The 72089-nt window shown below is 49.2% G+C and overlaps 1 protein-coding gene across 1 annotated transcript; it reads left to right on the top strand.

Annotated features, from left to right (window-relative positions):
* Positions 1-30587: 30587 nt before the first annotated feature.
* Positions 30588-36788, top strand: LOC147117584 (maestro heat-like repeat-containing protein family member 1). Its single transcript, XM_085989381.1, has 3 exons — positions 30588-32030; positions 32434-32885; positions 36503-36788. The coding sequence occupies exons 1-3, from the start codon at positions 30588-30590 to the stop codon at positions 36786-36788; spliced, it is 2181 nt and encodes a 726-aa protein (XP_085845507.1).
* The last annotated feature ends 35301 nt before the right edge of the window (positions 36789-72089 follow it).

Below are 72089 nucleotides of genomic sequence, written 5' to 3'. Positions count from 1 at the left end.
GCGAACTTGCGAAGACTGACCAGCAGATAGTTGAAGTCCTCTACCGCGTATGGGGTATGGCAGACACCAACCAACACATCCAGCAAACCCCGAAACCATGAACCAGCTCAACTGTCAAGGATTCGTTTTGGTGAGCATTATCCCTGGTCCTCTAGAGTCCAACTTAGCTAGGAAGTGGGATTGGGAGGGGTGAGGTATTTTTCTATTGTATTTTCCCTCGTATGTATCGAAGTTTTCCCCATTTTTATTAGAGTAGAAGATTGCTGTGTTATATTTTCTTTCTTGAATAAAGTTTCTTGCACCAAAACCAGTTGTCTGCTGTACTTTTGTCACAATCCCCAAATAAGCCCAAGGTCTAGAATCAAGGGAGTGCGAGCGATTTGAACCGCTCAGAAGTCAGAGGGGAAGCTGACCCACACACCACCGCCTAGAAAGCCGTTGCGTTGCCTCAGCCTGTGTTGCAGTAGATCCTGCCACCTCAACCATTACACACAGCTGGGGCTCTGGTTCACCACGGTCTCCCTACAATTCAACCATCCTCTGCAACGAGGCAAGGATGGGTTCAAGGTGTTATGTTCATAAATAAATAGACGTTTTCATTATTAACAGCTAGCTTGAGCTAGTCATTTATTCAGCCATGTGGACTAGTGTACAGGCATCCATCTTGACTACTGCCTTGTGGGTACCCCCTTACTAAACATACAGCTCCACCTAGTGTACCATTCTAGAATGACATGTTACTGATCATTACATCCCCCTTCCTTAGGGGTTAAACAAAATCAATATCAATCAATATCAATCAATCATAATGACATAAATATCTTCACAACAGTCAACACATTTTCAAAGCTTTATTTTATGAACTCTAAGCTTTTCATTCTTTTATTATAGTTTTCTTTGTACTCAAAGATTAAGTCTATCAGGCTTTTTTACTTCACGTGTGGATCTTCTCAGCACAGGTAACTCTGATGTGTTTTCATGAGAGCCTATATGTGTGTTTGTGTTAGATTGTTCTGGCGGTGAGTGACAAGATTCAGTTGCGGCATTGTCATCGATTTGCTCTTGGATAGTTTCTTGTGTTTTCAGGAGGGAATGGTGGTTCCTCCTGAGAATCTGTCCTTCCTCAGTTTTAACAGTGTATGACCTTGGTCCTACTTCCTCAAGAACTGTAGCTTTCCTGTTCCATGCATCTGGATCCTCAATCCTGACAACATCATCCCTTGTCAATGGTTTCAGAGTTTTGGATGGCTTGTCATAGTGTGATTTCTGTTTCAGCTTTAACAGTTGAAGTCTCTGTCTCAGTTCCTTACTCTGCTTTTCTTTTGCACAGCAGGGTAGCATTGTGCGCAACTTGTGACCCATTAGGAGCTCAGCAGGTGAAGAACCACTGTCTAAAGGGGAGGCTCCGTAGCTCAGCAGGGTGAGATAAGGATCAGACTTGCTTTCTGTTGCTTTCTTCAGTAGCTGTTTGAGAACTTGAACACCTTTCTCTGCCTTACCATTCAACTGAGCATACAGAGGACTGGATGTGATGTGTTGAAAGTCATAATGTGCTGCAAACTGTTGCCGCTCCTTACAGTTGAAGCACGGACCATTGTCGCTAACGGCAATCCTGGGAATTCCATGTCTGGCGAAGATGGATTTAACATGCATTATGACACTGCTTGCTGATGTGCTTGAGAGCAGCACCATCTCAGGATAGTTAGAATAGTAGTCAATCACTATTAGATAGTCTTTACCATTCAAATGAAAGAGGTCCATACCAACCTTTTGCCATGGTGCTGTTGGTAAGTCAGCTACTATCATTGGTTCCTTTGCTTGTTTGTTTTGGTGTTTCTGACATGTCTCACATATGCCTATCAAGTTCTCAATGTCCTTATTTATGCCAGGCCAATAAACAGTGTCTCTTGCTCTCCTTTTGCATTTTTCAATTCCGAGGTGTCCCTCATGAATCCTTTTGAGCATGTCTTGACGTAGAGCCTGTGGAATGACTATTCTGTTCTGTTTCAGTAATAGTCCACTTGCGACACTTAACTCTGACCTGATGTGATTGTACTTTGGACAGGAACCTTTTGGCCAACCATGATGAATGTTCTCTATTACTGTTTGTAACACTGTATCTTTTACTGTTTCTTCTGCTATTTGCTTTGATTTTGTGTCTGACACGGGCAGCGCAGCAGTGACCATACTCACATGAACATCCACGTCTTCCTCAGTAGAGCTCACATGACTCATTGTGGGTGCTCGGGATAGTGCATCTGCTAACACCATGGCCTAGAAATTCGGTTGGTTGCACCAGCGATTAGCGCCTAATGAGCCCGAGATTTGGGGCGTTACCCAATGTTCGGGTGGGCGCAATGAGGATAGCGACACCTCCCATATTGAGTATCCATTTAGCGCCTGTGCTAACTGTTAGCGCGCGCCCGCGTGCTCAGGCAGATTATGACGTCATTTCAGTGTGCAATGCCCTTTTGGCGCCCCTGACCGGATATTCGATGGCGCCCGGAACCTTTCCGCCTGGCGCTATTAGTGACAGTTCGATGGAACGTTCCCAGGCCCTTCTCGGAGTCGGGGGGCGCTATTTAAAGGGGACAGCTCTAGTATAAAAGCTGCAGCCACTTGGCCTGTTCATTCTGATCATTGCTGGAGAGAGTTGGTGAGCTACTGTTGCACAGGATTTCTCGGATTAAGCCTTCGAATACTTGGGACCTTCAGCCCTGTCCGGAGCAGTTGGAGCGCTAGACATTGCAGCGTGTTGCCCGTCTGGCATAGCAATGGGAGCTGCTTTGGAGGGGAACGTCCTCATGGCCGGACACTTTGAAGGGGCACAGAGACGGTGGGAGAGAGGGCCGGGATTGGCCAGAAGGAGGAGGGGCAATGGAGGTCAGCCACTCCGAAGATACGCTGCGAGGGTTTTCAGGCAGCAGGTGTCATACCTTACCATGTCGGAGGAGCAGTGTCTGCGAAGGCTCCGATTTGGTAAGGAGGTTGTGACTGAGCTCTGCCACCTGCTTGCTGAGGATCTGCAGCCGCGTCTACGGTGCAGGTCCTCTCTGTCGGTGGCCATCAAAGTCACTGTTGCCCTCAACTTTTACGCCACCGGATCCTTTCAGTCAGCCACTGGGGACATAGCGAATATATCTCAATTTGCAGTGCACTGTTGCATCCGGCAAGTGACAACTGCTCTCTATAGAAGAAGGCGTCAATTAATCACCTTCCCTCTGACCCTGGAGAAGCAGGCGGAGCGCGCGCAGGGCTTCACTGCTATTGCGGACTTCCCCACGGTGCAGGGGGCCATTGATTGCACACACGTGGCTTTGCGGGTGCCACTACTGAATCCTGAGGAGTTCCGCAACCGCAAGGGGTTCCACTCCCTCAATGTCCAGCTGGTCTGTGACCACCGCCAGATGATCATGGCAGTCAACGCGCAATTCCCTGGGAGCAGCCACAATGCGTTCATCCTGCGGCAGACCTCAGTTTCTGACCTTTTTGAGGGGCTGGCTCACCCACGAGGCTGGCTTCTTGGCGACAAGGGCTATCCTCTCTGCCCATGGCTCATGACCCCACTCCGTTTGCCCGCTACCCCGGCAGAAGAGCTTTACAATAGCAGCCATCAGGCGACCAGGAACATTGTGGAGCACACTATTGGTGTGCTCAAACAGCGTTTCCGCTGTCTAGACCATTCGGGGGGAGCCCTGCAGTACTCGCCGGAGCAAGTGGGTCGCATCGTCGGCGTCTGCTGCATGCTCCACAACTTGGCCATTCGACGAACCCAGCCAATGCCAGCTGCCCCTCAAGGTCCAGCAGAGCAGGCGGACGAGGAGGAGGAGGAGGAAGAGCAGGCGGACGAGGAGGAGGAGGAGGAGGAGGAGCATGCGGACGAGGAGGAGGAGGAGGAGGAAGATGGGAGGGCTCCTGAAACTGGAAGGGCCGTCCATCAGAGGCTCATAAGGACTCGGTTCGAGGACCCTCTGACGGAATGATGGGTCTCATTCGTCCTGCGCACTTCTGATCGTACAAAGCCTATGAAGGCCACCATGAGTGTAAATAGTTACGACTACCATTGTAAATAAAAAAAAATCTTTATTTTCAAAAAAGTGCTTCCTTGCAGCATAACAACGTCATGACAACAGAAACCATAACTAACAAAATAACAGTTAACTCTCTGGCAAAGCCGCAAAACTAAACAAACCATCACCAGCAATCAGAACAGGTGAGGGCGTCCTTGAATTTGGGGAAAGAAACGCCTCAGCACCTCCCTCTACTGCTGGCCCCTTGATGGAGACCGACTTCTCTTTCGCGGTCGGCCCCTTCCCTCCCTGCTGCTCCTCCGTAGTTGAACCCCAGTGACGGCGTCAAGGATGGGGGGTGCCTGGTGACTGTCTGCAAGCACAGAAGCCCCTGAGGGATGGCCTGGACGACCTCTGGGCTTGGAGGGTGCGGAGGCTGGCTGCTTGATCTGGCCATGGCTGGAAGCAGTCTGCACTGCAGGTGGTGGCAGCTGCACTGCAGACGTTCCGGCGGTGGCATGAGCAATGGTCACCTGCCGAGAGAGGACACCTGCACCATGGTCGGACGACACACTGGCTCTCAGAGGGGACCGGCTTGGCTCTACCGCCACAAGCGACTGCTCCACTGATTCCTGGCCTCGTATGGTACTGGAAGGGCCCGGGGTGATCCTAGCTGATGCAGATAGGGTGGCAGCAGTGAGAGTTCGCGTTGCCTCAATCTGGGTCTGGACAAGGCCAGCAAGTGACTGCGTGGCAGCAGTGAGGACCTGTGTGGCAGGTGCCAGTGCTTCGGAGAAGCCCTGGACTGTTCTCTCCATTGCTTCGGACAAGGCCGGAGCAGTCCGTTCCACTCCCTCGGACAAGCCCTGGACAGACCTTTCCAGGGATTGTCCGAAGCTCTGAACAGTCCTTTCCATAGCGGCCTCGAAGCCCTGGACAGTCCTCTTCATTGCTGCCCCGAAGCCCTGGACAGTCCTCTCCATTGCTGCGCCAAAGTCCAGCACACTCTTTGCCAGTGTTTCTATTGACTGAGGAATCCTCCCCACTGCAGCCATAAGCTCAGTGTGCCTGAGCCGGGCCTGGGTGCTCATTTCAGCCAGGCTATGCACTTCCTCTGCACTCTGTGCAGCAGTCATCGCTCCCTGCCTTGCCCTCCGGGGAGCCGGTGCCCGAACTTGCCTACCCCCCTCGCGTTGATGCAGGCCGCTTGTTCCGGCAACTGGCTCCTCATCAGATCACCCCCCCCTCCCCTCCAGGGAGCTACTATCCCCAGTCTGCAGATGTGTTGGCTCCCCTGAGGCTGGAACGGATGGTCCGGCTTCCTCCTGATCCTTGCCTCCGGAGGCACTGGCACTGGCAGCTTCAGGGCCCGGATCCCGAGCTGGTGATGCAGCATCTGAAAGCAGGGAGGTTGAAGAGTGGCTTTAGCAAAAGGACAGGTTGGCAGCAAGGCATGCCAGATTGCGGCAAGGCTATGACATGGGTCCACAGTGAGAAAGCATGCTTCGGGGGGACCAAGTGGAAGGAGACAGCTGAAAAAGGTGAGGTCCTTACCATCGCTGTCGACAATGGGGTCGGCAGCTGCAGTGGTAACAGGACCACTCAGACGTCCTCCAAGAATCTGGTGCACACTCTCCTCGAGAACCGTGAGAGTGACCACTTGTGGAGGTCCTCCACCGGTTCGAAGCTGGTCCTTGCGAATCGTCGCCAGCTTGGACTGCAGGGGAAGTTCTGTTACATGACGCCCTGAGTGATCATCTCATGCCCCCCATGGTGCAAGAGCCCTTACATGATGCCCTGAGTGATCATCTCATGCCCCCCATGGTGCAAGAGCCCTTACATGACACCCTGAGTGATCATCTCATGCCCCCCCATGGTGCAAGAGCCCTTACATGATGCCCTGAGTGATCACCTCATGCCCCCCATGGTGCAAGAGCCCTTACATGACGCCCTGAGTGATCATCTCATGCCCCCCATGGTGCAAGAGACCTTACATTATGCCTTGAGTCAAATGTGCATGTGTGTGCCCAGAAAGGGCCATGGGTGCTTGCTGACACATGGCCATTGCGGCATTGCGCACCCTGTAGCCATGAAGTCAGGTGCAGATGGAGGGAATCAGAAGTTTGCAAAAACACCACTCACCCTCACGACCCGAGTGAGGTCGTTGAATTTCTTCCTGCACTGAACAGGGCTCCTGGTCACCATGCTGCTGGAGTTGACGCTCTGACAAACATCCCTCCAAGCTCGGCGGTAGTCCTTTTGATTCGGCCTCCTGCCATTGTCAGGATAGAGAACATCTCGACGGCGCTCCACTGCGGCCACCAAGTGCTCCAGAGCCTCAGTGCTGAAGCGCTCTGCTCTCTGTCTCACCTTTTCCATCTTGGCCAAGTTTTTTGCGCCAGAGAAGGGCGTGCGCCGATTCTGAGGCCTACAGGGTGATGAGTGTGGAAGCTGAGGCTGACTGACCCACCCCTTTAAGAGCCGGCCGGCGCCTGGAAGTCTCGTGGTTATCGGTAATTGAGACCACCTGCGCTGCGCCCGTCCGCGCCGATATTGGGTTGTGCCGGAAGTTTTGCGCCTTAGGAGGCCCGTGCAACGTCTGAATTCGCGCCTCAATCACCTTTGGGGGTGATGCAACCCAATATCACGCCAGGCGGCGATAAGTTTCGCCTGGCTATAAACTTTGCGCAGCGCCAGTTCTAACGCCTCAAGCGGGGCTATACCCAATTTCTAGGCCTATGTATTTGCCTGGTGTGTAGATCAGTTCAAAGTCATATCTTTGCAGCTTCATCATGAGTCGTTGAATTCTTGGAAACATCTCATTCAGATTTTTTTTAATGATGGCAACCAGTGGGCAGTGGTCTGTCTCAGCTGTGAAGGTAGGAAGCCCATATATGTAGCCATGGAACTTTTCTAGTCCAACTACCAAGCCTAGACATTCCTTTTCAATCTGGGCATATCGACACTCAGAATCAGTCATAGACCTGGAGGCATAGGCAACAGGCTTCCAATCTTCACCCTCTGCTTGCAGCAAGACCACGCCTAGGCCAACTTTTGATGCATCCGTTGACACTTTGATTCTCTTTGTTGGGTCAAAGAAGGTGAGTACAGGTGTGGTTGTCAGCACTGTTTTGAGGTTCATCCACTCCTGTTCATGTCTTTCTGTCCACGCGAACTCATTTGTTTTATGTAGCAGGTCTCGCAGACAGGCTGTCTTGGCTGACAAGTTAGGAATGAACTTTCCAATTAAGTTTATCATCCCCATGATGCGTAGCACTCCTTTTTTGTCAGTGGGTCGGGGCATGTTGAGTATGGCGTTTACTTTTTCCATATCTGGCTCTATTCCTTTACGAGATAGATTATCTCCTAGGAAAGTGACTTCATGGATGCCAAACTGACACTTGGCTTTGTTGAGCTTCAGTCCATTCCGGCGTATGCTCTGTAGCACTTTAGTCAGTCTCTCATTGTGTTCTTTCAGTGTGGAGCCCCAGATGATGATGTCATCAACATCGACCCGAACTTCTTCCAAACCTTCAATTATGTGTTCCATCGCTCTATGAAAGATTTCAGATGCAGATATTATCCCGAAAGGCATTCTGAGGAAACAATACCTGCCAAATGGTGTGTTGAAGGTACAGTATTTGGTGCTCTCTTCATCCAGTTTTAGTTGCCAAAATCCTTGTGAGGCATTGAGCTTTGTGAAGTATCTGGCACCTGACATTTCACTGGTGATTTCTTCTCGCTTGGGAATCTGGTAGTGTTCACGTTTTATGTTTGCATTTATGTCCTTTGGATCCATGCATACTCTTAGATCATTGTTCTTTTTCTTCACACATACCATGGAGTTAACCCAGTCTGTTGGCTCTTCGACTTTCCTGATGACTCCTAGTGTGGTCATTCTGTCCAGTTCTTTCTTGAGCTGGTCACGCAGGGGTGCTGGAACTCTCCGTGGAGCATGTACCACTGGCTGAGCATCCTGCTTTAGCTGGATCTTGTAAGTGAATGGTAGAACTCCAAATCCTTTGAACACATCCTGGAAATTACTCACTACAGAATCCACCGAGTCATCTGGTCTGCTTATGGCACAGTTTATACGGTAGACTCTCTTGACCAGTTTTAAGTCCTCACAAGCTTTGTCACCTAATAGTGAATCAAGTTCTTCAGCCACAACAGAAAACATGAGATCACAGAATCACAGAATCACAGAAACCCCACAGTGCAGATAGAGGCCATTTCGGCCCATCGAGCCTGCACCGACACATGTCCCACCCGATCCCTGTAACCCCTACACCAACACATATCCCACCCTATCCCCGTAACCCCACGTATTTAATCCCCCTAACACTAAGGGTCAATTTATCATAGCCAATCAACCTAACCCGCACATCTTTGGACTGTGGGAGGAAACCGGAGCACCCGGCGGAAACCCACGCAAACACGGGGAGAATGTGCAAACTCCACACAGACACTTTGTCTTTGACTGTCACTTTAAGTCTGCATACACCTAAGCTATCTATTTTCTGTCCATTATAGTTCTTCAGTAGTACTGACTTTTTCTGTATTTTGGGCTTTTCTTTCATATTTTTAATGTCACTCATACTGATTAAGTTTGCTTTTGCCCCAGTGTCTAGTTTCAATGTAACTAATGCTCCATTTACCTGCAGTGGCATCATCCATTTGTCCTCTTTTACTGCATTAACTTTATGTTCAGCATTGTCCATTCCTGAGGGCTGCACATTTTCTGTATCCTTTTCGATATTGTCACATGACACCATTCCTACAAAAAATGTCTCACTTAAATCAGTGTCCTCAATCACATTGACTTGTTGCCCTTTCTTTGTTTTTACTTTTGAAAAGCATTGTTTGGCAAAGTGATTCTTTCCATTAGATTTTGTGCACATTTTTCCAAATGCTGGGCATTGTTTTGACTGGTGCTGGTAACCACAGCGTTTACTGTAGTGTCCGCGTATCAATGACACACGGACTGCAGGAGAACGGTAATAACAGGTGTTTACTGAACAGAGGGTATGCTTGAACTGAAAGTACAGAAGCCTGCTACGGCTTTATATACAGGTGTGGTCACTGCCGGTACTACAGTATAAAAGCAATTCTCTCTTAAAGGTACATACACAACAATTCCTCCCCTTTTAGATAAACAGTACGTAACATTCACTTAACAATTAAATAATAACTAATTACAATTACTATTTTCTCTGTACTATATACATCAACTGAAATAATCATTTATAAATTTAGTCTTTGAGGAGGCTTCCTGATCCTGTCTGGATAGCGCCTTTCTCGAGTATCCAGTTCTTGCGGCGGAGTCGATTCTGGCTCATTGTCATTGGTTGGTTCGTCAGCTTCTAATACCACTGATTCTGAGGTAGACGCAATCTGTACTTCGGGTTCATCACCAGGTGCGCATGCTCGTGGTATGGTTTTGACTTGTTCCTGTGACTCTAGAATCTGGTCAGCATGGCGTCTCACGATGCTCTCTCCAATGTCCACTGTGTACATTAGTGGTCCCTGCTGTGTGCATATCATTCCTGGCTGCCATTTTTCTGTTCGGTAGTCGCGGGCCAAGACTGGTTGCCCTATCTTGAAGCTTCTGGTTGGCTTCTCATTGATGTGCTGGAATTGCTTATCCTCAACATCTCGTCTTATGTTTGGTTTGAGCAAATCCAGGTGACATCTTAACCTTCGGTTAAAGAACATTATGGCTGGAGCTTGGTTGGTGACTGCATGTGTCGCATTCCGGTAAGCAAACAAGAAATTATCCACCTTGTGTTGTAGTGGTATGTTGTCGTTATACATCGCATTTATTGCTTTTTTAAAGGTCTGAACAAACCTCTCAGCCAATCCATTTGTGGCTGGATGATATGGGGCAGATGTGTAGGCCTAGAAATTCATTAAGGTGCTGCCAGCTTTGCGCCCAGTTAACGCCTAAAGGGTGATTTTGCACCAAAAATGAGTTTGCGCAGATATTCAGCGCAGCGGTATTGGCGGCAGTAGCCGTTAGCGCTGCGCCAGCACTGATGACGTCATCGGTGTGCGCAGTGCCCCGGTTCCACCCCGAAACCGCGCCGATCCCCATATTTAGTTGCGGCCGCCTCCTCCGAAGCGGCCGCAAACAGCGACCAGAAAACGGGGCCGTCCTGCTGCCTTAGTGGGGCACTTTAAAGCGGAAGGTGCGGCCGGCTGCTTTTGCGGCGGCCACCTGCCCGCACCTCCTTCCCCGGCCTCCTCCACCCCACCCCCCCGCGGCATTGCCGGCTGCTTTCCGCGAGCCCGGCACTTCTCCGTGGTGCCGGGCTCATTTGCCGGCACTATCCAGCGGCGATCTCCCCGTTGCAGGCAGCTCCCCCTTAAGAGAAGGAGGAGGCCTGCAGTACCGCAGCCTGCCGCTGCGCAGCGCCTGGCGCAGTGGCGCCAAGAGCGCTGATATTCAGTGTCAGCGCACCAAGTGGAGGCGGGCACACCCTGGTATAGCGCCCGCTTCCGAATTGGGGCGCTAACAATGAATATCTGATGATCGCTATAGGCTTCCCGCCCAGCGCTAACATTTGGGCGCTAGCCAGCTGGCGGGGCCATAGTGAATTTCTAGGCCGTAATGTTTTACCCCATTATTCCTCAAAAACCTCCGGAAATCCTCGGACACAAACTGTGGTCCATTGTCGGAGCAAATCTGTTCTGGCAAGCCATTCCTGGTGAAGATGGTCCGTAGGACTGCAATAGTTTTCTCCATGGTGGTGGAGGACATTTTGATGACCTCTGGCCATTTCGAATGTGCATCCACGGCGATTAAAAACATTGAGTCCATAAATGGACCAGCAAAATCAATGTGTACCCGTTGCCATGGAGATGAGGGCCACTCCCATGGGTGTAGCAGGGCCTGTGGTGGAGCGTTTTGGACTTTCTGGCATCCTGTGCATCTCTTGGTCATATCCTCAATTTCTTTATCGATTCCCGGCCACCACACAAATGCCCTGGCTAGGCTCTTCATTTTTACCCCTCCCAGATGACCCTCATGAAGCTCATTGAGCACTCTATCTCTCAACTTGGGTGGAATTACCACTCGGGATCCACACATCAAGGTCCCCCGGCACACTGACAGCTGTTCTCTCCTTGGCGAGAATGCTGGCAACAGTGAGTCGCCATGTGCTGGCCATCCCTTCACCGTCAAATCATAGACCCGAGAGAGTGTCGGGTCATTTCGGGTTTCCTTCTCTGTACTTGAGTTTGTAACAGGTAGACATTCGACTATGGTCGAATGGAATATCTCAACAGGGTCCACTGCAGGTGCTTCCTCCACCGTAGGCAACGGCAGGCGCGACAGCCCATCAGCGTTTCCATGCTGTTTCGTACCCTTGTACTCTATGTCGTATTGATGTGCCCCTAGAAAAAGGGACCATCTTTGCAGCCGTTGTGCCGTCATCACCGGAACGCCCTTCTTTGGGTTAAAAATGGAGACAAGAGGCTGGTGATCAGTCAGTAGGGTGAATTTCTGCCCATGCAGATAGTGATTGAACTTCTTCACCCCCCACACCAGGCTGAGGGCCTCCCTGTCAATCTGGGCGTAGTTATGCTCGACTGAGGTTAATGAGTGCGACGCAAAGGCTATTGGCCTCTCTGAACCATCAAGGAATTTGTGTGACAGCACTGCTCCAATGCCGTAGGGAGACGCATCACATGCCAACCGAATTGGTAGTGTTGGATTGTAGTGGGCCAATACTTCTTTTGAAGTGATTAGGCATTTACATTTCTGAAAGGCACGCTTACACTCATCACTCCATTTCCATGCTACTCCAGTTTGCAGCAGGGCATTCAGTGGGTGCAGAATTGTAGATAAATTTGGCAAGAACTTATGGTAGTGGTTCACCAACCCGAGGAACGACCTCAGTTGCGACACATTTTCTGGTGCTGGAGCCTTGACTACTGCCTCACTCTTGTCTGGGGACTTATGTAACCCCTCTTCATCAATCATGTGGCCACAATACGAGATTTGTTTCCTGAAAAACTCGCATTTGGGGCGGTTGGCTCGTAGCCCATATTCTTGTAATCTAGTGAGCACCTGCTCCAGGTTGGCAAGGTGTTCACTGTCATTTTCACCCGTAACCAGGATGTCGTCCAAATAACACTGGGTCCCCGGGATCCCTTGCAGGACTTGTTCCATCGCCCTCTGCCAAATAGCCGGAGCTGATGCTACCCCGAATACCAGTCGGTTGTACTAGTAAAGACCTTTGTGAGTGTTTATCGTGAGGTATTTTCTAGATGCTTCTTCTACCTCCATTTGTAGATACGCTTGGGCCAGATCAATCTTCATAAAGCGTTTCCCTCCAGATAGTGAGGCGAAAATATCTTCTATCCGCGGAAGTGGATATTGTACTTTGTGCAGGACTGGGTTCACAGTTACCTTAAAGTCCCCACAGATGCGAACCTTCTTCGGCTCCCCAGGCGTGCTGCTCAATGATTTCTTCATTACAGGAACGATGGGTGTGGCCCACTCGCTCCAGTCCACCTTGGAAAGCACACCCGAATGCTCCAGACTCTCCAGCTCTGCTTCGACGGCCGGGCGGATCGCGTATGGTACCTGTAGTGGTGCTTCTTAGTTTCCAAACAGTCAGGCCACTGAGCTGTGGGGCCTTTAACAACGAGTAGACGCGTGTCGAAATAAAACGTTCCCAAACGTAGCTTTGTCTTTTAAGCTGTTTACTATAACACTTAACAAACGGAATTATAAAGCAAACACGTATAAACGAACACGGTCAAAAACTGTACTGCTCCAAACCTCACAGCTTCTGCCTCTTTCACCACGTGCAGTTTAAACTGTGAAATGGCTGCACCCAATGTGTGGCTTAGGGACTGTTCCATTGTGGCAAGAATGAAGGGGGTGTCGGACTATACTACTGGAGCAAGAAAATAGGGGGTTTCTTAATACAATAAGTCGTTCAGGTAAATTAACTGTATTATGCCATTTAGCCACTATTTTAAAGTATTTTCTTAAGCTTTTATGGCTCTTACATTCCGGCCCCTAATTGACTAGGCACATGAAGCATATCAATTACTCAAACATTAAGAGTCATAAACTAATGAGTTCAACATATTTACAATACAAGTGTCCACTTTTTTCTTTCGTTCAGGAGCTTTTCACGCTGCTTCTTGTCGCAGGCAGAGCTTTGTGATCGGTCTCTCCAGGGTACTGGTCTTGGTTTGCAAACAGACGCGACGAACGACGCCTCTGGAGTCTGGCATGGTCTTAATTATTTTTCCCATCAACCAAGAATTTCTAGGGGCTGAATCATCCACAATTAAGACAATGTCTCCGACGATGAAGTTCCTCTTTATTTTGGACCATTTTTGACGCTCCTGTAGCAGAGGTAAGTATTCTCTTGTCCATCTGGTCCAGAAGAGGTCTGACATATACTGAACTTGCCTCCACTTCCGACGGGCATACAGATCTTCCTTTTTGAAGGCTCCCGGGGGCATGGCTGGCTGTGTTTTCAACAACGGCAGGTGGTTCGGAGTCAGGGCTTCGAGGTCATTGGGATCATCTGATGTCTTAGTTATCGGTCGGTCATTAATGATGGCTTCGACCTCGCACAGAACGGTTTGGAGTCCCTCGTCGTCCAGCGCTTGCTGCTTCAGTACAGAACTGAGTAGTTTTCTTACGGTGCGTATCTGTCTTTCCCAGACACCTCCGTGGTGGGATGCAGCCGGAGGATTGAAGATCCACTTAATTCCTGTTTGCATCATGGCTTCCTGTATTTTAAGCTGATTCCAACCTTCAATAGCTTCCCGTAGTTCTCTCTCCGCTCCGACGAAATTAGTGCCATTATCAGAACGCATAATGGACACCTGTCCTCTTCTACAGACAAAGCGCCGCAATGCGTTAATACAGGAATCAGTGTCAAGCGTGTGTGCCACCTCAATATGAATTGCTCTGATGGTCAAACAAGTGAAAAGCACACCATATCTCTTGACAAGGCTCCGTCCTCGCTTTACCTCGAAAGGCCCGAAATAGTCCACCCCTACGTTTGTAAATGGGGGCTTGTCTGGTAACAAACGGTCTTCAGGCAGGTCTGCCATTTTCTGCTCCCCAGCTCTAGCGTGTAACCGTCTGCAAACAATACATTCAGAGAGTATTTTTCTTATTACGGAATTAGCTCCTGGAATCCAGTATCTTTGTCTTAGCTTCGCAAGCACGTGATTCCTCCCACTGTGTCCAATACTCTGGTGTATATGCTGAAGAATGAGAGTAGCAACCCGGAGGTCCTTAGAAAGGATAGCAGGATGCTTGGCCTCCTCTGGCATAGCAGATTTGTTTAGTCTCCCTCCCACCCTCAGTACTCCATCTTGCAGTGTAGGGTCCAGCTTGTAGATATGACCACCTTTCTTGATTGGAGTATTTTGCTGCAGAGCTTCGGTTTCTTCTGGGTATCTTTGTCTTTGACTGAAGCAAACTATCTCCTTCTCAGCCTTGGCCAAATCCTCCACGGTCAATGAATTCTTGCTCAATGTGGTCTTGTGCTGATGCATATACTGCTGTAGAAGCATTCTCTGCTTATCAGGGTTGCTTTCAGACTGACTGATAGTGGCTCGGTACTCTTTTCTCTTACCGCTCAGGTGTAGCAGCAGCTCTTTCAACCTTAGAAACCATGCAACTGCTTTCCTCAACTGGTGCCATCCTGAGAAATGGTTAACAAGCTTGTTCACTGTGTCAAAGTTCTCTTTCGTAGTTATGAAATTTACTGTGACTGATCTCTTGACTTCGACGTCGTCTTCAGTAATCTGACTTGGCATATCTGGTCTTTCTGGCCATGATCTCTCTGTTTCCAGCAGATAACTTGGGCCTTGTATCCAAGTTTCACTCCTCATGAAGTTTTCAGCCTTCAATCCCCGTGAGGCTTGATCTGCTGGGTTTAATGAGGTGTTTACATACCTCCATTGAGATGGTTGTGTAGCTTCTCTAATGGATGAGATTCTGTTTGCTACGAAGGTCTTGAAGCGTATCTTCTCATTCTCTATATACTTCAGCACCGTCGTGCTATCCATCCAGAAGACAGATTCTTCTAATGGGAGCTGTAACTCTTTACGCATCACCTGGTCAACTTTAACTGCAACAACCGCTGCCGTCAATTCCAGTCTCGGGATGGTGACCTGCTTCAGCGGAGCCACCCTGGATTTTCCCATGAGGAAGGCACAATGTTTCTGGCCCTGTTGATTTGTCGGCAAGAGGTAGGTAGCCATGCCATAGCCGTCCTCACTGGCGTCCGAGAAATGATGTAGTTGAGCCGTCTTTGTAACTCCAAAACTCGCGGGCTTGATGCATCTACTGACGTTGAAGCTAGAAAGTTGTTGCAAATCTGTCAGCCGTCTGTGCCATCTCTGAGCTTGACCTTCTGGGATATCTTCATCCCATCCTCTCTTGTCTCTACACAGCTCTCGTAGCATCGGCTTCACCGGCAGAATGAGTGGTGCCAGGAATCCGAGAGGGTCGTAGATGGAACTGACCACGGAGAGAATCCCTCGTCTTGTGGATGGTCTTTCGTTCACCATTATCCTGAAGTTGAACGTGTCTGACTCGATGCACCATTGTACACCAAGAGCTCTCTCGATAGGAAGGACATCGTGGCTCAGGTCCAGATCTTTGACTTCAGTGGCTCTTTCCTTTTCTGGGATAGAAGCTAGAACTGCTCTGCTGTTGCTTATCCACTTAGTCAGATGGAATCCTCCATTCGAACACAGAGTTCTAAGGTCTCTTGACAGTGCGATGGCATCATCTTCTGTTGACACGGACTTCAGACAGTCATCGACATAAAAGTTTCTGAAGATTGTCTCCACAGCCTCGGATGGTGCTTTGCCCTTGCCATCTTCTGCAGTTTTTCTGAGAGCGTAGCTTGCACAGCTGGGAGATGATGTGGCTCCAAACAGGTGTACGGCCATTCTACATTCCACCATCGCTTCACTAACGTCGCCATCTGGCCACCAAAGGAAGCGCAGAAGATCAGCATCTTCGTCAGGGATTCTGACTTGGTAGAACATTGATTCTATGTCTGCCATCATGGCAACGAGCTCTTGTCTAAACCTAGTCAAGACGCCAATGAGGGTATTAGTAAGATCAGGACCTTGAAGCAGCTGGTCATTCAATGAAGTTCCTCTGAATGAGGCGGCGCAGTCAAACACTACGCGGATCTTTTTCTTCTTTGGGTGATACACCCCGTGATGAGGAATGTACCAGACCCTTCCATCGTCTCTGTTCAACTGTTCTTCGGGCACTTTTACAGCATAGCCTTTCGCTATGATGATTCTCATGAAGTCTTTGTAGTCTTCGTGAAAGTCGGGGTTCTTGTTCAGCTTTCTCTTTAGACTGATGGCGCGTTGCTCTGCTATGCAGCGATTGTTCGGCATCTTCGCGGTCTGTCTTCTCAGTGGCAAACCAATGTGATAGTGGCCATCAATGAACTGTGTAGACCTTGTCATCAAACCCATGAACTGATGGTCTTCTTGTGACATCTCTGTCTTTTCCTCACAGCTGCGTTCTGAGAAGTCTGCGTTGAACTGCTGTATCAACAGCTCTTCAATGCTTGCGATAGAGATGCGATTAACTGTGACGTTTTGTCGTTCCTCCTTGTTCGACTTGTGGCCATCATCTCTCCTTACCGGTCCATTGATTACCCATCCAAGGGCTGTCCTGACGGCGTAGGGTCCGTCATCCTTGCTGTTTATCACCTGCCATGGCTCCATAGTTTTGTAGGCATTGGTTCCAATTAATAGGCCAATTTCTGCTTCAATGTATGGGAGACGCACCTTTTCTAGGTAGGGCCATCTATCCACATCCTTCTGCAGGGCTAGGTTCCCTATTCTAACAGGAATCTCCCTCTGTGTGAAAACATTAGGCAGGTCTATGAAGTCCTTCTCTTCAAGTCCACACACTTCTAGGTCTGACAGGATATAGCTTTGCATTGACTTCTCATGACCCATGGTGCGTAATAGGATTTCTGTTCTTCTGCCTCTAACGTTCAGCTGTCGCATGAGTGATTCTGTGCAGAACATTGCTGAACTACCTGGATCCATGAAGGCGTAAGTCTCCACAACCTTCTCACTCCTCTTAGACTTGATCCTTACTGGTACGATGGCAAGAATACAGTCACTGTCACCGGCCCCAGTGAGTCCACAAGTCTCTGGTTCTAGCGACACCAGAGCACTTGAAACAACCTTCTCGTCGGTATTGTTTTCTTCACTCTTCTTAGAGACTTGTTCTTCTTTATGGATATGCAGCAGACTGGGATGTTTCCGAGTGCACTCTCTGCATGTTGTTCTTTGCTTACAGTTTCTACTCAGGTGCCCCTGAGAGAGACATCCAAAACATAGGCCGTTGTACTTCAGGAATTCGATTCTGTCCTTATGTGGCTGTGCTTTGATGTCGCTGCAGAAATCCAATGTATGATTCTTCTGGCAGAATAAGCATGGCTTCTGAAAGGCATTAGCAGGCGTCACTGTGCTGCTCTTTTTGGGAGATGAGTTCTGGGGCCTTTCTTCCTCGGCCTGAGTGACGATAGTTGCAAAGCTGCTTCCCCTGGAACCACCTTTCCTGAGAGTCTTTGATTCAGCAGGCTTGGCTTTCACTCTTCCATCGGTGGTCGGGCTGACATCCTGGATGTTTCCAAACAATGGGTCCCTAGCAATTTTAGCCTGTTTGTCTATGAAATTCACTAAGTCTGCAAACCTGGCTCTACTTTTCCGTCTCTCCATTATCTCAAAGGCTGTTCTTCTCCATTGTTCTCTCATCCTGTAAGGAAGCTTAGAGATGACGATTCTCATAGTCGTAGGATTGTCCATCTCTTCCATGAATTCAACATCCTCCATGGTGTTGCGACATCCTATGAGGAAGAGAACATATGCGTTCAATGCCTCTCCGTCTTCCGATCTGATCTGTGGCCACTTGGTAGCCTTTTCGATATATGCAGTGGCTATCTTCAGCTTGTTACCATAGTGCTCCTGCAGCAACTTCCTGGCTTCTATGTATCCCCGGTCCGGTCTCATGTGTTCACAGCTTCTGACCAGGTCTTGTGGTTTACCACTGGTGTACTGTCCCAGGTAGTACAACTTATCACTGCTGCTCTCTGTCTTGGAGTCAATGGCTTGTTCAAAGGATCTGATGAAGGGCTTATACTTGAGTGGGTCGCCTTGGAACACTGGTATGTCTCTTTGAGGGAGTCGAAACAGATTCTGTTGTTTTACAAGCATCTCTGTAATTTCGTTCTGACGTTGCATCACTCGGTATAGGCTTCTCCCTGTGTCTTCAGGCCTCTGGTGGTCATCAGCAGGGTCTAGTCTAGACCGTCTGACGTCTGGGGTAGCATCACGTGCTCCTGTTAGTGGAGAGGCCACTCTTCCACGCTGTAATGCCGGGGAATTGCTTTCGGGCTCTGTTGTAACTCTTGAAGGTGCCCTGGATCCAACTCTATGTGGCAACGTTGACTGGCAGTGGCTCCCACCGTCCCGTGAGCCTTCATAATCTTCGTACGCACTCAACCTGGCATCTGAGACCTCGATAGCTGTTTTCATCTCCAGCCGTTCTTTCTTTGCCTGCACCTGGGCCCGCTGGGCCTGCACTTGGGCCTGTTGGGCCTGCACTTGGGCCTGCAGTTGGGCCTGTTGGGCCTGCAGTTGAGCCTGCAGTTGGGCCTCTTGGACCTGCAGTTGGGCCTCTTCCCGTTCAAGAGCTTGCTTCTCATCTAAAGATGCTGCGCGCGCCATCAACGCCGCCCGTTCAGCCTCCGCTCTCATGCGTCGCGCCGAGCTTGTGGTAGAAGCGACTGACCTGCGTCCAGGAACAGAGCTACCTTCTTTTCGATTTTTGCTCGGTCTGGCGGAAGTCTCTGAAATGCTATCGTCTGGTCCGACTTCATCGTCAACCTTATCTTTCTCTGCTGTATCAGCATCTTGACGAATTTTTAACATCCACTGCTCCGTGGCCTTGATATAGTCCTTAATGCTGGTTGATTTAAGATCGAACCAGTCGTGCTGATCAGTGTTTCCCTCTTCTTCAGACAGAAGTGCTAATACATCTTCATTGAGTATATTAAATTCTTCATGCAGCTTGGAGAAATCGTAATACATCATGTCTTCAGCTTTCTTAATATTAGCATTATCTTCCATGAGACGATCAATTATCTTCATTTTTCCAGTTATCTGAACTAATTTAGCCTTCCTTGCACCTATGCTTCTATGTAACTTCTCTTCCCTTGCCTTTGGGGTGAGCTTTATTTCCCTCTTTTGGCCAGCAATCCTTCTGGCTGGGGGAAGCTCCTGGCTCCGTAAGGCCTCGGCCATTTTACCCGCAGCTCTTATTTAGCTTCTCAACAGAATGAACAAAGCAAGTAACAGTCACTGTACCTTCGCTTTCTTAAATTGTCGTCTGGCTCCGTGACCATTCATGTATACGTTCGCCGACGATTCCGTCCCTTCCTTCTTAGGGAGCTAGTTTTTGACTAATGTAGTGGCGCTTCTTAGTTTCCAAACAGGCAGGCCACTGAGCTGTGGGGCCTTTAACAACGAGTAGACGCGTGTCGAAATAAAACGTTCCCAAACGTAGCTTTGTCTTTTAAGCTGTTTACTATAACACTTAACAAACGGAATTACAAAGCAAACACGTATAAACGAACACGGTCAAAAACTGTACTGCTCCAAACCTCACAGCTTCTGCCTCTTTCACCACGTGCAGTTTAAACTGTGAAATGGCTGCACCCAATGTGTGGCTTAGGGACTGTTCCATTGTGGCAAGAATGAAGGGGGTGTCGGACTATACTACTGGAGCAAGAAAATAGGGGGTTTCTTAATACAATAAGTCGTTCAGGTAAATTAACTGTATTATGCCATTTAGCCACTATTTTAAAGTATTTTCTTAAGCTTTTATGGCTCTTACAGTACCGGTCTGGCCTTAAAAAATCCTGGGTTTGCGTTATCTTCAATTTTTATCGTTGCCGTTACTCCTTTTAGAGTCCCAAGTCCTTGCTGGAACACCTCTTTTGCGTCACTTAGAATTTTTTGACAGTCGTCCAGGTGTGACGTCGTCATCCTTTTTGTCAGCCACAGTTAGCGCCTGAATGGAATGCCAATCCAATTGTATTTTTCGGATCCATTCACGTCCCAATAATGGTGGTCCTCCATCTTGTAGTATATAGAGATACAGTTTCTGTGTTTCCTTGCCGTTGTATTTAACGGGCACCCTTATTTTTCCTCTGGGGCAGACTTTTTGCCCCGTATATGTCTTCAATACAATGGACGTGTCCTTCAAGGGTATGTGTGAGAATAGCCGTTCATATTCTCATCGATTCAGTTCTGTTAGGGCTGATCCTGTGTCCAATTCCATCTTTACTTGGGACCCTGCTATCATGAGGGTGACCCAAATGGTTCGGTGATCCTCCTTTGCGATCACGTTGTGTAACTTTAGACAACTTAGTCTCCTGCTCCCAGAGTCATTATCACTCTCCTGATCTTCTGAACTACTGTCTGTCATTTTTTTTACTTTCTTGTACTTTTCCTTAGTAATTCTTTTAGTGTTGGTTTTCTTTCCCGGCCTACAGACTCATGCATGTGTCCCACTTTTCCACATTGCCTGCATACTTTGTCCTTAAACCAGCATTCCTTCTGGTCATGGGTTGTTCTGCTGCAGCGATAGCACTTTTCTGCTCCATATGCCATTTCGTTGGTGCTATATTCTTGCGGTTTCTGTTGTATTTCCGCAGCTCCCCGTGCTGCTGCTTCATAGGATACTGCCACACTGAAAGCCTTTTCTAGCTTAAGGTCCTTTTCCGAAAGTAGTCGTTTCTGGGTTCCTTCACTCTGGAGCCCACAGACAAACTTATCCTTTAAGGTATCTGCCAGTCCTGCTCCGAATTGGCAGTGCTTCGATAACTTGCGTAGTTCCGTAAGATAGTCAGCATTACTCTCATCTTTGTGCTGGTTTCTTTTATGGAACTTGAATCTTTCTGCTATCAGCAGCGGTGTAGGGTTTAGATGTTCCTGTAAGATATTGACAATCTCTTTAAAGCTTTTCTCCATTGGTTTAGCTGGGGTAATTAAATTCCGCAATAGGCCGTACGTTCTCGCGCCCATCAAATTTAATAATACCGACGCCTTCGTTTCATCGGCCACCCCATTTGCCTTGCAGTACACTTCAATTCTTTCCACATACGTGGTCCAGTCTTCTATTTCATTGTCGAAAGCAGTATTACTGCCACTCTTCGGCATCTTGGGTGGTTTAAAATGGCGCCTCCTGCGCTTTTCCTTCTTCCCCAATGGATTAAAATGGCGCCTCCCGCGCTTTTCCTTCTTCCCCTTGCTGCCAATGCTGCTCCTAGCGTTCTAAATAGTAATGGCGGCGCCCCGCGGCTTCAGCGCGTCTCTCTTTTGTTAGTTAAATTCCTTAGTTTTATTCGTCTTCGACGCTGTCCACTGCGCGTCTCTTTTCCTTCCCCTCTTTTATTTTCCCTAATGCTGCCCGGCTCTTGAGCACCGACCGCACCCTGTGCGCTCCACCCTCTCTCTCTCTCTTTTCCTTCCCGACGACGCTGCACGGCCCCCTTGCGGAGCCGCTCGATCGAGCTCAAGCCTGCCGCAGTCCGGAAGGGTCAGCGCACTACCTGGTACCAGCACGATTTGCTGGAACACCTTGACTGGGGAGCCAAGCCCAGCTCTCCACAGCTTCCCCTGCGATTCACTGAACTCCGATGGATCACTGGGCGGTTGCCTATGGTCGACGCCCGTTGCTCTGGCTTCGACCTCCAAGAAGCTTCTTTTCAGGGATGGATCCCCGTGAGGTGATGCAGTACTGCAGGTGAGCTCGAACCTGCTTGCCGCCACTGTAGTGATCACGTATCAATAACACATGGACTGCAGGAGAACGGTAATAACAGGTGTTTACTGAACAGAGGGTATGCTGGAACTGAAAGTACAGAAGCCTGCTACGGCTTTATATACAGGTGTGGTCACTGCCGGTACTACAGTATAAAAGCAGTTCTCTCTTAAAGGTACATACACAACATTTACAATTAAAAATTCCATCCTCCGATTGCATTGAATTTCTGTTCTGCCCATGTTTCTTCCCCTCGTAGGACACAGCACCGACAGCAGCACAGTCATTCATTACAGTCGCATCATTATTAATTTCACTGAAAGTCTTTGCGTGCTGCCGAGCTAGCTCACTGGCATGGCATATTTTCACAGCATCCTCCAATGTTAGTTCGGTTTCTCTCAACAAACGTTTCCTGACCTTTTTATCATGAATACCAAACACAATCTGGTCACGAATCATGGATGATTTCAGTTCAGAGAAATTACATGTCTGTGCTTTCAGTTTCAGATCGGTCACAAAGCTATCAAAAGTCTCATTTTGCTGCTGCGTCTGCGAACGGAACACGTACCTCTCATAGGTCTCGTTCTTTTTTGGAGAACAATGTGTATCAAACATCTTTAGCACATCGTCCATTTTTCCTCTGTCCTCCTCTTGATCAAAGACAAATGTATTAAATATGTTTATCGCCTGCAGGCCTGCAACCGTGAGCAGCAACGCTATTTTCCTTGCGTCTGGCTTCGTACCGAACCCGATGGCGGCAATGTAGAGTTTGAATTGTTGTTTGAAAGTCCGCCCATTGCAGTCGACATTCCCCGTGAGTTTCAAACCCTCCGGTGGCTTCAAATTCTCCATGTCACGTTTTGCAATGGTGTGGAGATGCCGGAGTTGGACTGGGGCGGACAAATGTAAGAAGTCACACAACACCAGGTTATAGTCCAACAACTATAACCTGGTGTTGTGTGACTTCTTACGTTTTGCAATATTCAGCAGATATTACCACTCCTGGTACCATGTTATGTTCATAATAAATAGACGTTTTCATTATGAACAGCTAGCTTGAGCTGGTCATTTATTCAGCCATGTGGACTAGTGTACAGGCATCCATCTTGACTACTGCCTTGTGGGTACCCCCTTACTAAACATACAGCTCCACCTAGTGTACCATTCTAGAATGACATGTTACTGATCATTACACAAGGGTTTGTGCACAGATGACAGCTGTGCTGGTGGCGGACTCCTCCACGCTCCTAGCCAGTGCAATCATGCTCTCAGGCACCCTTGCCATTGCACCCATAAGCTCTGTATGCATGCTTATAGCCTGAGTATTCATGGCCACTATATTGAGGTCCTCATCCAAGTCCTGTGCAACAGAACTTGTGTCTGTACTCAGCCTCCGTGGAGATGGCCCCCAAGCTTCCCTTTCTCCATGGTGTTGCTGCAGCCCACTGGGTCCCGGAGCTTCATCCACATCAGATACAAACCCCCTGCTCCCCTCCAGTGAATGCGTGGCCCCAGAGTTGCAAGTGTCTCCCTTGGGAGACGCAGGCGGTGAGGCTCCGGCTTCCTCTTCCTCCTCCTGTAGCGCGTCGCTGCCTCTGGCAGGCTGAGGGACAGGCTGGCCAGCTGGTGGTTCAGTATGTGAAAGCAGGAAAGTACAACAGTGGCTTTAGCATGAGGGCAGGGGGGCAGGAAGGGAGCAAGGACTGGAGACAGTTGGTTAGAGTCAAAGTGTAAAAGGCTGGCGTTGTGAGGGGGAAGTGGTATGAGAGAGGAGAGAAAGCTGATGAACATACTATTGCTGTCCCCAAGGGGGTCGACCTCTCCACCAGCCATGGTGCCTACTACCTAGCTCGCAATGAGTCTGTGGACTCTCTTCTCCAATTCTGTGAGTGGGTGTAGGTCCACCTGTCCTCCTCCCGTCTGCTGGGTCTCTCAGAGGTTATGTGAAAGCTTGGCCTGCAAGAAAAAGAACAGCATGTGAGTGAGTGTGCAGCCATATGTTAAGCAGATGTGCCTACCATAGTTGAATTTCCGTTAATGTGTGCAAGATGTGGGATGTGCATGTGAGTTTATGAGATGGCCATAGTTGTTGGATAAGTGTTGGGCATTTGGGTTTTACACCGTCTGTGCACAGAGTGAAGTTGAGATGGTGGGATGTAGAGGTATAGCAAAGCAGGTACTCACCCTGACCACCTGAGTGAGGTCATTGAACTTTTTATGACACTGTGTATGTGTCCTTTGCACCAGGCTGCGCGATGACGCATGCTGGGCCACCTCCCTCCAGACCCTTGTAAACACACGGGGCAATGCCCTCCTGCCAGTCTCTGGAAAGAACACTGCCCGTCGCTGTTCAAAAGCGCCAACCAGAGCCAGCGATGCCTGGTCGCTAAAACGCCGAGCTCTCTCCCTGGGCCTCTGAGTATCCATCACAATTGTTTGATCAATATCAATGAATAGGTGCTTGCAGGCCAAAGTCAAACGCTGCAATGAGCAAGGTGTGGCTGTGCAGCAAGATAGACCCTCCCCTTTAAGAACTGGACAGTGCCAGTCTGTCTGAATTCCAGGGTAATTGACATCGCCTGAGCTTCAGTAGTGTTCTGAGGTAGCGCCTCGCTCCCCGGCTTTAGCACCCTAAGAGAAGTGTGTAGCAGTTGATTTATCACTCCAATCACCTCCAGGAGCGATAGAGACGAATTTTGTGGTCGGTGGCGATAATTAGCGCCGGACGCTAAACTTTGTGCCCGGCGACATTAGCGCCCCAAAATGGGAGACACCCAACTTTTCCACACTGACTTATACCTGCTATTAGCCCCGAGCCTGCTCACCTCCTGCAATCCACACACACGGACTCCTAACCGGCCATTGGCCCAGAACCTGCTCACATCCGCGAATCCACACACATTGACTCCTACCCGGCCATTGGCCCAGAGCCTGCTCACTTCCTCCAATCCACACACACTGACTCCTACCCAGCCATTGGCCGAAAGCCTGCTCACCTCCTCCAATCCACACACACTGAATACTACCTGCCATTGGCCCAGTGATTGCACACTTCCTCCAATCCACACACACTGACTCCTAACCAGCCATTGCCTTGGAGCCTGCTCACCTCCTCCAATCCACACACACTGTCTCCTACCCTGCCATTGGCCCAAAGCTTGCTCACCTCCTCCAATCCACACACACTGATGGCACTGCATAAGAGCTGGCAGCCAATCTCCCCCCCCGCCCCATCCCGCCCCCAGTGACACTGTGTCCCTCACTCGCTGTTGGCTCACGCTCTGGCCGTTGGGCCCCGCCCCGTGAATTTGACTGCACGGGACCTTACAAATAGCCGCATACCCGCGCCCCTTAGAGAGAACATTGCTCAATACCTCTCACCGTTGACCGATCGCTTCTGTCATCTCTACTTCACCTGCCATCTATTCCATCAGCGTGGGTGCCCTTTATCCTCAGATTCCCACCACAATCAGCCCCAATACCAGCAGCACCAGGCACACCAATAGCGCCAACAACAACACCACTAAACTTCGCAATCACCTGATGCTGCCCAGGACAGAGGGCATCAGTACCCAACCACATTGCTGCCCCGGAGACCAGGGATGGCCTCACCATGGCCAGATTTACTTCACTTGATGCTGTACACCCTGGCTGCCACATGATGCGCCAGGTTGGCACCACTCCACACCAACACCATAATACATTCCTACCATGCCCAAGCCATTCATTTCACACTCATCACCATTGCAGTGGGTACCGTTATGTCTCACCATTCACTGGAACTCACTAAGCCACTTCCAAAGGTGCACACAAATCTGTCCAAGAAGGCAAAGTGTTGAAAATAAAGGTTTCAATGTTTGACACCACATTAAATTAATAGAAACATTACATGAACATTGCATAAATCACCCAAGTATCTACCCTTTTGTGTTGTTAGTTGGAATGATTGCAGTAGGATAAGGGTGAGTGTGAGGGGTGATGAGTGAGATGGGGATGTGATAATGTAGATAGAGAGGGATGGTTGGAGGTGCAAGGTAAGTTGGTGCGAATAAAGATGTGCAGGAGTAGGGTAGGGAAGGTAATGTAATGGGGATGTGATGAGAGGCACAGCAGGATGAGGTTGAGTGTGGCTTTGTACTAACGTTTTGTGATCTACTGAGGTCATTGAAATGTTTGCGGTACTGCACCCAGGTCCTCCTGACCATATCCCTGCTTGTGCCCTCCTCTGCAATGTGCAACCAGGTTGTGTTTATCTCCCGGGGAGGTCTCTTCCACCCATGGGAAGGGAACAGGACATCCCTGCATGCTCTGGAGGTAGTCATGGGAGAGTACCTCTGAGCAGTGCTTGTCAGTGTTTGCAGCACCTCAATGCTGTAAAACACCAACAGCTCAAATGTCAAAATAAATCTGGACATGGTTCCTTTAAGGAAACCGATGTAGGGGGTGGTGGGTGTGGCACGTGCGCCCAGTCAGTTATGCCCCTGACTGTTGGTGAGTGGTTCGAATCGCTCCCACGCCCCTGGGTTCTAGACACCGGACTTAGGTACAGGCGGCGATACAGAAAACTCAAGTAGACAAGTGGTTTGGATGTAAGAAAACCAAGATTTTATTAAAACAGAAAATAAAACAGTCTTATGAGAAGTCACTAACATAAAATACAGGCAAATACAAAATAACTATACTTATACAGGGAATGGGGAACACACGGCACATCGAGGGAAAAACAAACTACATTAACAATCCCCTTATCCTTATCCCACCCCCTATACCTAACTAGATTAAGCTATGAGGGGCCAGAATTCATGCTCACCAATCCAAAGCAAAGCCAACTGTTCAATGGATGCACGTTTTTGAGGTTTGGTCTTCTGTCCTCTTAGGTACCCCGTTGCCACGTGGTCTCAGCTGCTGCGACATACCTTCTTCTCCTCTGCTATCGTCGTCATCTCGTCGCGATGGGTTCTCCTCTTCTTCTCCCTCAGGCGGTCGTCGGCAGTAACGTTGTGCCTATAGGGCAGTTGGCAGTTTTAACTGCCTAGATTTTCCTACCCAAGCGTTAAAACGCCAGTATATTCATTGCGGCGTGGACACCTGCGTTTTCGCAGTGCTCAGCAGAATGTTCGTCTCACCAAGCACCAGCTTATAACTAGACGCTTGGCCTTATCAATACATTTTTCGCTGCCCTGCTCTGCTCTTGTCGAGTTGTTACCGTCTTCTTCGTCTCCTTTCGTCTCGTCTCGTTCAGTTACTATACAAGTCCTGGGCTGCCTACTCACTTTCGTCTCGTCCTGGATGACTATGGACTTGGGTCTTGTTCCCCTCCCCTGCAATTGGTATGGTGTCTTTAGTTATTGAAACTCTGCTACGGGGAGCAAGGAGAGAACCCGCCACGAGGCCAGGGCACAAGTACGGGCGGCGGCAGCCCAAGAGGCCGGAGCCACGAGAGCAGAGCAAGGGCAAGAGCAAGAGAGCAAGAGTCAAGAGAGCGATTGCTACTGAGTGCCCACAGTTATACTCCTTTCAAATGGCCCTTATCTGCGCGCCATATCAGGTTAGTTCATTGTTTCAATTTTGGTGGGCTGTTTTAAATGATTATAGCAATCTAAGTTAACTGGATTTAGATGGCCGCTTACTGCATCTAATGGCCTGATGTCTGGGCTCTATTGTCATTAATGCATTCTAATCGGCCTGTCCAGCCTTGACGGCTCCCATAAGCTGTTTCCGATTACTTATGCGGACAATCTAATGGCCTCATGTATAGGCCTAACTGGTTTTGATCTGTCTACGATCTGGCGTAATGCATATTCAATGTTTGCTGTCTGGTTTTCAAAACACCAAGTCCCTTTTCACAGAAACTGCATTTTAAGTTTCGATTTCCCCAAAGCTGCTTGTGCTGCCACAGAGTCCAAGCTTTTAAAATCTTGCAGGCTTTTGGTCACGAGGTGCGGACGCCATCTTTTGGGTACCCTTTTTAAAATGTCCATGCAGGGTCCCTTTTATTAATAACCTTGGGGGAATGTGGGAATTTTGCGAATCTTACACCGACTGATGACGCTTCATCAAATAAGGTCACCAGACCCACTTCCTTTAATTGGCCGGGAAATGCGCTGGGCGGGTTAGTAAGCCCAATCAGGGGAAATTAATTTCAGAGGCTGGGATGGAGACAGCAGCGGGGTCAGGACCCACCACTGACGTCGCCCGCCATGGCCCACCGAGGTTAATAAAAGCATGGCCAATGTCTTCGAACCCCAGCAGAAAGTCCGTTCCCTAGCCATTGACTCCATCTCTTGACATAGCATCTGCCTGAGGCAGAACCAGACTCTTCGTAACCTTGGTGTCATATTTGAAAGAGAACTGAGCTTTTGACCACATATCCGCGGCATAACTAAGACAGCCTATTTCCACCTCCGTAACATTGCCCGTCTCCGCCCTTGCCTCAGCTCATCCACTGCTGAAACCCTCATCCATGCCTTTGTTACCTCTAGACTTGACTATTCTAATGCACTCTTGGCTAGCCTCCCACATTCCACCCTACGTAAACTTGAGGACATCCAAAGCTCGGCTGCCTGTGTCCTAACTCGCACCAAGTCCCGTTCACCCATCACCCCGATGCTCGCTGACATACATTGGCTCCCAGTTAAGCAACGCCATGATATTAAAATTCTCATTCTTGTTTTCAAATCCCTCCATGGCCTCACCCCTCTCTATCTCTGTAATCTCCTCCAGCCCCATAAACCCCCGAGAGATCCTTGTCAGTGATTGAGATCATGCAAGCAGTGAGGTCAGGAGAGACGGCTAAGTAGAAGGGTGGACGTGATAGGTAAGGGTGTTTAAGGGACAACAGGAGGGCAGTAAAGTCGTAGGAGAAAGGACAAGGGTATTTGAGATGGAGAGTGAAATGACGGAGGATGAGGATTCACTGAGTGCAGAGGCTGAAGGAGGAAAGCAGGAAGGATATGTGGGGGAAGAATCTGGGGTGGTGGGCAATAGACAAGGAATTTAAAGGAGAGAAGAGTGGAACAAATGTCACAACGGGCTGCTCTGATGTCACAATGGACCGCTCTGATGTCACAGCAACTTTTTGATGACATCATTAAGCAACTTCAATACCTGACACATAAAGATCCCACTTTGGGGCAATTCTGCTAGAAATGTCTGTCCTACACTCCCATTTCCACATATTTTGTCACAAGTACTTTGAGTGTCTGTGGTGCTGTGGGTTCTTTATTAGGAACAAACAGCTGCTCAATCCAATATGGCTGCCAAGGGTTGGGAACATTGCCTTGTCCATATGGGCTGTATCTCAGGTCTGGGCCTTAAGCCCCAGTACCCACCTTAAACTGCCACAAAGTGCTGGCAGGACTTATATGGGCACATGACCCAGGGCCACATCACAACTGAGGGCTTATGTAACCTGGCCTCACAATGAAAACCATGACAATACAGAAACCCAGGGCTGGACAAAATACAGCAAAATGCTTCAAACTGTGTATTTCTGCATGAGATGGATGTTGTGACAGAGATAAAGGGCAGAGTTTTCATTGGACCGTGGAGGCGGGATTGGAGGCATGTGGGGGGTTAAAAACTCAAAATCGGGGGGCACGAACCCATCCCGCCCCCAACCCACCTCCATGCAAGTTTCAAAGGAGGTGGATACCCGACCTGTGCTGGGACCCGCCTCCCCGAGGCGGGAATGGGATGAGTGCCAATTAAATGCCTGTTAACAGGTAGTTAACAGGCAGTTTTTAGCCCAATCCCTATTTTTATTGCTGAAGTGTGGGATTCCCGACGGGTCCAAACCAGGCCAAGTTAGCGAGGCGGACCGTCGGGTTGAAGGGCTTGGAGGATTCGAGATGTCTGGTGTTCAGGTGAGTGATGGGTGCATGAGTGCAAAGGTAAGTGTGTTTGGTGTGTGTAAACTGTTTAAAGAAGTTTTACTTACCTTTACAGCCTTCCTTCCTTCAGGTCTCGGGAGTCCCTCATCTCACCGGCACAGAAAGCAGAATGGCCGCGAGCTGTCAAAAGTTGCAGCATTCAGCTTTCTGTTCTGGAGAGATCTCTAAATCAGCCTGAGAGGAGGGAATTAACTTGGAGTACAGATTGTAAGTGTTTGACAGCTTCAAAGAGCTGTCAAACACTAATGTTTCATCTGTCAAAAGCTCTTGACAGATGAAATGTCAATCTGTGACGTCACCTGTTGCCGGGTGGCCCTTAATTGGCCTGTTGAGCCTGCTGGGCGGGCTCAACAAGGTCAATCAAGTGAAAATCACATGGGTTGGCCACAACTCAATGGAGCCGGGAATACAACCCCGAAAGTTGTAGTCCTGCCTCCATCACGCCTCCAGTATCAAGATCCAGCCTCCAGTGTCTCGGGCTAAAATCACAAATGAACAACCTTCTTAACAAGCTCCACCAGCAGATTTGTGTTTCTCTGGAGTCTACTGATGAACTTGCTCTGAAGAACCAGACTGAGATCATTCGTTGTTTCAGAGTTCTGGCCCCAGCTTATGCAGACAAAATGTTGGAATTTCTCCTATCTCAATTAGAGAACGCTGACCAACAAATGAGAGTAGGAACACTCACTGTACTAAAGCACCTCATCACCTCGGTCTCATGGCACTTGGAGAGGAAGAAGGCTCTAGATTGTGGCTGCAATAAAACCAGTACTTCTAGACAAGAGCAGCAATCAGGAGAAGCTCATTGCCCAGGTAATATGTGTCATGGCCCAGCAAGGTTACCTTGAACCCGAGGGAGGAAAGGCAATGGTGCAATTCCTCATCCAACAGTGTGCTGCACCTGTTGGTTCAGGGAGCCTGGTGCCACCCAATCATCAGCCAGACCCAGTAACAGATGAAGAATTAGTCACACTATATGAAAGAGTGATGTGTTTGATCACAACCGCAGTGAAGATGGGGGATGTCCTTTGGCCATCCTTACTGGAGTTTGTTAATATGACCCAGTACACAAAGGCTTTAACAACAATCTGCAGTTGTTCAACACATATTGGGAAAAAGAAACTGCCAGCCGGTAGTGAAAACTTTTCCCTTACTTACAATGAAGATGCCAATTTCCCTAAAGACCAGGCACTGCTGACCCGGCTCCTCATTGTATCTTGTTGCCCATATCAGGGAGGAGGCCGAGGAGCTGCAGCACTGAGTCTACTGAAAGTCCTGAGTCTCAATGTCCAATCAGAATCAGTGAGGTGGTGGGAAGATGAACTGGCACCATTAGTAGACCATTTACTGGAAAATTCAGAGGAGTCTCTGTCCCAATCGGAATGGGAGAATAAATTATTGGTGGTCTTGTGCCTAACTTTAAATATGATTGATGATGAGGAATGGACATGTCAGCTCGCTGATGAAATATCAAAACAACTCAACACCAACCATCATTCCCCACAAGAGAAGGGCTTTCTATCTCTTGCACCAGTGCTCCGCCAGACCCGCACTAAGAACATAAGGGAGGAGCTTCACCAAATGCTACTGAGTGTGCACCACAGTGAGAGTGCGGAGAGAGAAGGAGCAGCTCTCGCCATTGGTTTCTGTGCCATGGCATATTTGGATGATACGCTCAGTAGCCTCGAGGAGTTTGCTAACGCCAACAGAATTAGGGTCAAGTCTGATGAGGAATCGGATAAAGACAAGAGCACACTGGTTGTGTGCTATGGGAACATGGCAGTCTGCGCACCTGACGAACTGCTGTTCACAATCGAGAGCCACATTCTGCCAGTTGTTAGTCATTTAATTACAAGTGGGCAGGGGATAAAGGCTGAATCCAGGGATCTCACACTAAAGCTCAGCCTAATACAGACCGTGACTCAGATAGCCAGATCCCTATATATAATTCACTGGAGACTTCCCACCAACTTTATTTCAAACAGGCTGCTGCTGACATACATGCAGGATCTTATCGAGGCTGAGCCACCAGAGCTGCTGCAAAGCCCTGTTCGACAGTTAGCCATGGACGCCTGCACACATCTCGTGAAACTACACAGTGAATCAATCCAAGGTGACACCTGCCAATTGATTCAAAGCTGCCTGATCAGTACTTTCGGCTTATTACCTCCAGAACTGAACAATGACGAGGACGCAAATGATAATACAAAGGAGACGGTCACGCTTTATACCCAAACCACAGATTCTCTGCAAAATCTTCTGAAGCAAGTATTACTTTAGGACCTGACCCCTCAAGGTCTTGAGGCTATTTTCAAACATGTAGAAGCCTGGATCAGTTCAACAAAAGGCTATGAATGAGAGAGAGCCATGGAAATGGCTTTGGAGCTTCTGAAACTTTACTGGAGGAAGCTCAAAGTTAGTAATGTAGTTCCTGGAAATAACACGGGGGGGACTCTGATTGGGCGACTGCTGTCGCCCTGTGCAAACCCATCGCTTCCCGTTCGACAGATGGCCCTGGATTCTTTGTACATAATCCTGGCCATTCATTTGTCGTGTGAAGGCACCAATCTAGTTCAGCAAACAGAGCAGTTAGAGGGACTGAAAAAAGTCAGAGAACAGTTGGTTAACCCAGACAATTCAGTCCTCTTTAACTCATGCTCTCAAATCACAGAGATCATTTCCAAATTTTTGCCCCATGACCAGCTGGGCAACTTACTCTTCATGTTCATCAAAGGACTGTCCGACCAACATTAAACTACGAGGCAGCGAACTTGGGGACCAGGTCTCGGAGATAATTGAGGCGCTGAGACTTGAATTGCAATCAATTCCTTATGAGCAGGTGAAACTTTCAGTTCTGCGTAGTGTCGCCATTCTGGCCTCACACAACACAACAACAGTTGTGTCCTGTCTCCTCACCTACCCCATCCCTTTGGACAAGTACATCAGTGACATGTGGCGATCACTGGCTGAGGACACGGAATGTGCCATGAGAACAATGGGAGAGCTGCTGGACACACTGAAAAAGCAGCTGCCATTTGGGATGAACAGAACCTGTCCCGTCAGTGAGAACGCGCCAGAGTATTCAGCCCTTGAATCCCTGGCTGCCGTCTGTGGGCTGCGACTGTAAGATTTGCAAAATTTCAGCATTACCCCGAAGGCTGTTATTAATAAACGGGACCCTGTATGGACATTTTAAATTAAAAAGGGTACCCAAGATGGCGTCCGTGCCTCGTGGCAGAAAGCCTGTGGGATTCTAAAATGGATTCTGCAACGCAGACAGCTTGGGAGAAATCGAAACTAAGGCTGCAGGCTTTTCTGTGAAGAGAAGCATTTGTGTTTTGGAACCAGACAGGACTCTCAATTATGCATTAGACCGAATTGGAGACAAAATCTAAATTCAGTTAGGCCTATAGTTAAGGCCATCAACAGTTTGCATATATTATCGGAAACAGATTAACACAGCCATCGAGGCTGGAGAGGCCCATCAAGGAATGTTCAGGACAATATAAGTCAATTATCGGGCCGGTAGATGTGATTACCAGCCATCTAAAAACCAGTTAGTATGAATTGCTACCATTATTTTTAACTAGCCCGCCAAAATTAAAACAAAGAACTAACCTGATTTGGCGCGCAGATAAGGGTTTTCGACGAAGGTATAAGTGAAGGTCCCCGGGTAGCAATCGCTCGTCTCTGTGTGTGCTGGTACTCTTCTCCCTCTGCCCGCCCTCGTGGCTGCCGCTCTTTCCCCATCCCGCGCTTACCCCCTGGCCTTTGCCCGTGCCTGTTGCCATTCCATCGGCCCCGGCGTTGCATCGAGCGGACACGGACAAATTCAGGCGAGGCGAGGCGGGACGCGACGAGGGGAGGAGGGAAGACCAACCGAGGAAGACCAACTGAGGGTAGGCTTCGAATCATTGGGCCTTCAGCCTCAGCCAAACTGCGACCATCTTCATGCAAACTCAAGCTGTCGGCTGTCGATGAAGAACCATCCCTGCAAGGTAAAGTACCCAAGCAGAGACTTTAACTTTGGGGTACTCGAACCTGGACAATGCCCGTGCAGTGCCTGGAGCCCACGTGACGACGGCAGGCTCCAGAGAGCACCAAGAGCGAACCCCGAACCCAACTGCTGTTTTGAGTCTAACAAACCCTTTTGATTGGTGAGCATGAAGTTCTGACCCCTCATAGCTTAATCTAGTTAGGTATAGGGGGTGGGATAAGGATAAGGGGATTGTTAAGATAGTTGTTTTCCCTCGATGTGCCGTGTGTTCCCCATTTCCTGTATAAGTATATAAGTATTATTATGATTCTCTTATAATTTTTGCCTGTAGAAGTGTACACTAGTCATTTTTTCCATAGGATTGTATCAAGTTTTCCTCTTCAATAAAATCTTGGTTTTGCTTTACATCCAACCACCTGTCTACTCGAGTCTTCTCTGTACCGCCGCCTTGTACCTAATTCCGGTGTCTAGAACCCAGGGGCGTGGGAGCGATTCAAACCGCTCACAAAACAGTCAGAGGCATAACTGACTGGGCGCACGCACGCGCCAGGCGACACCACCACCACCGCCCTACACGACAGATGATCACTAAGCCCGAGTCGGTAAAGGCGGTGACTGCATTACTCCCACAGTTATTCAGCACCCTGCTCATTCATTGCAACTCTTCCATTCATGTTTCTCTGCTCAATAGTTTTGCACCTGGTGATAAATTCAACCAGAGACATTTCTCAGCTGCGTTGAAACAACTAAATGTAGAGATCTGTGTGTGCACTGTGTGAGGACACTAAAGGACCTGCTAGCTTGGACATACAATAGAGAAGTAGCTACTTACATGGTGAACAGTGGAGGATGGTACCAGATGAAGAACCTCCGCATATTTGACGAGGAGGTTGCTTGCTGGCAGCAGCCTGCCTGGCATTGTGGAAAAGCTGGCAGCTCAGATCCATACCTTCCAAGAGTGTGAGGCAGTCACCGTGGCTTCCTTCTTTGGAGAGCTATTAAAATCTCCACTGGTTTCACAGCTACAGCTCACAGACACTCTGGTGAGCACATTGCTGAGGTGTTTGCGTGATGCATGTCCAGTTGCCTAGTTGCTGCGTGTCAGGGGCCGAGGCAAAATTACAATTGGAGCCCATTACTGGTCTCATCACGTGACGGGCACAAGGCTGAGTCTGCTGGGGACCAAGGAGAACCACGATAAAGTGCTAACATTTGAGGTGCCTGTCGTGCCTCTCCAAGAGCACAACTAAATTGAGAGGGAGCACCATCCAACCATTTTTAAAGAAAATCCTCACGAGCATTCAACCACTCTTTGACGTTGAGTGTGATCTAGTGTGGGCAGAAGTGATCAGCATGTTGGGGAACTTGGCCAAATATGGAACCGAAGGTTCCAGATCTTTCTTCTACCGACTGATCCATTCCAACCTTGGGCGTTTGTTGCTGCACTTGGACAGAAAGAGTGAGGCGGTCACCAGGTCTCCAGTTCAACACTGCAACTGGTTGTCCTCCTCATTGGATTGGCTGAGACTTCGTCATTAATCAAGAACTATCTAGGGGAGCCTATGGGGAACTACATGGATCTCCTAAGGGACCTTTCATGGCAGTTGGTTGAAGATTTCCCTAACAGGATCACTTCCTATGCCATGGATTGCCAGTCCTTCCTCCACAAGGAGGAGCAGCTCCAAGCACATGTAGCGGCCTTTTCAACTTTACTTCTCCAGCAGTCAGAACGTGTCTGATCTGCCCGGAGGCTCACCCCGGAGGAACAGCTGCCTAAGAAACTGCTGCTGTTGCCGTCAGACTGAAGCCTAAACACACAGTCCCCGATCGTCCTCCACCTCCTCGTCTTTGCATCAAACTGATCAATTTTCCAACATGACTTATAATTATGTAAATTTATGAATTGTAAATAAATAGATATCCTGTTGTTGCAACTCTCGGTTGATCTTCAAGCAGTGTAGCTTCCCCCCACACACACACTCACACACACACTCTCACACACACTCACCCTCACTCACAGACACACTCACCCTCACTCTCACACACACACATACACACACACTCACATACCCACCCTCACACACACACTCACGCACCCTCACACACACACTCACACACACACCCTCACACACACCCTCACACACCCTCACACACACCCTCACACACCCTCACACACACCCTCACACACACACACCCGCACACATCCACACACTCACCTTCATCCTTACCCTCACTCTCACACTCACACACACACTCACCCTCACTCGCACACCCTCACACACACACACACAGACACACACACCCTCACACACACAAGTGCTGAAATCGCTCTTAGCAAAATCACAAATAAAATCTTATGTGATTGTGACAAAGGTAAACTATCCCTCCTCGTCCTTCTCTATGTCTCCGCAGCCTTTGACACGATTGACCACTGCATCCTCCTCCAATGCCTCGCCGCCGTCGTCCAGCTGGGTCGGACTGCACTCATCTGGTTCCATTCGTATCTATCTAATCATAGCCAGAGAATCACCTGCAATGGCTTCTCTTCCCACTCCCAGCTCATTACCTCTGGTGTCCCCCAGGGATATATCCTGGGCACCACATCTGTCAATCTGAGGCGGGAGTTCAGTGGCCATTGAATCAGCTGTTGAGTTGACATCTTCAAGTACACAGTAAAAGCTCCCACCTTACAGACACATCTTGACACAGCCACAAACTCTTCCTCACTGCATTTCCACAACAGATGCCAATCGAATCAAAGCTGGTTCATCAATATTTTCGGCTTGGTACCTCCAGAACTGAGGACCATGGAGAACCAAGAGGAAGTGCTAACATTTGAGGTGCTGCTGTGCCTCTCCAAGAACATAACTAAACTGAGAGGGAGTGCCATCCAACCCTTTGTAAAGAAAATCCTCACCAGCATTCAACCACTCTTTGACATTGAGTGTGATCTAGTGTGGGCTGAAGCGATCAGCATGTTGGGGAAATTGACCAAATGTGGAATCGAAGGTTCCAGATCCTTCTACTGACTGATCCATTCCAACCTTGTGCGATTGTTGCTGCACCTGGACAGAGAGAGTGAGGAGGTCACCAGGTCACCAGTTCAACACTGCAACTGGTTGTCCCCCTCACTGGATCGGCCAAGGCTTCCTCATTAATCAAGAACTATCTAGGGGCGCCTATGGGGAAATACATGGATCTCCTAAGGGACTTTCATGACAGTTGGTTGACGATTTCTGCAACAGGATCACTTCCTACGCCATGGATTGCCAGTCCTTCATCCACAACCCCCAGGAACAGCTCCAAGCACATGCAGCGGCCTTTTCAACTTTACTTCTCCAGCAGTCAAAACGTGTCTGATCCGCCCGGAGGCTCACCTGGTGGAACAGCTGCCTAAGGAACTGCTGCTGTCACTGTAAGACTGAAGCCTAAACACACAGGCCCTGATCATTCTCCACCTCCTCGTCTTTGCATCAAACTGATCAATTTTCCAACATAACTTGTAAATATGTAAATACATGAATAAATAGATATCCTGTTGTTGCAACTCTCGGTCGATCATCAAATGGTGCAGGTTCCCCACACACACACACACTCACACTCATCCTCACACACACTCTCACACACACACACACACACTCATCCTCACACAAACACACACACACGCTCACACACACACAAACACCCTCACACACACACATACACACACTCTCACACAAACACACCCTCACTCTCACACACTCTCACACACACACACAAACCCTCACCCTCACCCTCACCCTCACACTCACACACACACACACGCACCCTCACACACACAGACACACTCACACACCCTCACACACACACACCACCCCACACACACATACCCTTACCCTCACCCTCACTCTCATACTCACACACACACCCTCATCCTCACTATCACATACTCACACCCTCACTCTCACACACCCACCCTCACACACACACATACACATACTCACACACAAGTACTGAAATCGCTCTTAGCAAATTCACAAATAAAATCCTATGTGACTGTGACAAAGGTAAACTATCCCTCCTCGTCCTTCTCTACCTCTCTGCAGCCTTTGACACGATTGACCACTCCATCCTCCAACAACACCTCTCTGCCGTCGTCCAGCTGAGTGGGACTGCACTCGCCTGGTTCCATTCTTATCTATCTAATCGTAGCCAGAGAATCACCTGCAATGGCTTCTCTTCCTGTGCCCACATCATTACCTCTGGTGTCCCCAGGGATCTATCCTGGGCCGCTCCTATTTCTCATCTAATGCTGCCCCTCGGTCACATCATCCGAAAACGCAGCTTCAGTTTCCACATGTACGTTGATGACACCCAGCTCTACCTCACCACCACTTCTCTCGACCCTCTACTGGCTTTAAATTGTCTGACTGCTTGTCTGGCATCCAGTACTGGATGAGCAGAAATTTCCTCCAACTAAATATTGGGAAGACTGAAGCCATTGGGTTGGATTTAGTGGGGGGGTGGGGGTCAGTGGGCACGATCGGTGATGGGTCAGGTAGAAAGTGCTTTTCCCCTACGGGTCGGGACCCCGCTGTGAAACCGCCACCATGCGCCTTTCCCAATGTCGGATCTGTCGGCGCTGAGCAGACCCGACACGCAGCGGTGGGTTCACAGCGGGAGACCCCATTCAGGTAATTATTAGCTTGTTTAGAGCCACTTAAGAATGAGTTTCAGCTCAGCTTCTGCATTGGACAGCTCGCCCAGGGGGACCACGCTGGTCGTGCACTAAATGTCAATCTGAGGCGGGAGTTCAGTGGCCATTGAATCAGCTGTTGAGTTGATAACTTCAAACGTACAGTAACAGCTCCCACCATATAGAGATATCTTCCCTCAGCCACAAACTCTTCCTCACTGCATTTCCATAACAGATTCAACATGCGACAAGACTTTACACAAGTCTCCATCCAATCTGCCCTCATTATCAATGTTCCTCTAATTTTTATTTGTACTGAATGCGCCAGGAACTCCTCCGTGTCCCTGGGCAAATTTTACAACAACAACTTTCATTCACCTGAGCCAAATGGACACCCAAGGGATGGAGTCTGGGATTGTTTAAAGCGTGTCCTAGCAATCGTGCGCACCCTAAGCAAGCTTGTGAGTGCTAGGAAAGGATTCAAAGACATTGACAGACATTGCTGCACACTGCCCCTCTGCCTTGATACAACTGCCCCTCGAGTCTTTGGCTCCATTCTCTCTGAACTACACCACAAAGCAACCTAGTGAATCACATCGATTAGCACAGCACAGAAGGAGGCCAATCGGCCCATCGAATCTGTGTCTGCTCTCTCAATCCAGTTAGTCCCATTCCCCTGCTTTTTCCCCATATCCCTGCAATTTTTTCTCCTTCAAGTATTTATCCTACTCCCTTTTGAATTCCCTCAAGCAGTGCATTCCAAATCCTAACCACTCGTTGCCTAAAAAAATGTTCCCTCCTGTCGCCTCTGGTTCTTTTGCCAATCGCCTTAAACCTGTGGCCTCTGGCTATCGAGCCTTCAGCCATTGGAAACAGTTTCTCTTTATTTACTCTATCTGAACCTGTCATGATTTGGAACACCTCGATCAAATCTCCTCTTAGCCTTCTCTGCTCTAAAGAGAACAACCCCAGCTTCTCCAGTCTATCCACTTCTTATTCTGCATGCAACTTAAAATATAATATTTGTGATTAGACCTGTCTGTGCCCTGTTAATTTTTCTCCTTTAATAAGTAATGTTCACACATTCTTTTTAGTTTTGTTGAGCGGAAAGACCCTTTCAGTCCAGCTGGCCAGCCCTGAAGTTCCAAAAATACAATCCTGTCCTGTTAAGTGCTGATACTTCAAGCCTCAGGATTTCTAACGAGCGATTTTTGGTCAGGGTGGGGAGGGAGAAGAAGCTGCATGGAGCGATCCCAAAGACGGGGGATGTAAAACTGTGCCATAGGGGGGCAGAGGGAGCTCCCTGACAGGGGAAGGATGTATTAGAAAGGCAGAGCGTGTTGTTTTCAATAAAGATTTGGGATATGTGACCTTCAGACTGTTTGCCACAAGGTCCAAAGGTAGAGAAGCTCTGCTGGAAATGACATTCCAAAATGAGCACAGAATCTCAAATTCAACTAACAAACCCAGCACAAGATGTCAGAAAGACCCACACCCAAAATGAAGAGCTTCACTTGATTTTCTACCTGAGACCATCAGACCTCAAAACCCTTTCCCATAATTAGAGGCAAAATCTCAACTTCAAAGTTACAAACGGAAACATTAGCAAATCTGTTTTATGGAGGGAGCACTTAAGTTATAAAGCCGATAGAAATTGCTCGCAGCTACAGGGGACTTTGCTGCACGACTCAGCAAGTTTGGAGCAGGATTAACTTCAGACCAAAGAGTTGACAAACTCTCCCGTGCTACCTGCAAGTGTTCAAAGGCGCAATCCCTGCTTGGCAATTAATGTTCTACTCAAAAGCAGTTTCTAAAACTCATGGGGAGCACCACGGTCATGGCAAATACTTTATACAAGCCACACAAAGCCTGGCAGCATTAACATTGATTTTACATCATTAATAGAAAACTATAAGCTGCACATTTATAAAATGATTTGTGGACAACACAACGCATCTCTTGTTAACATAAGAGAGTGAGAGAGGGGGAGAGAGAGGGAAGAGAGAGAGAGAGAGGGGACACAGAGAGAGAGAGGGGGAGAGAGAAAGAGGGAGAGAGAGAGGGCAGAGAGAGAGGGAAGAGAGAGAGAGAGGGGGAAGAAACAGAGAGGGGGGAGAGTGAGGGGAAGAGAAAGAGAGAGGGGGAAGAGAGAGAGAGAGGTACAGAGAGAGAGAGAGAGGGACTGGCGCGGTTGTCAATCACAGTGACTGAAGAGAGACAGCTCGGTGATAGTCAGCAGAGATCACCACCCGATCATTGGCCCAGAGCCTGCTTTTCTCCTCCAAACTGCATACACTGACTTCCACCCTGCCATTGGCCCAGAGCCTGCTTATCTCCTCCAATCCACACACACTGACGGCTAACCGGCCATTGGCCCAGTGCCTGCTAACCTCCACCAAACCACACAGAATGACTCCTAACCTGCGATTGGTCCAGAACCTGCTCACCTCCTCCAATCCACACATAGCACGCCTACCCAACCGTTGGCCCAGAGCCTGCTTACCTCCTCCAATCCACACACACTGGCCTAGAAATTCAGTAAGGCCCCGCCAGGTCTTCAGCGCCCGAAATTTAGCGCTCGCCCGGATTCCCGCAGCGCCCGCCTGAAATTCAGTTGCGACGGGCCAAGACGGAAGGCGGGCGCTACTGCAGGGTTTGGCCGCCTCGCTTGGGGCGATGAAAGTCTATTTCAGGCGTCCAGCTGCCGCTGCGCCACCCGATGCGGTGCGGCAGGCTGGGGTACTGCAGGCCTCCTCCTTCTCTTAAGGAGGAGCTGCCTGCAGCCGTGAGATCGCCGCTGGATTCCCCCGGCAAATGAGCCCGGCACCACGGAGAAGTGCCGGGCTCGCGGGAGTCAGACAGCAATGCCGGGGGGGTGGGGTGGTGCAGAAGTCCGGGGAGGGAGGTGCGGCCATGCGGCCGCCGGGAAAGCGGCCGGCCACCCCTCCACCTTTATGCGCCGGCCTCTCGGAGCTGCAAGGCCCCGTTTTCCAAACGTTGTTTGCGGCCGCTGCGGGCGAGGCGGCCGCAACTGAATTTGGCCTCGGAATGGAATCGCGTTGGAACCGGGGTGCTGCGCACACCGATGACGTCATCGGTGCCGGCGCAGCGCTACCGGCTAACGCCGATGTTAGGGCCCAACTTAATTTCGGGCACTAAAAAACTTCCGGCGCAACCCACTCTTTCGCCCCTAAGTGGGCGCAAACGCAACTGAATTTCTAGGCCACTGACTCCGACCCTGCCATTGGCACAGAGTCTGCTCACCTCCTCCAATCCAAACACAATGATTTCCTGCAGGCCATTGGCCCAGAGCCAGCTCAGCTCCTCCAATCCACACACACTGGCTCCCACATTGCCATTGGCCCAGGGCCTGATCAGCTCCTCCAATGAACAGACACTGACTCCCAACCTGCCATTGGCCCAAAAACTGCTCAACTACTCCAATCTACGCACAGCTCTCCGGCCCTTCAATTGACCCAAAGCCTGCTCACCTCCTCCAATCCTCACACACTGTCTCCTACCCGGCCATTGGCCCAGAGTCTGCTCACCTCCTCCAATCCTCACACACTGTCTCCTACCCGGCCATTGGCCCAGAGTCTGCTCACCTCCTCCAATCCAAACAAACTCTCACCTAATAATAATAATAATAATTCAACTTTATTGTCATTGCACAAGTACATGAACAACGAAATGTGATCTTGCAAGCTCCCATGACTGGGAGAAGCAAAGCCGCTGCGTCGGTGCACGCCACCATTCCATTTCCACCATTCCTCCTGTCCGACAATCTTCAGCCCAACGCCCAGGCCTGCTCACCAGCCGCTCCTCCTTCTGTGACCTTCTCACCAACCGCCCCTCCTCGGGGCTCCTTCCGTGACCTTCTGTACCTGGTCTTCCCTGATGGTCACCCCTCCAGGTACTAACCAGGCCTGGCTCTGCTTAGCTTCCAAGCCTTGCCAGAGACCCTGTCCCTAGTCCCTGCCATTGGCCCAGACCCTGCACACCTCCTCCAATCCACACACAGCACTCTGACCCGGCCATTGGCCCAGAGCCTGCTCACTTCCTCCAATCAACACATATTGACTCCCACCCTGACATTGGCCGAGAGCCTACTCACCTCCTCCAATCCACACACACTGACTCCTACACTGCCATTGACCTAGAGCCTGCTCAAATCCTCCAATCCACAAACATTGACGCCAACCCGGTCATTGGCCCACAGCCTGCTCACCTCCTCCAATCCACACACACTGCGTCCTACCCGGCCATTGGCCCAGATCCTGGTCACTTCCTCCAATCCACACACACTGACTCCTACACTGCAATTGGCCCAGATCCTGGTCACCTCCTCCATTCCACACACACTGTGTCCTACCCTGCATTTGGCCCAGATCCTGGTCACCTCCTCCATTCCACACACACTGCGTCCTACCCTGCAATTGGCCCAGATCCTCGTCACCTCCCCCATTCCACACACACTGTGTCCTACCCTGCAATTGGCCCAGATCCTCGTCACCTCCCCCATTCCACACACACTGTGTCCTGCCCGGCCATTGGCCCAGACCCTGGTCACCTCCTCCAATCCACACACATTGACTCCTACACTGCAATTGGCCCAGACCCTGCTCTCCTCCTCCAATCCACACACACTGACTCCTACACTGCAATTGGCCCAGACCCTGCTCTCCTCCTCCAATCCACACACACTGACTCCTACACTGCAATTGGCCCAGACCCTGCTCTCCTCCTCCAATCCACACACACTGACTCCTACACTGCAATTGGCCCAGACCCTGCTCTCCTCCTCCAATCCACACACACTGACTCCTACACTGCAATTGGCCCAGACCCTGCTCTCCTCCTCCAATCCACACACACTGACTCCTACACTGCAATTGGCCCAGACCCTGCTCTCCTCCTCCAATCCACACACACTGACTCCTAACCAGCCATTGCCGTAGAGCCTGCTCACGTCCTCCAATCCACAAACACTGACTACTACCCAGCCCTGGCCCAGAGCGTGTTCACCTCCTCCAATCCACATACACTGTTTCCTACCCTGCCATTGGCCCAGAGCTTGCTTACCTCCTCCAATCCACACACACTGATGGCACTGCATAAGAGCTGGCAGCCAATCTCCCCCCCACCCTGCCCCCAGTGACACTGAGTCCCTCACTCTCTGTTGGCTCGCGCTCTGTCCGTTGGGCTCTGCCCCGGGAATTTGAATGCACTGGACCTTACAAATAGCCGCACACCCGCGCCCCTTAGAGAGAACATTGCTTAATACCTCTCACCATTGACCGATCGCTTCTGTCATCTCTACTTCATCTGCCATCTATTCCATCAGCATGGGTGCCCTTTATCCTCAGATTCCCACCACAATCAGCCCCAATACCAGCAGCACCAAGCACACCAACAGCACCAACAACAACACCACTAACCTTCACAATCACCTGATGCTGCACAGGACAGAGGACAGCAGTACCCGACCACATTGCTGCCATAGAGGCCAGGGATGGCCTCACCATGGCCAGATTTACTTCACTTGACGATGTACAACCTGGTTGCCACATGATGCGCCAGGTTGGCACCACTCCACACCAACACCATAATACATCCCTACTGTGCCCAAGCCATTCATTTCACACTCATCACCATTGCAGTGGGTACCGTTATGTCTCACCATTCACTGGAACACAGTAAGCCACTTCCAAAGGTGCACACAAATCTGTCCAAAAGGCAAAGTGTTGAAAATAAAGGTTTCAATGTTTGACACCATGTTAAATTAATAGAAACTTTACATGAACATTGCATAAAACACCCAAATGCCTACCCTTTTGTGTTGTTAGTTGGAATGATTGCACTAGGATGAGGGTGAGTGTGAGGGATGACGAGTGAGATGGGATGTAATAATGTAGATAGAGAGGGATGGGTGGAGGTGCAAGGTAAGTTGGTGTGAGTAAGGATGTGCAGGAATAGGGTAGGGAAGGCAGAGTGATGGGGATGTGATGAGAGGCACAGCAGGATGAGGTTGAGTGTGGCTTTGTACTAACGTTTCGTGATCTACTGAGATCATTGACATGGTCGCGGTACTGCACCCAGGTCTTCCTGACCACATCCCTGCTTGTGCCCTCCTCGGCAATGTGCAACCGGGCTGTGTTGATCTCCCGGGGAGGTCTCTTCCACCCATGGGAAGGGAACAGGACATCCCTGCGTGCTCTGGAGGGAGTCATGGGAGAGCATCTCTGTGCAGTGCTTGTCAGTATTTGCAGCACCTCAATGCTGCAGAACACCAACAGCTCAAATGTCAAAATAAATCTGGACATGGTCCCTTTAAGGAAACCGACTGATGACGCTTCATCAAATGAGGTCACCAGACCTGCTCCCTTTAATTGGCCGGGAAATGCGCTGGGCGGGTTAGTAAGCCCAATCGGGGGAAATTCATTTCAGAGGCTGGGATGGAGACAGCAGCGGGGTCGGGACCCGCCACTGACGTCGTCCACCATGGCCTGCCGAGGTTAATAAAAGCGTGGCCAATGTCTTTGAACCCCAGTACAAAGTCCGTTCCCTAGCCATTGAATCCATCTCTTGCCATAGCATCTGCCTGAGGCTGAACCAGACTCTTCGCAACCTTGGTGTCATATTTGAAAGAGAACTGAGCTTTTGACCACATATCCGCGGCATAACTAAGACAGCCTATTTCCACCTCCATAACATTGCCCAACTCCGCCCCTGCCTCAGCTCATCTGCTGCTGGAACTCTCATCCATGCCTTTGTTACCTCTAGACTTGACTATTCCAATGCACTCTTGGCTAGCCTCCCACATTCTACCCAACGCAAATTGAGGTCATCCAAAGCTTGGCTGGCTGTGTCCTAACTCGCACCAAGTCCCTTTCACCCGTCACCCCGATGCTCACTGACCTACATTGGCTCCTAGTTAAGTAACGCCTTGATATTAAAATTCTCATCCTTGTTTTCAAATCCCTCCATGGCCTCGCCCCTCCCTATCTCTGTAATCTCCTCCAGCCTCACAAACCCCCGAGGTATCTGCGCTCCTCTAATTCTGGCTTCTGGAGCAACCTTGATTTTAATCGCTCAACCATTGGTGGCCGTTGTTTCAGCTGCCAAGGCCCTAGGATCTGGAATTCCCTCCCTAAATCCCCTAAATCTCTTCACTTCTCCACCTTTCTTTCTTTCTTTAAGACGCTCCTTAAAACCTACCTCTTTGACCAAGCTTTTGGTCATCTGACCTAATTTCTCCCTGTGTGGCTCGGTGTCAAATTTAGTTTTATAAAACTCCTGTGAAGCGCCTTGGGACAATTTACTGCTTTAAAGACGCTATGTTAATATAAGTTGTTGTGGGTGTTGCTGAGTGAGTGGAGAGCTACAGACCTCTATCTGAATAGGTGGTACATTATGCTGCGACATCAATCGTTGATCAGTGAAATCAGACTGATGGGTTTTTGTTGGAAGAGGTTATGAAGGCATCTGGAGCAATGGTGGGTGAATGGAGTTGAGGCACAGATCAGCCAGAATCTCAATTGAATGGTGGAGCGCCCCCAAGGGGCTGAAAAACCTCCTTCTGTTCCTATCTTCCTGTAAGAGTTTTTTGCAGGGGTGGACAGAGATGGACATAAGGTTGGAAGGTGATAAGGGGTTACGGGTGATAAAATGAATGGTCAGAGATGGCCTTATCAGTGACTGAGACCATGCAAGCAGTGAGGCCAGGAGAGACAGCAAAGTGAAGAGGTGGACGTGATGGGTAGGGTTGCTTAAGGGACAACAGGAGGGCAGTAAAGTCATAGGAGAAATGTAGGGGTTCGCAAAATTCCCCATTTTCCCTGAAGATCGGAAATATTGGTCCAGATCGTGGACGAAGAATTGGGTGATGTGAATTGTCTACAATGTTTTAAAACATGCCCAGAACTGCAAAAGGCTGCATTGAGATGGACAGCACATGGACAACACCGGAATCGAGAAGTTCTGTGGAAAAATTCGCACATCTTAATGACAGTACATTTTTATTCATAAAATTGTTCCCTGGAGTTTGGTCAATCACAAAGATTTTAAAATGGCTGTCAGAGAAGGCATTGGCCAAGAACAATAGGGCTTGGATAAGCAGCCCGTGATCTCTGTGTAAGTGGGAGGATCACACAGCGGCAGATAGACCTGTCAATCAAACCAGGTAGTTTCCCTTCTACAGAGGCAAGGTTTGTTTACACGAAACTGCAGGATATTGACATAAGGAATTATCCACTTGAGAACTAAACCACAGAACAATCGGTTTCTGTTTACACCGAAATCCTAACCCATTCAAACACCACTCACATACAATGGATACATCTAAACCATGGAAAAGACTTTTGATATGGAACAGTTAAGAAATGAATGAGGTTTTGAATCACCCATTGACTCAGACAATACGGCAGTTGGATTCCCTTTGTTCAGCCCAGGGAGCTCCGGAGGTGGGCGGGAACATTCCAGCCCCAGAGTGTAGACACATTAAACCACTCCAAACCCATTTGAATCAGCCAATCACAGCCTTTCTTTTGTGTATTAGAACTTTTGGGCGCGAGTTTTGCACACAGACTTTTTCAGCGCCAAACAGGAGTTGGCAGGCTATAAAAGATAGCTCCTGAGAAGCTATCTCTCTCTTACTTCGCTGGACCTCAGGTGAGCAGGTTTCTGGCTCCTCAGCAAGGCAACCTAGTAAGGAGTTAGGGGCTGGCAATTTAGGGGAAATTGCTAAGATTGTTTAATCAACATTGTAGACATTTATCCCTCATTTTTGCCATCTGCCTTCCCCCATTTAAGCAATTTTACTGTAATTACTGTGTTTGTGTGGTATAGTTTAAAATTTGATTATAATTTCTTTAGTTTAATAAAGTTTGACTTTCTCACACCCAGACCAGTTGTCCGTTTTAATATATCATTAATTATAAGTCCTTCAGTCAGAACTGGAAGGTGGGGTAGCGATTCGAAACCACTGTTTAAATTGGTTTACAGTGTAGCAGCAAAAGGCTGCCTGACCAGGTGAATTACCGTAAACCAGGTAAAAGGTTGAAATTGGTCAGAGTGCAGGCAAAGCTGCCTGACCAGGCAAATTACCGTAAACCACGGAAAAGATGCCCCCCGACAAATTGGCGACCGCGGCAGGACTGGAGGCAGTTCTTGATATGATAAGTGGTCTGGATCTGGAGAAAGAATCAGCTATTGCTTTTCTTGCTTTCAGTCTGTGGGTAGTCCTGCAGATGTTAGCGGCAGTGTGTAAGCTGGCCTATTATAGTATAGGTGGCCAGGTTAAAGAGGGCAAGAATCGGGAGTCCCAGCTTGAAAAATGCCAGGCAGAGATAGAGCGCCTTGTGCAGGAAGTTGCTGAGGCCAGAAATAGTGAGATGAGACTGCGGGAAGAGACTGTCCGCCTCATCTCAGTGGTTACAGAGCAGGAGGTAAGGGTTAGTGAATTAAAGGCAGCTTATAAGCTGGCCTGCAACCAAAGGTTTAGTGAAGCAGATCATGGCCCCTGTAGGGCAGAGATATAAAGCCTTAACCTGGCTTTAAAGGGAACAAAGGGGATGATTTGCGTGATCGGCCCGAAGGCAGGTCAGCCGGATTTGACCAGCAGTCCAAATCAAACCGCCCCACAGGCAACACCCAGGGAAAGGCTGGCTAGGGAATTAGAGATCCCTTGACAGCAGCCCACAGCTCTGGGTTTTGAGGAGCTCTGGCAGCAAGGAGGGGTGGACAATTGGGTGGTAGGAGAACACCAGCAGGCCCCGCTAGGCAGGCGGGGACCAGGACCAGTGTACCCCCTCCGACAATGGAGGTATGGTCCGCCCGTGAACGATAATGACCCAGGGGCTGTTTAGCATACCTATCTGGTAGCCTATGATACCCAACAGCTCAGAGGCATGGTAAAACATATTCCCATGCTCTCTGAAAAGGGAGACCCCTCAATGCACTTCCAACAAGTAGACCAGGCAGCTGGTGTTAACGGCTGTGATGATGAAGAGAAAGCCAGAATGTTGCTTTTCTCTGTGGATAGCAAGCTCTATCAGACCCTTTCAGATAAGGCTAAGAGAGGGCAGAAGGGTTTTGAGGACCTGAAGGAGGAAATATTGGAAGCCATGGGTGCGAACGACGGCAATCCATTCGATCGCGTAGGGAAAACCTTGCAGAATGAAGGGGAGACACCACAAGCATTTGCAGACAGGCTGTGGCCAGTCTACAACCGTGCCTGTGCAGGGGGACAAAATAGGGCACAACTGAACCAGCGGCAGCAGACCCAATGGCTTCGTTGCCTGGTGTCCAATTGCCTGCCCCAGAAAAAGGTAAAAGCTGATACCTGGTTTGACTCCCGACACCCACTAGCAACCGAAGAAACTGTAATCTGGCAGCTCACGGTAGCATACAGGAATGGGAGGAATAGTGAGACCCCCCCACAAAAGGGTAAAGCCCACGAGGTTAAACCTGGGGCTCAATATCAGAAAGAGTGGCGCCAGGAGGGGAGCCGTCCCTCCCAGAACAAGGTCACTTGTTACAGGCGCGGGAAGGATGGCCACTGGCGCAGGGATTGTAAAAAGCCTGGGAGAGAGGATAAAGCCAGGACCCCCGCAGCCCCAGCTCAGAGGGTAGAGACAGGAATTTCCCCCGCCTCAGTCGCGTCGCTACTGGAGGCAATGCAGTCTCTCCTGACCAACCAGGGAAAGGTGGCAGCCATCAATGGTGCTGCAGCCCCCTCGCCCACCTCTGCCTCCCCACAATGACTGGCCGATAGGCTGGCCAAGGAGGGTGCACGTGCAGGCACTTTCTGGGACCCATATGAGTCCGGGCCAGTGGCAGTGATTACAGGCAGGGAGGGGACACAGGGAAAATCAGGTAAATTGTATAATATTAAGCAAATCTGACGAGTCAAGTTCAAGTTCACCACCTGTAAAGACAGGCACTGTGGCTTGTTCCCTGGGAAAAGTTGTCCAGCCCACAAATTGGGACACTTCCCCACCCCAGTGGGACCCTAGTTTTGCCCAAAGTTCAAATTTGAAAAAGTTAGGTGGCTCAGAAACAGAGAAACAGCAGCCTGGGATTAGAAATCAGCAGGCTGCTGCCCATCCATTCACAGATACTGCTCACGCAAGCGCGGTTCCCCAGCCCGTACCCACAGCGGCTCTTCCTCAGTTTTCCCAACACCGGGTTCGCGCAAGCGCAGTCATGGACCTGGAACCCCCAGCGGCTATTGCTCAGTTTGAGGCCGAGCGCGCAGGCCGTTTCAAGATCCCCGCTTCCCAAACTATACGCGCAGGCGCAGCGGCCTGCTTGGAAGACTAAGCGGTTCTTCCAACCCTTTTTAGAGGAATCGAACGTGCAGGCGCGGTTGCCTGTGAGAGTGTAGCGGTTCCCCAGCCCTGTGAAGAGATTGTTCATGCAGGTGCAGTTGCCTGCGGGGCCACAGCAGCTCTTCCTCAGCTTTTTCACGCAGGCGCACCTGCTTGTTTAAAGACAGAGATTTCACAGCCTCTGCCGCGGGACTCCAGCGAGGAGATCCGCGCAGGTGCAGTGGCCTGTTTAAAGGTAACAGCTTCCCAGCCCACTTCCAGAGTGGTCCCCCCCATGATGTGGGACCCTGGGGAGGCAGGGATAGCAATCCCTCTTGCAGGAAACATAGGGAGGGAGCTGACACCAGGTTTTGGATCGGGAGAGGGAGATTTGTACCAGCAGGCTGCCAGGTATCTTATACAGTTGGCACCAGGGGGAGAAGGTTCCCGGCCAGCTAGGGCTGTGACCCAAGTTCAGGGTCCGCCAGCCAAAGTTTCACCCACAGAGACGCCCCTCAGAAAGTCTCAGCGGATCCGCAAGCCCAAGAAAAGAAGGTCACCAGAGTACCTGCCACAAAGGGCAACCTCCCGAACCAGGGAGAAGCCAAAGAACAGAGGTCCCAAACCAGCAGCCATAAGCTGCGAGGGACCGGAGGCAGGAGGCAGTCCAGCTTCACTGCAGCCAGCAGTAATCTGCGACAGTGCCAGAGATTAGCCTGGCTGCCCGGAAACGGGCGGCATTTGTATTATAGCTTTGTTTTGATTATCGTTTTGATTATAGCGTGCTTTTAAGGTTTGTATTTTAAGTTTAGAATGTTTCAAATGTTTTGAGTTTAAGTAGTTAAGTTTAAGTTTACATGTGTGCCAAATGTTTGTATTTTGGTCCGAGGTCAAGGGACCCGACCATGTCTCCACCTAAGGCAGCAGGTCAGTGAGACCTGGCTGCATGTCCTTTTAAGTTTTGCAGGAGAGTGGAAGATGAAGCAGCCCTGTTCGCCCAGCCCGAGCTGGGCATCGAATGAAGATATGGATACAGAATGTTGGGGCTCACATCGCCACTGGACAAATCCAGAGGGAACCCCGCAGCGACCTTCGGGAGAAACCGGACAGGGTCCGGAGGAACTTGCCTACTCCTCCTACGCGGAAGAGATGGCCCCAGCTGGGTGGGACACGGCCCCCAACCCAGCACTACCCAACCATAAGCAGCAATGCTATCTTCCTTGCGTCTGGCTTCGTACCGAATCCGATGGCTGCAATGTAGAGTTCGAATTGCTGTTTAAAAGTCTGCCAGTTGTAGTCGATTTTTTCTGTGAGATTCAAACGCTCTGGTGGCTTCAAATTCTCCATGTTGCTTTTCACAATTTTCAGCAGATCTTCCCCACTCCTGGTACCATGTTATGTTCATTAATAACTAGACACTCTTATTATGAACACAGCTAGCTTTTGCTAGTTACTTTATTGAGCACATGTGGACTAGGTACTGTATCTGTGGAGGCTTCCATCTTGACTGCTGCCTTGTGGGTAGCCTAGTGCCTCATGGGTAATGTAGTCTTAATATCATACAGCTGGGTAGTGTAGTCTTATACATACAGCTATATACAGCTCTACGGCTCCACCTAGTGTCCACTATAGAATGACATGTTATTGATCGTTACAGTCAGATAGGGACGCATTCCCCGGGAGTGGGTGGTGATGGCCCGGGAAAGATTGTAAAGGGGTTTACAGTGTAGCAGCAGAAGGCTGCCTGACCAGGTGAATTACCGTAAACCACAGAAAAGATGCCCCCCTATAAAATAGGACAAGGGTAGTTGAGATGGAGAGTGAAATGACTGAGGATGAGGATTCACTGAATGCAGAGGCTGAAGGAGGAAAGCAGGGAGGATATGTGGGTGAAAAATCTGGGGTGGTGGGCAATAGACAACAAGAATTTTAAAGGAGAGAAGAGTGGAACAAATGTAACAACAGGCCTCTCTGATGTCACAACGGACTGCTCTGATGTCACAACGGGCCACTCTGATGTCACAACGGGCCGCCCTGATGTCACAGCAACTTCCTGATGACATCATTAAGCAGCTTCAATACCTGACACATAAAGATCCCAATTTGGGCAATTCTGCTAGAAATGTCTGTCCTACACTCCCATTTCTACATATTTTGTCACAAGTACTTTGAGTGTCTGTGGTGCGATGGGTTCGTTATTAGGAACAAACAGCTGCTCAATCCAATATGGCTGCCAAGGGTTGGGAATGTTGCCTTGTCCGTATGGTCTGTATCTCAGGTCTGGGCCTTAAGCCCCAGCACCCACCTTAAACTGCCACAAAGTGCTGGCAGGACTTATATGGGCACATGACCCAGGGCCACATCATAACTGAGGGCTTATGTAACCTGGCCTCACAATGAAAACCATGACAACACAGAAACCCAGGGCTGGACAAAATACAGCAAAATGCTTCAAACTGTGTATTTCTGCATGAAATGGATGTTGTGACAGAGATAAAGGCCTCGATTTTAACTCAGCTGCGGGCAATTGGCGTGTTCCCTGAATTTCATGTTTCCCACACGAATCTAAATGGATGTGGAAGATTGATGCAATTTTAACTCAATTGGCCAATTGATTTCCAACATGTGGGAAGCCTTTGCAAATGGGTTTTTCATGACTGAAAGTCCCCTCCGATGATGTCATCATTGCTGCTGCATTTAAGGTCCACAGCAAGCCTTGCTTCTTCTGCAGACTGCCAAGCTTTCTCCATTTGATGGCACAGGAACCTGCAGGAACAATGGCCAGCGGGAGTCCAAGAGCAGCTCCTAAGTTTGACGAGGCAGCACTACAGGCATTGGTGGATGGGGCTAGGGCACACAGGGAGGTCCTGTTCCCTTCATCAGGGAGGAAGAGGCCTCCCAGTCAGACCAAGGCTGTGTGGATACAGGTGGCTGGGGAGGTCAACTCCTTGGGGGTCACATGGCGCACCTGGATGCAGTACAGGAAAAGATTCCATGACCTACAAAGCACAGGAAAAGTAAGTCATAGAGTCATAGAGTCATAGAGTTTTACAGCACAGAAAGAGGCCCTTCGGCCCATCGTGTCTGCGCCGCCCATCCATCCCTGTCCAGTCTAATCCCATTTTCCAGCATTTGGTCCGTAGCCTTGTATGCAATGGCATTTCAAGTGCTCATCCAAATGCTTCTTGAATGTTGTGAGGGTTCCTGCCTCTACCACCCTTTTAGGCATTGAGTTCCACATTCCAACCACCCTCTGGGTGAAAAAGTTCCTCCTCAAATCCCCTCTAAATCTCCTGCCCCTTACCCTGAATCTATGCCCCCTTGTTATTGACCCCCCTACTAAGGGGAAAAGTTCCTCTTTGTCTACCCTATCTATGCCCCTCATCATTTTGTACACCTCAATCAGGTCCCCCCTCAGCCTTCTTTGCTCCAAGGAAAACAACCCCAGCCTGTTTAGTCTTTCTTCATAGCTGAGGCGCTCCATCCCAGGTAACATCCTGGTGAATCTTCTCTGCACCCTCTCCAAAGCAATCACATCCTTCCTATAGTGAGGCGACCAGAACTGCACACAGTACTCCAGCTGTGGCCTCACCAGCGTTTTGTACAGCTCCATCATAACCTCCCTGCTCTTATATTCTATGCCTCGGCTAATGAAGGCAAGTATCCCATATGCCTTTTTAACCACCTTATCTACTTGTTCCGCTGCCTTCAGAGATCTATGTACATGTACACCGAGGTCCCTCTGACCCTCTGTACTTCCTAGGGTCCTACCACTCATTGTGTATTCCCTTGCCTTATTTGTCCGTCCAAAATGCATCACCTCGCACTTTTCAGGGTTAAATTCCATTTGCCACTTTTCCGCCCATCTGACCAACCCGTCTATATCGTCCTGTAGCCTGAGGCTTTCCTCCTTGCAATTTACCACCCCACCAATTTTCGTGTCATCTGCAAACTTACTGATCATCCCTTTTACATTCTCATCCAAATCATTTATGTAGATCACAAACAACAAGGGACCCAGCACCGATCCCTGAGGTACCCCACTGGACACAGGCTTCCAGTCACAAAAGCAACCTTCGACCATCACCCTCTGCCTCCTGCCACTCAGCCAGTTTAGGATCCAACGCGCCAAGGCACCCTGGATCCCACGGGCTCTTACCTTCTTGACCAGTCTCCTATGCGGGACTTTGTCAAAAGCTTTACTGAAGTCCATGTAAACCACATCCACAGCATTTCCCTCATCCACCTCCCTAGTCACCCCCTCGAAAAATTCAATCAGATTTGTCAGACATGATTTACCCTTGACAAAGCCATGCTGACTATCCCCGATTAATCCTTGCCTCTCCAAGTGGAGACTAATTTTGTCCCTCAGAGTTTTTTCCAATAATTTCCCTACCACAGATGTTAGGCTCACTGGCCTGTAATTCCCTGGTTTATCCCTGCTACCCTTCTTGTATAATGGTACTACATTAGCTGTTCTCCAGTCCTCTGGTACATCCCCTGTGGCCAGAGAGGTTCTGAAAATTTGTGTCAGAGCCCCTGCAATCTCCTCCTTTGCCTCCCACAGCAGCCTGGGATACATCTCGTCCGGGCCTGGGGATTTATCCACTTTTTGGCCTGCTAAAACCGTTAGCACCTCCTCCCTCTCGATGCTAATATGTTCAAGTATGTCACAATCCCCTTGCCCGATTTCTATGTCTGCATCGTCTTTCTCCATAGTGAACACAGATGCAAAAAATTCATTTAAAACCCCGCCTACATCATCTGGTTCTACACACAGATTGCCACTTTGGTCCCTAATGGGCCCTACCCTTTCCCTGGTTATCCTCTTGCCCTTAATATACTTATAAAACATCTTAGGATTTTCCTTTATTTTGCTCACCAGTGTTATTTCATGGCCCCTCCTCGCCCTCCTAATTTCTTTTTTAAGTATGCCCCTGCACTTTTTATACTCCTCTAGGGCTTCTTCCGTCTTTAGTCTTTTGTAACTGCCAAAAGCCCCCCTTTTATTTCTAATGCATTTTTGCATCTCCCTTGTCATCCAAGGTTCCCTTTGCTTGTTGGTCCCACCCTTGACCTTTACAGGAACATGTTGGCGCTGTACTCTCTCTATTTCCCTTCTGAAAGTCTCCCACTGTTTTGATGTGGATTTTCCTATAAGTAGCTGCTCCCAGTCCACTTTGGCCAGATCCTGCCTTATCATATTAAAATCGGCCTTCCCCCAATTTAGAACCCTTATTTCCGGGCCGTCTTTGTCTTTTTCCATGACCACCTTAAATTTCACCGAATTATGGTCACTGTCGCCAAAATGCTCTCCTACTGATACTTCCACCACTTGCCCGGCTACATTCCCCAGAATTAGGTCCAGTACCGCCCCCTCTCTTGTAGGATTTTCTACATGTTGGCTCAAAAAGCTCTCCTGGATGCACTTTAAGAATTCTGCACCCTCTAAGCCTTTCACACTCTGACTATCCCAATTTATATTGGGGAAGTTGAAATCCCCCACTATTATTACCCTATTATTTTCACACTTCTCTGAGATTTGCCTACATATCTGTTCCTCTATCTCCCCCTGACTGTTTGGGGGCCTATAGTACACTCCCAGCAAAGTGCTTGCCCCCTTTTTGTTTTTAAGTTCTACCCATATGGCCTCATTTGAGGAACCCGCTAATATATCATCCCTCCTTACAGCAGTAATTGACTCCTTAATTAATATTGCAACACCCCCTCCCCTTTTACACCCCCCTCTGTCTCGCCTGAAGATTCTATACCCCGGAATATTGAGCTGCCAGTCCTGACCCTCCCTCAACCATGTCTCCGTGATGACAACAATATCGTACTCCCATGTGTTCAACAACAACTTCAGTTCATCCACCTTATTTGCAAGACTCCTTGCATTAAAATAAATGCCTTCCAGCCCTGCCATATTCCCTTTTGCCTTCACATATTTGCTCTGCCTTCCCAGCTGACTTGTTTTTTCCTCTGTATTTGGCTGTAAATCACCCCCTACTATAGCTCCACTCTGTACCCCATCCCCCTGCCAAGTTAGTTTAAACCCCCCCCAGCAGTGCTAGCAAACCTCCCCGCAAGGATATTGGTTCCCCTCTGGTTCAGGTGTAAACCGTCCGACTTGTACAAGTCCCACCTTTCCCAGAAGCAGACCCAGTGATCCAGGAAACTAAAGCCCTCCCTCCTGCACCATCCCTTTAGCCACGCATTCATCTGTTCTATCTTCCTATTCCTATACTCACTAGCACGTGGCACCGGGAGTAATCCAGAGATTACAACCTTTGAGGTCCTGCTCTTTAATCCTTCACCTAGCTCCCTAAATTCTTGCTGCAGGACCTCATCCCTCTTTTTACCTATGTCGTTGGTACCAATGTGGACCACGACCTCTGGCTGTTCACCCTCCCCCTCCAGAATGCCCTGCAGCCGCTCAGTGATATCCTTGACCCTGGCACCAGGGAGGCAACAAACCATCCTGGATTCACGTCTACGGCCACAGAAACGCCTATCTGTTCCCCTTACTATAGAATCCCCTACCACTATTGCTCTCCCACTCTTTTTCCCCCCTTCCTGGGCAGCAGGAGCACCCCCAGTGCCAGGAAGTTGGCTGCTGCTGCCTTCCCCTGGTGAGTCATCCCCCTCAACAGTATCCAAAGCGGTATACTTGTTTGAGAGGGGAATGGTCACAGGGGTCTCCTGCACTACTTGCCTGCTTCTATTGCTCCGCCTGGTGGTCACCCATTTCCTGTCTTCCTGTGCAGCCCAAGTATGAAGTTCCCATCACCTTCAATCTGATCCCCATTGCCTTTCCTCACCAGCACTCAGCTTTAGCAATCTCTTCCTCCACATCCCACTTGACACTCACATCCATGCACCCTTACCCATTCCCTCTCTCTCTATGCTCACAATGACATAACTATTGCACCATGCAGCCCTCACACTCCCAATCACTCTGATGCTTTCAACACAACTGACAACACACAGGGAGGGCCCTTGGTCTTGCAACCTCACTCGATCTTTGTCTCCTTCTAAGTATCTATGCTATGCAATCTCTACACTCACTCCTTCATTCTCACTCAACCTCCACTTGTCTCCCTCATTGCAGGAAAAGAGAGCTCACAATAAAAGGGAAAGAGCCAGTACAGGAGGAGGCCCACCATCATTAGCCCAGCTCAACCCCTGGGAAGAAGCGGTCCTGGAAATTGTCGGGGTTGAAAAAGATGCGCACGTTGGGGACGGACAGACGGGTGCACCACAGCAAGCTGGTAACAGTATAGTTTTCCATCTCTCTCATTGACATTGCATGAGTCGCTGATAATGATTCTGAAGCTGTAACAGAGGGACTTATGATCATCTGCAATATGCAATGTGCATGTAACCTTGACCTCACATCTCTAACTCTTTCCTTTACTCCCCCACAGGACCATCGAGAGCCCCCATCCCCACTGTCCAGGGGGAAGAGCCTGAGCTTCCAGACTCCTCAGAGGAAGCTGCAACCTCTGAGGGCGCAGCGTCAGCAGAAATAAGCGCACCCAGCACCAGCGCAGACACTCGGTGGGGCCTTCGAGACATAGAGTAGTGTTGTCACCTGGTGTATCACAGCTCACAAGTGAGCATCAGCAGATTGTGGAGACAGGGACAGCAGTGGAGAGTCCTCGTCGGAGGGCGCAGGACTCTGCCAGCTCGGGTCAGCTGCATGTCGATCCTCTGCCTCTGGGTCCATCCATAAGATCAGAGGTGATGGAACTCCATGCACAGATGCAAGAGTCTCTGGCAGGTTTTGTCTCTAGGGTCGCTGCGAGTGTGGAGCGAATGGAGGAGTCCATAGCGAACATGAGCAGAGCCTTTGTGGAGTCATTGGCGCATGAACGCATCAACATGGAAAGGATGGCTACCTACGTGGAAATGATTGCTGCCTCCGTGGTAAGGCTGGCTACGGTAGAGGAGAGGAGGGCTACTGCCATGGAGGAGGTTAGTCGCCAGGGTATGGAAAACATGGTGAGTGTTCAGAATAGAATGACATCTCTTGAGGAGCGATGGGCATCTATTGAACATAGAAACCAAACCTTCATGGAAGTCCTTCTGAGTAGGACTGCCATTGCAGATACGGTTCCCCATGGCCCCCCTGATATGCAGCAAGGTGCTCTCCAGCCACTTGCAGGCGCGGAGGCGGAGCTGACCCATGAGAGTGAGGTTAGTGGCAGACCTCAAGGAAGTGGGGGTTCCTCTCCAGGCGCTTACACTTCCATGCCTCTGCAGAGCCCTCAGTCAGAGCCCCACCAGAGTCCACACCCAAGTGAGATAGACGTCTCAACCCCTGCACAGCTGCAGGAGCAGCAGACTGTTGACGAGCCCTCACAGGCCCGCCACCCCAGAGGATGCCCGCCAAAGGTGTCGAGACAGGAGCAGCAGGAAAGTGAGCAAGGGGCCTCCACATCAGCTGAAGCCACAGGGGAACCACGATGTAGGAGCACGTGTAAGAGGAAAATAAAGCACAAGTAGTCACAAGGGTAGGCAGCTTGTGTCATTTTGTGAATGGGACTTTCAAATTGAGGGCTTAGGATTACTTGCAATTAACAGTATGCTGGACAAATAGCTAGGAATCCGCAGGGTCTTCTTGTGGTCACACCAGCTGAACGTTAAGGGAGTGGAAGCCCTTGCGGTTGACAAAAATACCTGAGTTGCAATGGGGTGCCCTAAGGGTCACATGTGTGCAGTCAACGATGCCCTGCACCCTTGGAAAGTCTGCCAGATGCGCTAATCTAACCGCTCGCGACGTCACACTAGCGCGATCCTTGGTGAAATGGATGTGATTGTGCGCGAGGGCAAAGAGGGCATCGGTTACCTGTGTGATGCAAGTGTGTGCGGCCGCCTGGGAAATGCCGCTGATGTCTGCTGATGATCCCTGGAATGAGCCTGAGGCAAAATAGTTGAGTGCGGTGGGGCTTTGATGGCCACTGGTAAGGAGTGTCCACCTGGTCCTCTGGGCAGCAGGTCTTGCTGTAGCATTGTGCAGATGTTAGACACTATCTCTTGCAAAAGTCGGAACCACCTTTGGCACTGCTGCTCAGTCATGTTTAGGTAGCTGACCCTGTGTCTGTAGGCCCTGTTTGGGGGGTATCTCCTGCGCTGACGGGCTTCCAGGCGCTGGCCCCTTCTGACCTGTGCAGCCTCAGGTGGGTGAGCAGCAGCCTGTCGCTCCAGCTGCTGCTGCTGTTGCTGGTGCTGCTGTTGTTCCTGGTTCTGCTGCTGCTGCGCCTGGTGCTCGAGCTCCTCTAATACCCAGAAGGGAAGAAAAAAAATGGCTCTCATGCTTCTAGCATATGCTTCCGTTGAGGAAGCGCTGAGTGAAGGTGGCGAGAGGGGTTTCCCAGGAGATCACACTGGAGATGTGTGTGAGGCTCCAACTTCCACAGGTGTGGTTAAGCCTGGTAAAAGTTGCCTCAGGCCTGAGACATAAAATCCTGCCACCTGCAAATGATGGCTGGTCAAATCTCCTCTTTAATGGTTGACCTGCAGCTGATAGCCAGTATGCCAATAGTGCTCCCGCCAGGTTTCACAGTCGTGATTCCCACCGGCGTGTTTTACGTGGGAAAAGAGTTAAAAGTGCAAGGGACTGTTAAAATGGCATTATAGAGGCCATTTAGTGGTGATTAAGGGCCTTAAAGACCAGCCCCGCCTGTTGGATGTGGGATGGATTCGGGACCATCAGACACGTCTGAGTAAAAATGGCTCGGAGCCAGAAACCAGGCCGGGGGGGGGGTCTCGCCCGCCAGTTTTTGTGATTTTAACCCCCCGCCGCCTCCAAGCCCGCCTCCACGGCTCAGTTAAAATCGAGGCCAAAGTGTCCTGGGCTAAAATCACAAAGGAACAACCTGCTTAACAAGCTCCACCAGCAGATTTGTGTTTCGCTGGAGTCTACTGATGATCTTGCTGTGAAGAACCAGACTGAGATCGTTCGCTGTTTCAGAGTTCTTGCCCCAGCTTATGCAGACAAAATGGTGGAATTTCTCCTATCTCAATTAGAGAATGCTGACCAATAAATGAGAGTAGGAACACTCACTGTACTAAAGCACCTCATCACCTTGGTCTCAGCGCACTTGGAGAGGAAGAAGGCTCAGATTGTGGCTGCAATACAGCCAGTACTTCTTGACAAGAGCAGCAATCAGGAGAAGAAGCTCATTGCCCAGGTAATAGGTGTCATGGCCCAGCAAGGTTACCTTGAGCCCAAGGGAGGAAAGGCAATGGTGCAATTCCTCATCCAACAGTCTACTGCACACGTTGGTTCAGGGACCCTGGTGCCACCCAATCATCAGCCAGACTGTAGGGAGTTCGCAATAATTTCAAAATTTCCTACAGTTCCGAAGATTAATTTTGATTAAAGAATACCTGGATGATATACCTTTAAAAATCCAGGGACCAAAATGACCGTCGGACTGCATGGCAGAAGATAAAGGACTTGAAAAGGCAGCTTGGATGTGTCTGTGAAAAGGTTCAATGGGGCAGTCAATCTACCAATCAAAGGGGAGTTCCCCTCCCTGCAGCAGACAATCGATGTGTTTACAGAAACTGCTACTTGGTGTACACAAAGGATATACTGCGGTTTCAGTCTGACCACAAGGACAATGACTCTGTTTACTCAAGCAATCAAGGAAATAGTTCAAACCACAGCAGCTTTATTCAAAGGACACATTTAAACTGCAACTTTATTCAAAGCCATCACAGACAATGGACACATTTAAAATGCAACTTTATTCAAAGCCATCACAGACAATAAGGACACATTTAAACTGGAAACAGTTTAAACGAATGGGTGATTCATCCAAACCCAGTACAAGACAATGGGGCAGTTTGGATCCCTTTTGTTTAGCCCAGATACATCCGGATCTGGGCGGGAAGATTTCGGCCCCAAATGGGGTATCAAAGATAGCTTCTCAGAAGCCATCTCTCTCTCTCTCTCTCCCTGTAGCCTTGCCTCTGTGCCTCTACAACGTGGGAGCCTGCCTAAAGGAGTGGAACACCAGCAGTTTACTTTTAAAATACTGGGGTGTTTTTACTTCGGGGCAGTGAAGATCAAAGATCGCAGGGCACGGAGCAGGCATTTTCATTGGTGAGCATATATTTTTCTGGCCTTTTACAAGGCAACTTAGAATAGGTATAGGGGTGGGAATTAAGTGGGAATTTTGTTAGAACTGTGATTTTAGTCGATTTTCCCTCGTTGTGCCTGTTTCTCCTCCCCTATTTTAAGTAAGACAGTGTTGCACTAGCAGAGAAGTGCTATAGTGAACACTGAGTTCTGTATTGAAACTGTATTTAAAAAGGGGTGTTGCATGAGCAGAGAAGTGCTATAGTGAACACTGAGTTCTATATTGAAACTGTATTAAAAGGGGTGTTGCACCAAGCAGAGAAGTGCTGTGGTGAACACTGTGTAGCTGTTTTTTTAAAGTGTACTGTATGTAAAGGAGTGTTGCACTGAGCAAGGAGCGCTCTAGTGGACACTGAGTGTACTGCATTAAGCAAAAGTGCTGTGCCAGGCATAAGTGCTGTATCGATTACATTTTAAGTTGTTTCTTTCTTTTTGTTTCAATAAATACTGGTGTGTTTTGCACCCAAACCACGAGTCACGTTTTCTGTCCACATCGCTACCGAATAAGTCCAGCGGTCAGAACAGAAATAGGGGAACGCTTCAAAACCGCACGGGGGTCCCTGGAGCAGCTCAGAGGCTTCTGACTGACCAGAGACAAATAACCCCAACCCCGCTGTTAATTCCTACAAAATAGCGACCGTGACAGGAGCGTTGGCAATGGTGTGTGATGTGGCAGACAGTGGTTTGAGTCTGGAGAGAGCAGCAGTTATTGGGTTTCTTTTTATCCCACTGGTTTGTTTGTGGTTAGGTTCCTGTAGGCTTGGGTAGGTTACCTGCAGGCTTAGGGAAGCCAGGGCAGAGAGTTGGGATAGGGAAAGGGAGGTTGAAGAATACCAGGCCAAGATAGAGCGCCTGGTGTTCCAGTTTAGTGAGGGCAAATGCCACGCGAGGTACGAGTCAGAGTACCTGAAGTGCCTAGTGGCAGATGTTAGATCCATGTGTTAATGGAGACACGGAATGCAGGAGTTGATTTAACAAGTGTTTACTGAACAAAGTCTGGAGGTGAACTAACAACACAAGACACTACACAGGCTTATATACCCGAGTGGTCACTACTGGTACTACAGTATACAAGAGCTTCAAAAACATAGTTCCTCTTAAAGGTACATACACTACAATTCCTCCCCTTTTAGATAAATAGTACATAACATTTTAAGTAATCATTAAATAACATTTTTACAAGAACAATAATATACACATTTGCTGAAGTTAATCAATGACAAATTCAGTCTCTCTGGAGGCTTCCTGACTCGGTCCGGATAACCCCTCGGTGGTGTAGTACGTTCTTTTGGCAAGGTCGATTCGGCTTCAATGCTAGTTTCGGGTTCATCTGGTTCCAGTATCACCGGATCGGAGGTAGATACTATGGGTATCTCTGCTTCATCACTCGGCGTATAGAGTTGTGGTGTAGGTTGTCCTTTTTCGGATGACTCTATGATCAGACCCTCTTAATGAACTGCTACAAACAGGAGTAATTTGGAAACGGAGTGAAGACTGTAAACGTGCCTTCCATAAATGCAAAGACTTAATCATGTCCAAAGAAGTTTTGGCTCATTACAACCCATCACTGCCAATCAGACTGGCGTGCGATGCATCCCCTTACGGCATAGGAGCAGTATTATCGCATAAATTCCCTGATGGCTCGGAACGACCGATAGCTTTTGCGTCACGCTCATTGAACTCAGCTGAGCATAACTATGCCCAAATCGACAGGGAAGCACTCAGCCTGGTATGGGGAGTGAAGAAATTCAACCATTACCTACACGGACAAAAATTTACCTTGTTGACTGACCATCAACCCCTCATCTCCATATTCAACCCTAAAAAGGGTGTTCCCATTATGACAGCGCAAAGGCTACAGAGGTGGTCCCTTTTTCTAGGGGCACACCAATACAACATAGAATACAAAGGATCAAATCAGCATGGGAATGCTGACGGTTTATTGCACCTACCATTGCCAATGGTAGAAGAGGCACCTACAGTAGACCCAGTGGAGATGTTCCACTCAACCATAGTGGAATGTCTACCAGTAACAAATTCTGCCATTGAAAAGGAAACGAGAAATGACCCGACTCTCTCACGAGTCTACGACTTAACGGTGAAGGGATGGCCAGCACATGGCAAACCACTGTTGCCAGCATTCTCGCAAAGAAGAGAACAGCTGTCAGTGTGCCGAGGAACCTTGATGTGTGGATCCAGAGTGGTGATTCCACCCAAACTCAAGGATAAAGTGCTAAAGGAGCTTCACGAGGGGCATCTGGGTGGAGTGAAAATGAAGAACCTAGCCAGAGCGTTTGTATGGAGGCCAGGTATCGATGGAGACATAGAAGAAATGACCAAGAGCTGCCTAGGATGCCAGAAGGTCCAAAACGCTCCACCCCAAGCCCCTCTACATCCATGGGAGTGGCCCTCATCTCCCTGGCAAAGGGTACACATCGACTTTGCTGGTCCATTTATGGACTCAATGTTCTTAATCGCGGTTGATGCACACTCCAAGTGGCCGGAGGTAATAAAGATGTCCTCCACCACCACGGAAAAAACCATCACAGTATTAAGGACCATATTTGCCAGGAATGGGCTGCTGGAACAGATCTGTTCTGATAATGGACCGCAATTTGTGTCCGAAGAATTCAGGAAGTTCTTAAAAAACAATGGGGTTAAGCACTACACGTCCGCCCCATACCATCCCGCCACCAATGGATTGGCTGAAAGGTTTGTCCAGACCTTCAAGAAGGCCATAAAGGCCATGGGTAATGAAGACATAAAACTTCAGCACAAGGTGGATAACTTCTTGTTCGCATACAGGAATGCAACACATATAGTTACCAACCAAACTCCCGCCATGATGTTCTTCAATAGAAGCCTAAGATGCCGGCTGGATTTGATCAAGCCCAACATCAGAAGGGACGTGGAGAACCGGCAATTTCAAGGCATGAATGAAAGGCCAACTAGAACCTTCCAGATAGGTCAACAAGTTTTGGCCCGGGACTACCGTACCGAGAAATGGGAGCCTGGAACTATCTGCACACGACTAGGACTGCTGATGTATACCGTGGACACCGGAGAAAGCATAATAAGGCGCCATGCTGACCAAATCATAGAGTCATCCGAAAAGGGACAACCTACACCACAACTCTATACGCCTAACGATGAAGTAGAGATACCCATGTCTACCTCCGATCCGGTGATACTGGAACCCAATGAACCTGACACTGGCATTCAAGCCGAATCAGCCTTGCCAAAAGAACCTACTACACCACCAGAAACTACTACACCACCGAGGCGTTATCCGGACCGAGTCAGGAAGCCTCCAGAGAGACTGACTTATAATTAATTAACTGCAGCAATGTGGATATTATTTTTCTTATAACATGTAATTAATAATTACTTAAAATATTATGTACTGGTTAGCTAAAAGGGGAGGAATTGTAGTGTATGTGCCTTTAAGAGCCCCATGTGTGCTGTAATGCCGGTAATGGCCACTCGGGCTATATAAGCCTGTATATTGTGTTATATCCGTTAGTTCCCCTCCAGACTTTGCTTAGTAAACACCTATGAAACCAACTCCTGTCTTCAGTGTCTCTATCAACACACAGACACAACACCCTTCTTGATCAATTTTGCCACCTTTTCCTCACTAGCCTCTGTCCCTCCAGTGTTAGACCCTTGTTTTCATCCTTGTCTAGGCCCCTGACCTTCCTTTTCTCCTCCTTTCCTCCAACACTGTTGCTGCTTATGCCCCGGTTTCCCACAATTATGGCAGGATCCCTGTTGCTGTGATATCTGATTACCTCCCTCCTTTTGTTGCTTAGGGCAGTCCCTTTTTACGTGGCCCTCCTGCCCACAACCGAAACATGCCGTTACGTGTACTGCGCCTTCCTCATCTCTATCTGTCTTTAAGGCAGCTATCTTCAGTTTAACCTGTTCTTGGGCCTGATTATCTACTTCACACGCCCACTGTATCAAATCATCCCACGTATTGTGGACCACTAGCCCCATCTTTATTGCATTCTGGTGCATCGAACTTAATCCTTGTTTAAATGTCTGCAGGAAGCAAGTGTTTTCTTTGTTTAAGGGGCCTGGAATTCCACAGTTCCCCTCAAAGGCCGCCCACTTTCGTTTCCCATAATCGATGGCGCTTTCTCCCTTTTTTTGTGTGATTCCACTTATAGCTGCCCAATTTACGGGGGCTTGTCCCATTGTGACATCTACCGCAGCCTTAAATTGGTTAAATTCATTAGTTAATTGTTGGAGTGTTTGTCCCGTGGCGGTGGCCCACAGACCATTACTGTAATGTATATACCTTTAAGGGGGGAACTATCTTTTACAGCTCATGTATACTGCAGTACCGGCAGTGACCACACCTGTATATAGCACTGAGTAGTAATCTGTACAGATCAGTTCCAATGTGAGACACATTGAGTAAACACCTGTTGTACCGTTCTCCTGCAGTCTGTGTCTTATTATACATGGACACAACATTGGCGACAAGGCAAGTTCGGACCTACCTGCAACTCTGCATCACCTCCCGGGGATTCGTTCCTGGAGAGCAGTGGATTGGAGGTCAAGGCCAGAGACTCGGGCGTCGACCATGGGCAACGGCCCAGTCATCCAGCAGAGACTCGAGAATAGCGGGGGAGGCTGTCGAGAGCCAGGCTTGGCTTTCCAGTCGAGGTGGTCCAGCGAAACGGGCTGGCAACAGGTAGTGCGCAGACCCTTCCCGGACAGCGGCGGGCTAGAGCCCGACCGAGCGGCACAGCAAAGGGCCGAGCAGCGTCGACGGGGGAGAGAGAGAGAGGGTGGAGCGCACAGGGTGCAGCCAGTGTTCAGGGGCCGAGCAGCGTCGAAGAGAGGGAGAGAGAGAGACGCACATAAACCCGCAAGGCGCCGCCGTTGCCACGAGGACCGCCGAGAGCGGCATTGGCAGCAGCGCAGGAGAAGCACGCAAAACCTACAGGGCACCGCTATTGCCACGAGAACCGCCGGGAGCGGCGTTGGCAGCAGCGGGGGAGGAAGGAAAGCACGGGAGACGCCATTTTAAGCCATTGGGAGAAGCCATTTTTAACCACACCCAAAATGCCGAAGAGTGGCAGTAACACCGCATTTGACAATGAAGTCGAAGATTGGACTACATATGTCGAACGAATAGAGGTATACTGCAAGGCAAATGAGGTGTCAGATGACAAGAAAGCATCGGTATTGTTAAATTTAATGGGTGCAAAGACGTATGGTTTATTACGAAATCAAGTAACCCCAACGAAGCCAATGGAAAAGAGTTTTGAAGACATAGCAACGATACTACAGGAACATTTAAACCCCACACCGCTGCTGATAGCAGAAAGATTCAAGTTTCACAAATGGAACCAGCATAAGGATGAAAGCAATGCTGAATATTTAACAGAACTGCGCAAACTATCGAAACACTGCCAGTTTGGAACGGGACTGGCAGATACCTTAAGGGACAAGTTTGTGTGTGGGCTTCAAAGTGAAGGAACCCAGAAACGGCTTTTATCTGAAAAGGACCTAACGCTGGAAAAGGCTTTCAGCATTGCGGTATCATATGAAGCAGCAGCACGGGGCGCTGCAGAGATACAACAGAGACCACAAGAATATGGCACAAACGAAATGTCATATGGAACAGAGAAGTGCTATCGCTGCGGCAGAACAACACACGACCAGAATGAAAGCAGGGAACTGAGTTGTCTGAAACTACATAATGTGATCATAATGGAGGATCACCGAACCATTTGGGTCACTCTCAAGATAGCAGGAGTCCAGGTAAAGATGGAATTGGACACAGGATCAGCCCTAACAGTCATAAACCGACGGGACTACGAGCGGCTATTCTCACACATACCCTTGAGAGACACAAAAATTATTTTGAAGACGTACACGGGGCAAAAAGTCTGCCCCAAAGGAAAAATAAGGGTGACCGTTATATATAACGGTAAGGAAACACCAAAACTAGACCTGTATGTATTGCAAGATGGAGGACCACCATTACTGGGACGTGAATTGATCCGGAAAATACAACTGGATTGGCATTCCATACAGGCACTAACTGTGGCTGACAAAAAGGATGATGATGTCACACCTGGGCGACTGTCAAAGATCCTAACTGTCGCGAAAGAAGTGTTCCAGCAAGGACTTGGAACACTAAAAGGCATGACAGCGATTATTAAAATTGAAGAAAACGCAAGCCCAACATTATTTAAGGCCAGACCAGTACCTTATGCGATCCGCCCAGCCGTCGAAGCAGAGCTGGAGTGTCTGGAACGTTCAGGTGTACTGTCCAAGGTAGACTGGAGCGAGTGGGCTGCACCCATCGTCCCTGTGATGAAAAAGTCATTGAGCAGCACGCCTAGGGAACCAAGGGAGGTTCGCATCTGTGGGGACTTTAAGGTAACAGTGAACCCGGTCCTTCACACCGTACAATATCCACTTCCACGGATTGAAGATATTTTAGCCTCGCTATCTGGAGGGAAACGCTTCACTAAGATTGATCTGGCCCAGGCGTATCTGCAAATGGAGGTAGAAGAAGCATCACAAAAATACCTCACAATCAACACCCATAAAGGTCTCTACCAATACAACCGGCTGGTATTCGAGGTAGCATCAGCTCCGGCTATTTGGCAGAGGGCAATGGAACAAGTCCTGCAAGGGATCCCAGGGACCCAGTGTTATTTGGACGACATCCTGGTCATGGGCGAAAATGACCGTGATCACCTTGCCAACCTGGAGCAGGTGCTCACTAGATTGCAGGAATATGGGCTCCGAGCTAACCGCCCCAGAGAAGATTGAGGCAGTAGTCAAGGCTCCAACACCGGAAAATGTGTCACAACTGAGGTCGTTCCTCGGGCTGGTAAACTACTACCATAAGCTCTTGCCAAATTTTTCTACAATACTACACCCACTGAACACCCTACTGCAAACTGGGGTACCATGAAAGTGGAGTGACGAATGTAGACATTCTTTCCAGAAGAGCAAAACACTAATCACATCGAAAGAGGTATTGGCCCATTACAACCCAGCATTACCAATTCGGTTGGCATGTGATGCGTCACCCTACGGCATTGGAGCGGTGCTGTCGCACAAATTCTCGGATGGCTCAGAGAGGCCAATAGCCTTTGCGTCACAAACACTAACCTCAGCCGAGCGTAACTACGCCCAGATTGACAGGGAGGCCCTCAGCCTAGTGTGGGGAGTGAAAAAGTTCAATCACTATCTGCACGGGCAGAAATTCACCTTGCTGACTGATCACCACAGTCTCTTGTCTCCATTTTTAATCCGAAGAAGGGCAGTCCGGTGATGACTGCGCAACGACTGCAAAGATGGTCACTTTTTCTAGGGGCGCACCACTATGAGATTGAATATAAGGGCACGAAACAGCATGGAAATGCTGATGGGCTATCACGCCTGCCACTGCCTACTGCGGAGGAAGCACCAGCAGTGGATCCTGTCGAAATATTCCATTCGGCTATAGTTGAATACCTACTGGTAACTAATGCTTGTATCGAAAAGGAAACCCGAAATGACCCGACACTGTCTCGGGTATATGATTTGACGGTGAAGGGATGGCCAGCACATGGCGACTCACTGTAGCCAGCGTTCTCGACAAGGAGAGAACAGCTGTCAGTGTGCTGGGGGACCTTGATGTGTGGATCCCGAGTGGTAATTCCACCCAAGTTAAGGGATAGAGTGCTCAATGAGCTTCATGAGGGTCATCTGGGAGGGGTAAAAATGAAAAGCTTAGCCAAGGCTTATGTGTGGTGGCCGGGAATCGATAAACAAATCGAGGACCTGACCAAGAGCTGCTCAGGATGCCAGAAAGTCCAAAATGCACCACCACAGGCCCCTCTACACCCATGGGAGTGGCCCTCATCTCCATGGCAACGGGTGCATATTGATTTTGCTGGTCCATTCTGCTGTGTATGTACCTTTAAGGGAATAACTGGTCTTAGACTGCAGTACCGGCAGTGACCACCACTGTATAAAAGGCCCTAGCAGGCTTCTGTCGTTTCAGTTTCAAGCTGCCTCTTGTTCAGTAAAGTACCTGTTAAACTGTTCTCCCGAGGTCCGTGTATTATTGAGGCGAGGACTTTACAGTGGCGACGAGTAAGTTCGAACTCACCTGCAGTTTGGCATCATCTCACGGGGATCTCGCCTGAAAGGAAGGTCCTGGAAGGTCGTAGTCTGAGCAATGGGCGTCGACCGAGGGCAACCGGCCGAAGAATCCATTGGTGTTTGGAGAATTGCGGGAGAGACTGTGGTTCCAGCGAATCGTGCTGGTAGCAGGTAGCGCGCTGACCCTTCCGGACTGCGGCGGGCTCAAGCTCGATCGAGCGGCTCTACAAATCGGCCGCGCAGCGTCGCCAGGAAAAGAAAACAAGAGAGAGAGGGTGGAGCGCACAGGGCGCGGTCGGTGCTCGAGAACAGGACAGCAGAGAGAAACTAAACGGGGGGGAAGGAAAGCGAGACGCGCCAAAGCTGCAGGTCGCCGCCATTACCCCGTAGAACGCTAGGAGCAGCGTGGCAGTAGGGGAAGAAGCAAAAGCGCGGGAGGCGCCATTTTATTCCATTGGGGAAGAAGCAAAAGTGCGGGAGGCGCCATTTTAAATCGCCCAAGTTGCCGAAAAGTGGCAGTATCACTGCTTTCGACAACGAGGTAGAAGGCTGGACCACGTATGTGGAAAGAATTGAAGTATACTGCAAGGCAAATGAGGTGGCCGATGGAAAGAGGGCGTCGGTATTATTAAATCTGATGGGTGCGAGTACGTACGGCCTATTGTGGAATTTAATTACCCCAGCTAAACCAATGGAGAAAAGTTTTGAGGAGATTGTTCATATCTTACAGGAACATCTAAGCTCTACACTGTAATGTCCGTGTGTAATTGAGACACGGACTGCAGAAGTTGGTTATAACAGGTGTTTACTGAATGGAGACAAAACTGGAACTACTATACAAAGTTACTTCACAGGCTTATATGCAGGGGTGGTCACTACTGGTACTGCAGTATACAGGGGCTGCAGAATATAGTTCCTTCTTCAAGGTACATACACTACAATTCCTCCCCTTTTAGCTAAACAGTACATAACATTCGATTAATAATTAAGTAACATATTTACAATTACAGTTGCTATATACATTAGCTGAAGTTAATCAATTATAAATTCATTCTTTGAGGAGGTTTCCTGATTCTGTCCGGATAACGCCTCTTTGGGGTATCAGGTTCTTCTGGCAAAGTTGATTCGGGATCAGCGTCGTTGTTTGGTTCGTCTACTTCCAATATCACCGATTCTGAGGTAGATGCAATTGGTACTTCGGTTTCATCACCAGGTGTACAGGATCGTGGTGTAGATTTGACGTTTTCCAGTGACCCTAGAATCTGGTCAGCATGGCATCTTACAATGCTCTCTCCAACGTCCACGGTATACATTAGAGGTCCTTGCCGTGTGCAGATCGTTCCTGGCTGCCATTTCTCTGTGCGGTAGTCCCGGGCCCAAACTGGTTGACCTATCTTGAAACTCCTGGTTGGCCTTTCATTCATATTCTGAAACTGCCTGTTCTCTACATCTCTTCTGATGTTTGGCTTAACCAAATCCAAGCAGCATCTTAGTCTTCGATTGAAGAACATCATGGCTGGAGTTTGGTTGGTAACCGCATGTGTCGCATTCTGGTAGGCAAACAAGAAGTTATCTACCTTGTGTTGTAGGGGTATATCTTCATTACACATTGCCTTGATAGCCTTCTTGAATGTTTGAACGCACCTCTCAGCCAATCCATTGGTGGCTGGATGATATGGGGCGGATGTGTAATGCTTAACACCATTGTTCTTTAAGAACCTCCGGAACTCTTCAGACACAAACTGTGGTCCATTGTCGGAGCAAATCTGTTCAGGCAGCCCATTTCTGGCGAATATGGTTCGTAAGACTGTGATAGTTTTTTCTGTGGTGATTGAGGACATTTTTATTACCTCTGGCCACTTTGAATGTGCATCCACTGCAATTAAAAACATCGAGTCCATAAATGGACTAGCAAAATCAATGTGTACCCTTTGCCATGGGGATGAGGGCCACTCCCATGGATGTAGAGGGGCTTGTGGTGGGGCGTTTTGGACCTTCTGGCATCCTGTACAGCTCTTGGTCATCTCTTCGATTTCTCTATCGATTCCCAGCCACCACACAAACGCTCTGGCTAAGTTCTTCATTTTTACCCCTCCCAGATGACCCTCATGAAGCTCATTGAGCACTCTATCCTTCAATTTGGGTGGAGTTACTACTCTGGATCCACACATCAAGGTTCCTCGGCACACTGACAGCTGTTCTCTTCTCGGCGAGAATGCTGGCAACAGTGGTTCGCCATGTGCTGGCCATCCCTTCACCTTTAAATCATAGACCCTGGAGAGTGTCGGGTCATTTCGTGTTTCCTTTTCTATGTTTGCATTCGTCACAGGTAGACATTCGACTATGGTCGAGTGGAATATCTCCACAGGATCCACTGCAGGTGCTTCTTCCACCGTCGGCAACGGTAGGCGTGACAATCCATCAGCATTCCCATGCTGTTTAGTTCCTTTGTACTCGATGTCATATTGGTGTGCCCCTAGGAAAATGGACCACCTCTGTAGCCGTTGTGCTGTCATTATCGGGACGCCCTTCTTAGGGTTGAAAATGGAGACAAGAGGTTGATGATCAGTTAGTAGAGTAAATTTCTGTCCATGCAGGTAGTGATTGAACTTCTTCACCCCCCACACCAGGCTGAGGGCCTCTCTGTCAATCTGGGCATTGTTACGCTCGGCTGCAGCTAACGAGCGTGACGCAAAAGCTATCGGCCTCTCTGAACCATCAAGGGATTTTTGTGACAGTACAGCTCCAACCCCGTAGGGAGACGCATCACACGCCAAACTTATCGGTAGTGATGGGTTGTAGTGAGCCAATACTTCTCTTGAAGTGATCAGGCCTTTATACTTCTGAAAGGCCCGTTTACATTCATCACTCCATTTCCATGCTACTCCAATTTGTAGCAGGGCATTCAGTGGGTGCAGAATTGTGGACAAATTCGGCAAAAACTTATGGTAATAATTCACAAATCCGAGGAATGACCTCAGTTGCGACACATTTTCAGGCGCTGGAGCCTTAACTACTGCTTCAATTTTGTCAGGGGACTTATGTAACCCCTCTTCATCAATCACGTGGC

This window comes from Somniosus microcephalus, chromosome 5, assembly GCF_052327205.1.
Source record: "Somniosus microcephalus isolate GS21.2 chromosome 5, FLI_Smic_1.0, whole genome shotgun sequence".
Classification (NCBI taxonomy): domain Eukaryota; kingdom Metazoa; phylum Chordata; class Chondrichthyes; order Squaliformes; family Somniosidae; genus Somniosus; species Somniosus microcephalus.
The sequence above is the reverse complement of the archived record's forward strand: the minus strand, read 5'-3'. Positions and strand labels throughout refer to the sequence as shown.

Excerpts from the sequence above, each read along its gene's own strand:
- LOC147117584 (XM_085989381.1), top strand. The coding sequence starts at position 30,588 with ATGGCCCAGCAAGGTTACCTTGAACCCGAGGGAGGAAAGGCAATGGTG. Across the intron at positions 32,031-32,433 it reads TGCAAAATCTTCTGAAGCAA|AGATCATTTCCAAATTTTTG; the intron begins GTATTACTTTAG and ends CTCAAATCACAG. Across the intron at positions 32,886-36,502 it reads GCCGTCTGTGGGCTGCGACT|ATGCCAATCGAATCAAAGCT; the intron begins GTAAGATTTGCA and ends TTTCCACAACAG.